This window comes from Myotis yumanensis, unplaced genomic scaffold (genome assembly GCF_028538775.1).
Source record: "Myotis yumanensis isolate MYYU_CA2020_CCGP unplaced genomic scaffold, mMyoYum1.0.hap1 SCAF_9, whole genome shotgun sequence".
Lineage (NCBI taxonomy): Eukaryota > Metazoa > Chordata > Mammalia > Chiroptera > Vespertilionidae > Myotis > Myotis yumanensis.
In genome coordinates, this window is record NW_027223760.1 from 52877983 (window position 1) to 52950071 (window position 72089).

The 72089-nt window shown below is 37.5% G+C and overlaps 1 pseudogene; it reads left to right on the forward strand.

Annotated features, from left to right (window-relative positions):
• Positions 1–49810: 49810 nt before the first annotated feature.
• LOC139017064 (5S ribosomal RNA) lies at positions 49811–49946 on the forward strand (annotated as a pseudogene).
• Positions 49947–72089: the final 22143 nt, after the last annotated feature.

Sequence of the window (72089 nt, forward strand, 5' to 3'; positions counted from 1 at the left end):
TATTTTTAATTTGCCTGATTTTACGGTATAAACCTCTTTTTTGTTTACTTATTAAATTATGTTTTTATCTTTCAAACAATCAATGTCTTTTGTTTTGGATATGCTCAAAACATTGTAAACACTGGTTGTGGGTTTTATTTAACTGATCAAGTTTGAAAGTTTTTTAATCGTTTAGTATGGTGTTTCAGGCCATTCACATTTATTACCAAAGGTGTTAAGCTTGACATTATACTGTCATCTTGTTCTTTTTAATGTTTACTATTTTCTTTGTTTTTTCCATTTTAAAAAATGGAATACATTTTGTTTCTTTTTCTTTAGTTCTTCAAAAATTGCATATATCTGAAGTACAACAGCTATGACTTTCCATTTTTAAAGACCTTATTTGAATCTATAGTTCCCTAATTACCAATGAAGAGAATAGAGTTATATCCATTTATCTGCACCTATGTTATAGAAGAAAGTTAGCTTTATTTTATTTCAAATTACTTCCTGATTTTATTGTAATTGAACATTTTAGATGTTAATTATTTGTTTTATCTTTTTAATAATTAAAATAGAAAATTATAATCGTTGTAATTATAGATGTTAAAGAAAATTATCATTAATATAAATCAACAGATCTAACCAAAATTACACTATAACAAAATGGAAGGATGGCAGGAGGAGAATTAGGCATGCTTGTTATAGGAATAATGGAATCATCGGAAAAGAGAGCTAAATCTACATCTTATCCACAAAAAGTCAATAAATAATTCCTGAAAAAATGAAAAAGGAGAAATAACAATGTAGGAATACTATTTAGAGATGTAGGTGCAAATACCAGAAAAATCAACTTAAACACTTAAAAAAGTAAGGCATGGAGAAAGAAAGAACTACATTTCATGACAAGAACTTGTAGGACCATTTCACTTCTTAAATTAGTATTCATGCATGACTTTATTTTAAATATAAAAATTAAATTAAAATATATACATTGCACAGGTTACTGGAGTATAAAGATACCAAACTGGTATTGCCTTCACTATATTCTCTTAGCCTACATGATTGCTCTACAATTAGCTATATAAAACAAATGCTTTCTAAAATTTCTTTCTGGTTTTTCATATTTAATTTTTAAGAATTCCCCTTGCCTCCATCTTAGTGCTGTGACAAATATTTCATAAGCATCATATTGCTGTTTATTTATTTGATGTTATGCTTACTCATTCTTGAGAAGTCACCCCAGACCTAGAATGAGACCTGAGGCAGTGGTTACTGGCTCTCCTTGATTTTCCTCATTCTTTACCTTATTGTTTTAGAATTCTCTCAAGAAATGTTAAGCCACAATTTTGGCTGATAAAATGTGTACCATTATTTCAATAATTTGGCAATGCTTGAGAAGAGGCAAAAACATAGGCTTTGGGAATTTCTCACATTAGAATCTGATTTCCACATTCTTTTAAAAAAAATTAAATTAAATGTATTGGGATCTGATTAATAAAATTGTATAGGTTTCAGTGTACACTTCTATAATACATCATTTGTATATTGCATTGTGTGTTTACCATCTCCTCCGTCACCATATATTTGACCCCCTTTACCCTCTACTGTTTCTTCCACCCTCACTTTCCCTCTGGGAACCACCACACTGTGTCTATGAGTTTTGTTTGCTTATTGTTTGTTCATTGGTTGCTTTCAGTTGTATGCACTACATATGAATAAAGTCATATGATTCTTGTGATGGATGGATCTTGAGAATACCATGCTAAGTGAAATAAGTCAGATGGAAAAAGGCCACACTCTTCTCTGGGGAAGCTACCTTATTGGAAGGCAGCTTTCTTCTAGTTTAGTTCAGTTTCCATGCTTTGTGCAATATCAGTTGTGCTTAACTGGCACCTTTCCTGATGCTGTTCCCCACCTTGTTGGAAACAAACCTCCATCTGCTGCTGCTGACTTTCTCCTTGAGTGTGTGGTGTGAAACTCAGGCTTACTGCTAGCACGTTCATGCTGTTTATCTGGAGAGAAAGGGATTCCCTCCTTAACTTTGCTTCCTGACTGCATTTTTTCTGAATCGCCTAACCTTCCTATATTTTTTCAAAAGCAGAGATGGAAAAGAGAAGCTGCTAATTAATCCTCATAGACTTCCTTTGATCAGAAGGATCTGAGTCCTCTCTAACAGAAATCATTCATTTGATTGTATATAGGGATCCAAACGTCAGTTATTGTGTTACAGAGCAAAAATGTATTAAGCTATCACAACTCAAAATAACCCCCCAACCCCCCCCCCCACCCCCCAGTTCTCACCAGGCTTCTCAGAGGCAAAGATTCTTACATTTGGAGTAAGCTATTTGGGTTTACGTTGTCATGCAAAACCTGTGTGAGGGGTGAAGAGAAAATAAAACAGGAAAAATAAATAGACAAAGTTCATTTATCTGTTTAAGAGAAAAAAGTTTGGGTAGAGTCAGAAAAGAATCACGTAACTTCTGTGTTAGAAGAGTTTCCAGATTAGATCTGAGAGTGGAAGAGAGGTTTGAGGAATGACTGGCATCACTTGGAAGGATATAAAGCGTGGCCATTATGAGGAGGAGGGATAATTGTACTGTGCTTTGCCCTAGCTGGTTTGGCTCAGTGGATAGAACATCGGCCTGTGGACGGAAGGGTCCCAGGTTTGATTCCAGTCAAGGGCACATGCCCGGGTTGTGGGCTCAATCTCCTGTAGGGGGCCTGCAGGAGGCAGCTGATCAATGATTCTCTCTCATCATTGATGTTTCTATCTCTCTCTCCCTCTCCACTCCTCTCTGAAATCAACAATAATATTTTAAAAATAATAATAATTATAATGTGCTGCATGGTGTCCTCAGAAAGACACAAACGTGTCCTAACCCCTGAAACCTGTGACTGTTACCTGATTTGTGATTAAGTGATTTTGAGATAAGGAGACTATCCTGAATTATCTGGGTGGGCTTTAAATGCCATCATAAGTGTCATTATAACAAAATGGGAGAGATTAGAAGGACAAAAGAAAGCAACATAAAGATAGAGGCAGAGACTGGAGTGATGCCATCATAAGCCATAGAACACCTGCACCCACAGAAGGGTTAAGAAATAGATTCTCTTCTAGAGCCTTCAGAGCACATGGGGCCCTGATGACATCTTGATTCCAGACCCCTAGCCTCCAGAACTGTGAGAAAATAAATTCCTGTTATTTTAAGCTACCCAGTGTGCGGTAATTTGTTAAGGCAGCCTTGAGAAATTAAGACAGTAATGCACTACTGCCTTTGACAATTCTCACAGGAATAGGTAAGAATCTTAAGTATTGTTAATTATACTTCAGCTATCACATCCTATTTCTTTAAATGCCATTTAAGGATGGGGCCATGCAAAGGGACTAAGTCAGGGTGCAGGATGACAACTACCATCAGCTCAGTGTTTCCTCTGTGTAGACACTCGCCTAGGCATTTTACATACATTAATTCTTTTCCTCATAAAAGAAGAATGTGAGGTTTAAAGAATTTGAACAATTTACACAAGATCACAAAACAAGTGATCAATAGTAGACTGGATTAAAACTAAAGCTTTTGGAATTTGAAACCCAAGCTCTTAGTGCTAAAAGGCATCACACTGACCCTGGCCGGTGTGGCTCAGTGTTTGCATTGATCTCTCTCTCTCTCTCACTCACTCTTTCTCTCTCTCTCTCTCTGGAAAACATATCCTTGGGTAAAGATTAAAAAATCATACATAAATAAATATGTAAATAAATAAATAAATAAATAAAAGGCATCACACTTTATTTCAATTTGCAGCTGAGGGAGTAGTTATATGCGTATATGTCTATCCCTTTTTTATTTAACAAAGAAATGAAATGATGTCTAAGTTTGTATAAAAATGTATCTAAAGCCACACTGATATTGTATTAACACAATTTTTGAGGGGAAAAATGTCTCTGCTCCCTGGCATCTCTCTACAGCTGGTGTTAGAGGTGCCAGCTGAAGCCAGCTGTGCCCAGGCACTTGCTCTCACTAAGCCTGTGAGCTTCCTTCACCCTCTCTAGACCAGTTAGCTCTTAGGTTTTACTCTGATCTTTCTTTGAACCTCACTCATAAGCCATGTTTTTTCCCTCCATAATACTTACATAATTATTTCTTAGGATGATTATTGTCTAAAAAAAAATTTTTTTGAAACTACAAGTGTGTCCTGTTAATAATTATATGAGGACAAAATGCCCAAAACAGATTGTCCTGGCAAAGTGTCATGTGTGGTCACTCAAGTTATTTATTTAATGTGTTAAATGTTTCAATCCTATCTTCACTTAGGGTAGCGGTTCTCAACCTGTGGGTCGCGACCCTTTTGGGGGTCAAACGACCCTTTCACAGGGGTTGCCTAAGACCATCGGAAAACACATATATAATTACATTACGATTCATAACAGTAGCAAAATTACAGTTATGAAGTAGCAACGAAAATAATTTTATGGTTGGTGGTCACCACAACATGAGGAACTGTATTAAAGGGTCGCGGCATTAGGAAGGTTGAGAACCACTGCCTTAGGGGCTGTAAGTCCTAGAGAACAGGGACCTGATTTATTTCTGCTCATTTTACCCCCAGTGCCTAGTACACAGTATCTGACCCTTGCTGAATGCCCAATAATGAGTAAATCAACCTTGACAATACAACTTAGAGTATTCTTTTATATTTGATGAGAGGCATATCTTGTATTCTTATACTATATGGAAAAATTCATTCAGATTCACCAGTAACTATCTTGAAAAATACTGAAACTATAAAATGATTTAAATTGTTTAAAATAACCTAAGCCAAGGCAAAATGAACACATCCAAATCAGATTAACACCAATTCATGTGGGCTATTTTAGCATAATGCGGCAGGCATTTCTTTGCTCGAGCACAGCACAGCCACAAGCATTTGTTATGGCAAGTCAGACTTTCATCTGATCCAATTTGATCTTCTTCCTAGAGCCACAGGCTGAGTCACCTCTAAATTGTAGTCCAATTTATTACAGTACTGTACCCTGAGAACCCTGTAGCCTAGAATTCTGCAAAACATTAAACCATGTCTTTCATTTTTAGAGAAAAATATATATATTATTGAAATATTTAGGAGGCCATGTGAATTATCTATAATCATGATCTTGCTTAAAGAGCTAACGCTATTGCACGATTCTTACTAAATCTGTGCATCATTCTAAGAACCTTGTCTGTAGAAGCCATTATTTTCATAGAACTCCTGCTGTGCTACTTTGTCATCTTCCAAAGTTATTCCAGTTGTTGTTTCTTAAAAATATAAGCAGATGATGTCCAAGTTTTATAATAGAAAAGAGTAACTCTGAAGGCCTTTACTACTCACCAATCTATGACTCAGAAGCAAAAATAGGTTGAATTTGTTTCTTATTAACTAACTTGCAAATTTTAGCCTTCTTAACTTGTCTGAGCTACATGAAAGCACACCAGGCACCACACAAATAGATGTTAAGATTCTCCTGGCTGGAGGCCTGTAATTAGGCTATTAATAAGAATGAAGTGCCAGTGTGCACTTTTCCTGAGAAAATATGATAAGGGTGGCATGGAAAGTCTGGCATCCTTACAGTCCCATTATCAGGTCCAGAAAAATCTTGGCTGAACTGAAGCAGAAAAACAATTTGCCACATCACCAGTTGAAACAGGATGTTTCAGCTCATCCAAAGTCTACTTACTGTACATTTGACTTTCTCCTCCAAGAAGCTTAGAAATCACTCAGGGTCAGATAACTAATTATCCAGAGATAGACTGACAAGCACAGTGTAGGCAAGGTAGATGCTTATACTGATTTAGCTCCAGTCTATCATGGCTGAGCTGCTCAACCTCAAAGCGAATAAAAAGATAAGGGATAAGTATATGGACTAGATCTTAGCTTAGATTTTAGAAGAGATAGTGTCCAATGCATGGAATAAACTATAATTAAATAAAGGATGCTCTCTCTATATATCGCCTCTCAAAATTTGTTTGACAATTTTGAAAGGAAAATGTCTGTTTCACTAATTTCAACATGTTAAAGTATCTGTAGCACCTCTTGGATATGGTTTATTAGAAATATCTGGCCCTAGCTGGTTTGGCTCAGTGGATAGAGTATCAGCCTGCGGGCTGAAGGGTCCCAGGTTCGATTCTGGTCAAGGGCACATGCCCAGGTTGCAGGGAACATACAGGAGGCAGCCTATCAATGCTTCTCTCTCATCATTGATATTTCTATCTCTCTCTCTCTCCCTCTCCTTTTCTCTCTGAAATCAATAAAAATATTTTTTTAAAAAAAGAAATATCTGTCCATAATTTTATAAATTTCAAAAATATTTTACATCTGTGTTGAATAATGTACTTGATCCTAACAGGACTAAAAGAATGTTATAGATTAAATGTTGAAACAAAAAGAAGTAGAAACACTTGGTCTTTATTTGAAAGGCTTTCTGAAGAGGTTGATCAATGGAAAGATATTCAAATATGGAAATCAATCCAGCTGTCAGGATAGTTTCGCCTTTGTCCTTTAGAAAAGGTTAATAAGGATTTATTATTAATGGACCTGTGCTTATGGTTCCAAATGAAATGTGGGTAATAATAGTAGGCCAGGTACATCATTTGAGAAGTAAAATAATGGCAGGAGGTTATTTCCAGGGCAGTGAATGACTATTACCTCATCATAGTGCAACACAGAACTGGGAAACACTTTCTTCACTATATGTAAGACAATCAAACCATACTTTCTCAAAGACAGCCCTGAACCCTGAAGCACTTAGCCTCTTTGCATCATCAGTGGGCATCTAGAGTCCTGGGGAGCAATAGACAAGCATCTAAGACCTCTCATGGTGTGGCCACTTTGATGTGCCATGGTCAGAGGATGGGTAAAATTTTATAATCTGGTCTTATTTTAAAAAAAACTCAGCTTATTTTTGCTCACAAATTATATTTTTCTGAGTACTTTTTATTAACATTAATATGGATTTCTAGAATAAGAAGGGTATATTCTGCTGATATCTAATCTTCTACTACTTCATTCCTATCCAAAGCATATATCCTTAATACGACACTATCCTAGCATCATCGTATATTATGTAAGATTCTGTACTGCTTAAGTTATATAGCTATTATATTGCTATTGATCACTTTTTTGGGGGGGAAAGTAATCAATAAGGTAGGTGATATAAGTGATTTCAGATGATGGATTTGCTGATGAATATGATTTTTATCTCTTTCTTCCCCTGACTACACTTTTGTAGAGTTATTCATCAGCATTGAAACAGAAGGCTATAATATTCCAGGAGGGAAACAAAGGGTCTCCGGAAATTACACATGAAATAATGAGCTCTTACAAACTTTTAGAATCCTCTACCTAGAGAATTAGCATCTACTAATATTAAGTTATATCCTTCCCCACTGTGCTTCTTTACTACCAAGGGGAAGTCATATTTAGAAAATAGCTTTTCCTAAATTAAAAAATAAAACTTTCTCCTTAGAACAGAAAGCCTGAATGATTAAACTATTTTAACTTGCTTCTTCAGAAAGTCAGTAAAGGATAAAAATATTGATGTTAAGAAAATTGGCTCTGAGTAGCGGTACAGATCCTTAGTATTTGAAATATATAGTAGCTTCTGAAAGTAGATAATGTAAACTTTAAAATCGTATTTTTTATCATGTATGAAATTATGAAATAAGGTTTTTATTTTTGACTAGTCAGAAAGGCAAGGGAGTATGAAGAAGTCCGGTTTTCACACCTATGTCCAATCAGTTGGTAGGGAGTTCCAGAAGTATTGGCTTCCCAAGGTCTCTACAGCCACAATGTAACTGCCTGCTGCCCCCTAAAAATAGGACCTCCAAAGTCACACATCCTTTATCAAGACAGGTCCTCTCCATGCTGAACCTCTGCCCTACTCAGGATCCGTCCTTTATTGCTGAAAAGATCTATTCTAAGAAAAAGAACATAATAAGAATGTACCCAACTTCTTCAAAAGGACTATCAATGATTGTGTCTAATTAAGCCTTATTTCCATGTTTTTTCAGTCATATCATGACAAGAAATCCAAGCCTTCCAGCTCACCTCTCATTTACAAACAGATGTAAATACTCTCCAAACTGACTCAGTTTCTGCCCTTCCCAATGGCTTACTCTACCAGTGGGCCATGGTGTTTTCTCATCCTCTTCCCTGAACTTCCCTTCACTCTCTTATCATTGAAATGGGGTTATCGATGAAAAATCTATTTTTCCTTCAGCAAATAGACTTCATGACTTTTTTTCTACCACACTCCCATATTATAGCACTTGGAAGTGTCCTCCTTATTTCTAAATCAGGATTTTAAGCTAAAGTATAACCACAACCCCACCTTTAGTTAAGTGCTCCCACTCCATTCTCTGTCAGTCTGTCACTCTGTAAACTCTTAGAGACGTCACTGTGTACAGAGCACTGGTTTGAGAACAGTGGCCCCTTACTTCCATGGCTATCCTGGAAAACCTAAGCAAGGATTGAAAGCCATACAACCTGGGAATTACAAGGGCATACATGTGCCCTATCCATCTGTGGACTTATTCCTGAAATAATAACCTAACCAATTCCTGATGCTCAAAGAAGTTATCACATGTTACTCCCACACATTTCTATAAATTGAACATTCCATAGTAAATTCCACATCTCTGGGGCATAGCTGTAAACTGGCTTTCTTCCTTTACGGGCCAATATATTAAGGATATAAACAATCAGGTTTTTTTTTTCCAGTAGCTTTTACAATAATATGTAATTCTGTATGTGCATTTCTATATGCTAATCTCATTCTGCCTTTTATTATTTTACCACTAGAGGCCTGGTGCATGAATTCATGCATAGGTGGGGTCTGAGCCAATTGGGCCAGGCCAGCCTGGGGGAGAGGAAGTGGAAGGTTGGCTGGCCCCAGACCCGATCGGGGTGGGGGGGTCAGTAGGGGATGGGGCCAGGTGGGGGGGAGGGGCCATGGGCTGTTGGCTGGCCAGCCCCGCCCCCTGGTTGAATTCCCAGTTGAACTCCCAGTGGAACTCCTGGTCAAGGGGACAAATTGCATATTAGCCTTTTATTATATAGGATGGCCTTTTTATATTGCTCATTCCCATCATTATTTATTATATCCTTCTGTAATAACTATATATTTGTGGACCACTTAAAATTGTTTTGGAATAAGGCTAAAATAATTATGCAAATAAAATAATAGTCTTGTTTCTGGAATGGATAATATGGCTTCCAAAGTACTCAGCAGGAAGTGGGGAGTGAGGATTCAGTGCTGACAATCCATTTTTAGATGACTTGGCTCTTCTTTAACACACGTAAGATTCTAATTTCAGAAATGTTCCCTTTGCTTAAATTTAATTGACTATGCATTGTCCTCCTTTTATACTAATCTCTGCTTTTTAAATGTGTTTTGAGATAGCTAACTGATTGCACCATTGAGATACAGACCTGCTCTCTTGAATAGGCACTTCATAAATCAATCACTTCTAGACTTTTCAGGCCATCGACTGTCATTTTCTCATATAGAAAAGTAAACAAGCCTTGCCGAAGCCTTTCATAAGCAAAAGGTTGAAATTATTCAGAACAGATGAGGTTCAATTGGAACAAGCCTGGTGTAAACAGAGAAACCTGCTGGGTTGATGTGGGAAATCAGCTGAGAAGATATGAAGGGATATTGTCATGTTATCTAATGCATAAATAATAAAAAATTATTCAAAAGTAACCGCAATACATGTTAGCATTATTTTTACCTTAGATGTAGAGTTATTGATGACAGTGGACATTTTGAACCTTTAAGGGTGACTTTTAAACATTATTTAAAGTAAAAAGAAACATGAGCAAATGAAAGGACTACCTGTGTCTTCTTTGTACTCAAACCGCATGTTATCAATGAGAAAGGGGTGAAAAAAAGAACTTTCATCTTTCCCTTTTATTTTTTTATGATATTTCCTAGTCATAATTTCCACATGCTTCAAAGATTATGTATTAGTGTTTTTATACCTTTCAGATATTAAAAGTCAAGCATGGGGTCTACATTGTGTGCACACAATGTTAACTGATGTAGGAGAGCAGCCCAATCATGCCCTCATTCATATGATAATTTTCTACACGATACAAACATGTTCCAGGACAGCTCAAAATCCAGCAACTCAAATAATTATGCAATGAGAATAAGGTTCAGGTACATCATTTATTTCAAAAACAGAAAGCAGGATCACTGGATGAACTTAATGCCTAAGGTACGTGATTAATAAAGATTAACTCCTTAAGTGAAATTTACCAGCCTGTCATAAACAGCAATTCAATTCATGTAATAACTAGGTATTGTACCAAGCTGGCTAACCTGAACTACATTACCAGGAAATCCCTGCCCTGTGTGTTTCCCCTTAGGGTGCCACAGAGATTCCTGTGAGAGGTTTGGATGGTCCAGGTGAAGAGCAGCCATTTTGTAGCTCATCCTCATTATTGCTGGGGAGACTCAGCTTGTTGGTATGAGGTAGTAGATAAGCCTGCAAGTGCTCCACCTCCCCTAGGTAATCCCTTAGCTTCCCTAACTTCGGGGTCAGGGGTATGTGTTTTGCTCCTTGACCAAGAGCCCCAGCTTCTGCAGAACCTCCATACTACCAAAGTTAGAGACAACGCCTAACAGATGTTTCAGTCCACACTCACAGAATCCAGGCCATACTTGCAGTTTTTAGCTCACTCTTAATCTCTATCACTTTATACCCGTCTTCCCTCACAATCCCTGCCTTGTGAACTTCAAGCTCCAGGCTGAAATAGAAAGGCAAGAACCTTAAAGTGATTGCTTAACCAGCTCTAAAAACTGGGTAGGGTCAAAAACCCTATAACAAACACAAATCCCCTAGTATGTATATTATACATCTCCTAGTATTTCTGCTTCTCTAATTGAGAAGTTACAATCATATATACATACTAGTAACCGTGTAACACACATACACACACACATCATTTGACAAAGGGTTTTCTCTACTTCCATAGCCCACTATATAGGGTCACCTAGCCTGCAAAGAGGGAAACAACATTATTCATTTTCAGATACAAAGCATTGGCCCCATAGAGATCTCACCAGGACACTTCTACCATTCCTCCACAGAAAGAATGGAAATTTGTGTAGATTGTTTTATGCAATAAGACATTTCATGTTTTGGGATGAATATATCTATAAATATTAATAAAACTATACATATAAGATTTGTTGACTTTATTATATCTAAATTATTTCTCAATTTAAAAAAAAGGAAACTCATGTTTTATGTTCCAGTAATTGCCACAGCATGTATTTTAAAACAATCCCCTGGAAAAAACAGGGTCAGGACCAAGGAACCAAGATCACAGTTTCACATGAATTAGGTCTGCCAGGATGCTTGCTAACCATATCATTTTTTCCAAAAATTATGGCTGTATTTACTTCTAATAAAATCAATATGTGTTCATTATAAAAGAGAATAAATTCAAGCAATTCAGGAATTTTAAAGTCTATGGCCTGATGTTACACCTCTTTTCCTTAATTTTTGGCCACTCTTCACCTAGAGATAATTTTCCCCACCGATTTTTATTTTTTTAAGTATAAGGTTGAGAGAGCTTTTACTTTATTTTATCCATAAATTGGCAATCTATATATCATGTTACACAAGATTATACACAGTAACATCATATTTCTCCATTGTTCTTAAAAGAGTAAAACCCAGACATACAAAACTCTTCATAAGCCTGAAAAGGTGAATCTGTCACTTCAATGGTGTAGTTACCCTGCCCTAAAGACTGTTACCGCTTACAAGATTGTTGAAAAGGCTTGTGCTTCCTAACTAGGTGACTGATAACATTTAAAGCAAGTGCTCACCTTTGGAGAGGTCTAACATTCACACAAAATTAGGATGAACTGTTCTAGAAAGCCGGCTTGAGGCATAAGGGATTCTTAAAATTACCCAGGTCTTTTTCTCTGTTCTCCTAGCCAGAACCCTGAGTGATGAACAACATGTTCTCTGAGACCGAGTGCTTTCTGTGCTTCTTTTGTCCTCCAGTTTAAAAAGCCTTTATATTGGAAAATCCCTCATATCCTGCCTATTTTCCAAAAGCAGAATCATTCACTTTCAGATGCAGGGGTTTTGAATTTGCAGCTCATTTTGTGTTTGCGGAAACAATAAATTAGTGACCTTTATTCCTCTATCTGCTATGCAGAGTTTGTTTGTTTTCTTTTCATATAAACTGGTATAAACTAGAGGAAGGCAGAAAAGGGCTAGAGTCCTGTTGGACACCCACCTTAGAATCTCCAAATGCTTGTGGAACTTTTACAAATCAAGAAGAGAAAGACTTCAAATGGAACCCTGAGGAGAAGCCTTAAAAGCCCCTCCTTTTTTGTCTCTCCTTCAGTGATTTTTTGCTATTATATTTTACTAGAAGCCCAATGCATGAAATTCGTGCAAGAGTAGGCCTTCACAGCCCCGGTGGCTGCATCGGCCCTTGCAGCCGCGGCTTCATCCAGAAGGTCGTCTGGACAGTCATTCCACTGTTTTTATTATTATAGATAGATTTCTATGGTAGAGAGATAAGATTGGAAAGGATTTGGGGAAAATATTATAATATAGACATAAAATAATATATAAATTCTCTATGATGCTTTCCTCTTTAAATAAAGCCTGAGTTGTCACAATGCCTGTTTCTGTATTGTCTCTGTTGGACAGCATAGAAAGTATTCCTAGGACCCTAGGGAAGCTTTCATAAAAGAGAGGATAGGGTGACATTATGATTCAGGGGCTTATACCCCCATCAGTGTATTATTTCTTAAAAAAAATGTTACTGTTTGCCATAACAATAGTAACCATCCTAAATAAAGGAATAAGCACTAGTATATTCCCATCATAATCACTGAAAAGAGATAAAAAAAATATCAAACTATTACAAGTAAAAGAATTTTTCAATTATTTTTCTTGTTCATTATATTATTACTTAATTGCAAAGGCAGTTGTAGGATATTTTAGTTGCTTTTATGTACTCAGCCTCCATCCCTTCCCATTTTCACTAATGGGACCCATTCTTGCACCTTTATATGCAGGGTGGTCTCTACTGCTGGTCAGGATATCGCTCCCTTTCCTGTCTAAGGGTTGGTGAGTATAAAACCAAAATTTGGACAATCAGATTCTTCATATTCTTTTCCCTCCCAAACTGAGAAATTAAATCATAAAGACTGAAATTGGCTGGCTTTCATCATCCCAAAGACAAAATCATGAAGCATGTTTCACCTGGAAAGTTTTAAAAATTATTGATGGCTGTGTCCATGCAAGAGACTCTAATTTAATTGGCCTGAGCATCAGGAGTTTTAAACATTGCCCAGGTTATTGTGAAGTTCAGCCAGAACTAGGAATCACTGTTCTAGGTCATAAGAGACCCAGTTAGTTCCTGCTACCTTGATCTATTAAAAGCCCCAATTCATATTTTTTTTTCAAAATCTGATTATTCAGCTCTTTCTTTAATACTTTGAGCTACCTTATATTATTCTAATAAATATTGCCTACATTAGCCAAAGTCCATTTCTGTTACTTGCAACCAAAGAACCTTAATTGTTATAGTGCTGAAGATTGAACGTATGACGTTAACTTTTGAAAAATATCCTCCTAATAAATCTACCATGGAAACTCTCCTCTACCACCCACAGGACCTCCATCAATGGTTGCATGGAGAATTTACCTGCCAGCGCCCTTGGCCAAGAAGGTAGCAGGACTATAATTTATCTTACAATTTGCTTGCCGAGCTATGTATTGTGGCAAGGGATCTCATCTCCCCAAAGGAAAAAAAAAAAAAAACATTTAAAAAATTTATACAAAGGCAACATCCACTTTTCAAGCTATAAGCCCATGGAGCTAATCTGGTAAAGGGGGGGTTGCCTTTTTCTATTTTGCAGAAAAAGACATATGGGTAGCGACACTGACTATCCATCTGCTTTCTAACAAGATCAATCATTTCCTCTTTTAAACTTCAACACTTAGAATACTTATCCACTTAAAGACCTCTCACTTTGAAGGACTGCCTTGCTACCACTTTTCTTCAAATAACTCTAAATAGGTAATAAGAGGACAATTTTTTATATTCTTCACATATTTATTTCAGGACTTGGTTATGGACCATCTGTTTCACCAGTGTGTAGAGAGGATTTTGATTCACATGAGAAAGAAAATTGTCTGAACTAAGACATTGTTTCAGAAGCTATAGAATCAGGGGGTAAACAGGTTAAGAAACATAACAGGTATCTACCACTTAAAGCAGTGTTGATTTGTTGGGTGTTTCTTTTTCCCAACCTAGGTGAAAGGTTGATAAGGACAAAACGGTATTGATTTACTTGACTAACAAAATATTAAAACTTTTCACAGTTTTTAAAAGAAAAAGTATTTATTAAAACTAAAATTTTGGATGATTGGACAGTTTCAACATATTTAGCCAATTGTCAGATGAGAGTTTGAATATATTCTCCTCATAAGATTCTCATACCAAAAATCCTAAACTGCTTCATCATGAAACTAACAGAATATTCTCAACCATAATATGTATTGCACAACCAGCCATAATCTAAGAGTTACACCTTTAAGTATTTCAGAGATTGATTATCAGTTTTTGCTTGTATTAGATATATCACTGACATATAGGATTATAATTTCTACATGAGGTCAATTTTCCTTTCATACTTTAAAATGGCCAACCAAGTTTTCCTTTAGCTTGCTTTATTTGATTTAAGTTTATATTTTATTAATGACTCAGGATAAAACTTTAACAGATTAAACGGGTTTTAAAAGATGCCTGTAGATTACTAAATAATCAAAAAAAGCACAAAAGCATCCAATGGTGTTTGTTCTTTGAGCAGATCAGCATGAAATGAAAAGTGTGATCCTTTCAGTTTAATGTTAATTAAGTCTTTCATGGAGTTCATAGACATCTGAGACAAGGAAACACATCAATCAAAAGCATAGTGTTTCCATAAACTATATGGGAGATATAAGTGAAAATAACTGAATTCCTGGATTTAAGCCTTAGAATGACCCTGTGGGGTTTTTTTTTTTGTTTTTTTTTTTTGTTGTTGTTGTTGTTGTTTTACAGAGAGGAAGGGAGAGAGATAGAGAGTTAGAGACATCGATGAGAGAGAAACATCGATCAGCTGCCTCCTGCACATCTCCCACTGGGGATGTGCCTGCAACCCAGGTACATGCCCTTGACCGGAATCGAACCCGGGACCTTTCAGTCTGCAGGCCGATGCTCTATCCACTGAGCCAAACCGGTTTCGGCAGACCCTGTGGTTTTATAGACCCCATGGGAGAGTCTAAAATGCAGGGGTGGGCAAAAGTAGGTTTATAGTTTTAAGTATGAGAAGTAGAGTTTATTCTTGTATTATTTATTTATTTATTTATTTATTTATTATTGTACTATTTATTATTACTATTAACCTATTCTTTCCCACCCCTGCCTTATGCAGTATTAGAAAAATTGTGATTATTAATAAACTGACATTCAAAAGGTATTGCATATACTGCTACCATAGAGTCATTGTCTCTGGAGCTGTAGGATAGTTAGCTCTGAATCAAGTTCATAAATTCCCATTGAGCTCTCATGGGGTTCAATTCCTATCAGAGACCAATGAGAGAGACTTTTTTAGGTTTGATAGAGTACCATTTATGATCAGTGAGAAGAAAATTGGAAATGTCCCACAATATAATGAATCCCTCACTTATGGTCTAAGATTATCTATTTTCACAAAACGTGCATTAGTCATCTCTTATGGTTCTTGGTGAACAATACTCCTTTGGGATTTTAATAAATCTATAATCCTTGCAGTTTTTAAAATTTCATATCACTAATATGCTTTAATAGAGCTAGCAACCTAACTTACATGAATAATGTCAGTTTGTTATGGAGGTAATATTTTCAACCATGTTAGTTTGCTAATATTTGGGCTTCTGTGTTTTGAGTAAAAAAAATGTTTTTGTTGTTGTTATTGTTTTAACCTAATTTCAGAAGTCCCACCCTACCACTTCTGTTTATTCAATTCATTAGGAAGAATTCACTAAACTCAGCCCATACTCAAGGGAGATTATTCATGGGTGTGAGTTGCAGGAGGTGGGAATTACTAGGTGCCATCTGAAAGCTGCCTACCACAACTACTATTCTCAAACCTCAAATATTTAAATCTGAACCTGTGATAGGCCCACATAAATGATCCTCCTTGTTCCCCTGTATGAACACCCTTCTCCTTTCCATCCCGGGTCAAAGCTTCATGTTATCTTTCACTCCTACTGAAACACTGATGTAATTTTGAGACTCAATTTTCCATTACATTTCACTTGGATGTGCCTTTTTTATTTCATAGTCACCATTTTAATTCAGATTCTATTATCGTTGTCTTGGTCTATCTCACACTACCGTTGAAATAACTTTTCTACCACACAACTGTACAGGAACTCTCAGTTTAAACCTTTCTGTTGTTTCCTCATTGCCTGCAGGACAGAATCCAAGCAATTTAACCTTACCTCAACCTGACTTTTACTTATCCCTCCCTATTTTTCTGTATCAGTCCTGTATTCTAGAGAAATTAGCCCATTCACTACATCCCATATATTTTGCATTCCTCCAAATCTATATATACTAGTATGTTCACACAGTTGACTTATAACTTCCAACCCCAGCATCCTTTAAAATCCATTCAAACCCAACACCATCTTCATTCATCCTTTACTTATTCACTCAAAAAATAAAAATACTCTCTGTTAGATACCAAGTACTAAATGCATGAGTGATAATAAATGTTGATTGTTTTAAGTTACTCAGATCTAGGTTGTCTGTTATACAGAATTTTTGAGCCAATGGTTAACCAACTGATGTCATATCTAGCAGCCAGTTAATCAAGTAATCAAGAATTTAGAAGAGAGGTTCAGATGGCAATTTATCACTTCAATTGTGTTTCCCTTTCCCATAATTCCTGTACACTATGTGCTTACACAGCTAATGTGACATTAATTCAATCTCATATTGTAAATTATCCTTTTAAATTCATAGATTCTAGTCCCACCTAGACAATAAAATTTTAACTATGATTTTTTATGCTTTGTATATGTAGGCACTGAAAAAAATTACTAGATTGATGGTTGGATATTACAAAAGGCATAAATTATTTTAGTCTACATTACATCATTAATTAGCCCATGAAGCTTTATCATTCTGTGTTTCTCTTCAATGTATTTCTCATTGATCATATCTAAGCAATTCTATCAAAAAATGCTTGAGTATCTCTTTTTCATAAAATAGATTATCTGGTCTAGTTGCCCCACTAGAAATAATTAAATATCTGAATGACTTTATTTTTATAGTGTATTTATTATAAAACATCATTTACTGCCTTTTTTCGGAAATAGGAATTTAATTGCCTTACCCATTAATATTGATCAAAGGATATCATAAAGCTTACATACTTGTAGCCAAATAAACAATGTCAAAGGATCAATGCTTATTTGTTTGAAAGACTGTGGCAAATACTGTGGCAGCTTAAACAACCACCTTCTTCCCCTGACTCTGTCCTATCTTCCCTTCCAGCAGAACTCTGAATTTGTTCAATCTTGTTGCAAAAGATTACAGACTCAGAATTTAGAAACAAGACTTCAATTTATAACCAAAGCATTGCAGAAAGGAAGGGTGAATGAGTTCACTAGTCAAGGACTGAGAACCCCTACATCCCAGTTCCTTAAGCCATCACAATTATAGCCTGTCTTTTATATTGGCACTAGAGACCCAGTGCACGAATTCGTGCACAGGTGGGGTCCAGCCAGCCCAGCCCCTGTAAGGGAGGATCAGGGCTGGGCCTGTTGGGAGGAGGAGTGGCGGGAGGTTGGTCGGCCGGCCCACCCAGGTTGGGGCCCAATCAGGGCCCCCCATCAGGGCTGGGCCAGCTGGGGGAAAGGGCCGCAGATGATTGGCTGGTGGGCCAATTGGGGTTGGGGGGCTGACTGGGGGCAGGGCCAGTCATGGGGAGGGGCTGTGGGTGGTGGGCCGGGCCAGCAGCCTGGGGGAGGGGCCATGGGTGGCTGGCTGGCTGGCCCTGCCCCTGATCTGGGTGGGGGGGGATAATCTGGGGTGGGGCTGGGCGGAGGGAGGGGCTGTGGGCCAATTAGGATGGTAGGGGCCCATCAGGGGCATGGCTGGCTGGTGGGAGGGGCTGCAGGAGGTTGACTGGCCAGCCCTTCCCCCTATTGGGGTGGGGGGGGGTGCGATCAGGGTCCAGCTGGGGGGAGGGGCTGCGGGCCTATGGTGGTGGGGGTGCTGATCAGGGGCACAGCTGGCAGGGGGGAAAGAAGGGGGCATTTGGTCGGCAGGCCCCGCTGTTGATCGGGGTGGGAGTCCGATCAGGGGCAGGCCAGTGGCGGGGGGTGGGAGGGCCATGAGGTTGTCCACCGGCCCCACCCCCTGATCAGCGTTCATTGGCCACAGTGGGCATCATAGCAGTTGTTAGGTTGTTATGGCCCTTATGGTAGCTGCCTTTTTATATATATATATAGATATTTCCAAGGCCCCTTCCCATAATTCCTTGTGATCACCAGAGAATGATGATCCTTGTGACATTCAAGGAAGATGAAACCTAAGATGCACACTTAACTGGGGAAAGGAAACCTTTAAGATATAGTAAGTAAACTTTGAAATAGCCATTTTTGAATGATACAAATGGATTCAAAGTTATAGTATTTGGAAGTCATAATATTTATTCACTAAAGCACCTAGGAATTATCAAGGAGTTACATGTGTCAAAAATAGTAAATTATTGAAGATTTACAAAGAGATAGCAGTATTCATTCCAGGAAATAAACATTTAGAATCTCTTGGCTGAGTGAGATCTTTATCTTTTAGTGTATATGGCATGAAGTTCTGTTTATGATTAATAGTCTGATTTTGTTAACATGAGCTAGGATACCAGGAGATTAGGAGAGAAACCTCCTCAGGCCCTTATGGTGAAAGGATAGGTCTGAATTAATCATTGTGGACATATTACCCTTGCCAGCAATTGGCTTAGGAATAAAAATGTAAATAAGACCTGGCTGTTAAATATGAATTTCTTGGTGAACTTGAGGGCAATTTTTGTGGTGAGATTTTTAAAAGTTAAAATTCATTGTATTGAAGTCGCATATTTAAAAAAATAGTTAAGCTTTCAGCTTACAGATCTATTATAATCTAGGAAGTTTTAATGATGGGCTTTAAAGGCCCTTTGATTAATGTTTGGTACCATTTATAAACTTAGTTAAGCAACTTTAAAGATTTTAATCTGTATTGTAAATTACATGTATTCAAATTTTAAAGTATTATGTTATTTTACTAAATATAAACTTCTTAGTTCAACAGTAACTTTTATTTTTAATAAATAAACTTATCAGTATGATGAATCATATATGCTCAAAAAATTTTCATCATTGTATATAAACCTAGATAGATTTCAATAGAGATCAATCAGATCAGATTGATAATTTTATATTTTAAATGGGAATAAAGCTTGACATAATTATACTCTATCTCTCAAAATTATAATTATATAACATCAATTATGTAATACCATGGTTTGATTTTCTTCTATTTGTTTTACATTGAATTCTCAATCTCCCCAGGGTATAATGGTGCTTAAGTACTTAGGTAATAGTTGTGCCACAACTGGCAATTTTGATGGAAACCATATAGTTTCACTGCGATTGCATTCTACTCTTCATGGGAGTAACACAGGCTTCCCTGAGTTCAAGATGATGGAAATACCAGTACACTCTACCTCCTGAGAAGGGAGGGACAAGAAGTATTGATGCATGCATTTTGGATACAATCTACCACACTGTCACATCAGTTAAATCAAAGGTGATTTCTTGAAAGAGACACATTTTTGGTCAAATCTTGAAGAACTTGAGGAACCTGGGCTGTCACACTAAGTCCATTTTTTGAGACAACATTTTTTAAAGCAGTCATTTCTTAAGTATATAGTTTTTATTAAGAAGCAAAGAAATAGTTCTACTTAAAAGTTCTATAATGGCTTCACCATCTTAATTTATAAATACCCCAAATCTAGTCCTTGTCCCCCTTATCTACAAGTGCAATATAATCTTAAAAGTAAACATTGTGGAAGCTTTTTATGATACAAAATTTGACTAAATAAATGCAAATATCTTCAACCTTTTCAACCTTTCCGCAGGCTTGGATGAAAATAAGCTATGAAGTAAACTCCAGTGGATTCTAACACAGAGTAAAAAGTTAACCTTAAAATTGTTGCTTTGAACTAAAATGCAACCTCTTTTATGTCAGAGACATTTGTCGCTTGTGCTTAATACTGTATTATAGTCCCCACCCTGCCTAGAGCACTGCTTTGCAAATAATAAAATTGAATGCCTGAAGAAATAAAACTAGTATGTATAGGATGCTTTATAGTTTATAAAGCACTTTCATATATATTTACCTCATATTAACTTGTGGCATAAATATTATTATTGGTCCTGATACTGTAGTAATTAGCTAGTTATTAATAATAGAAAAGTAACAAGGTGGAAGCCAGAAATTACAAACATGGCCATTTAGGCAGCTTCACTAGGAAGCTGCAATTTCTCACTCCCCAGGGAACCACTGACCCATTCCCTGCAGATCACTGGGGTAAGAAGCCGTACAAAGGGGAGATGATGCATGCACAGTGAACTTGGGGTGACATAAGGAATGCACTTGCCTGTCAATATAGGCTGGGGAACCATAGATTGGCCACAATGGGGGGGGAGGAAGGGGGGTGCCACTGCAAGTCCACAAAAATTTGGGAATACATAATCTCCTAAACAAAGGAATTTGCTCTCTTAGCTCTTGGCTCATGGGGCTATCTCATCCCTGCTTCCTTGCATTCACCCATGTTTCCTCCATAGCCATGTGGCCCTGCAGACCCCACATGCAATCGCCTGATGGTCTGCAGTGGGGAACACACGCTAAGCCAGCCTGATGCGGAATTAGACTTCCACAACAGGGAGTGGAAACTCTGGACACTGACTCTAATTCTAGCCCTATTAAAGCCACAACTACACTTCTTTTATGGCGGGACTGAGGGAGAGAGGACCTTGGAAACTCAGGGATTTAATTCAACAGAAAAACAAAACAAAGGATGCTTGTTTCCTGTGCAAGTCTCAGAAAATTCTTTTCCTCTGGATATCGCAAGAATTCCACTCCCACCAGCAACCCAGTAACAGTCCCATTTAATAAAATAGAAAGACAAGAAATCAGTAAGGCAAGTGAATTTCCACAAGTCACAGAAATTGTGAAGTATAAGAAATAAGTGTTGGAACTCAAATACCTCCCTATTTAAAAACTCATACCCTTCCCACTGACTATTGACATGTTTTACATATTTTCATAACTTTCACTAGAGTATTATTTCTGGCATGGATTAGTGCTTTGCTTGATCCTCACAAAATACTCTGAAAGTAACCACCCTGCATAAAACCATCATCCTCAATGTTGCAGCACTACTGTCCTGATTACAGGGTGGGCAAAAGTAGGCTGACATTTGTTCATAGGGACAATAATGCAATCATTAATAAATAATAATACAAGAATAAACTCTGTTTCACAGATGCCCAACAATAAACCTAGTTTTGCCCCACCCCGTAGAATTAACTTTTCAAGCTCCTACATGTATAATCTTTTAAGTATTCATCTCCCATTTTATTCATTCAAAAGCAGTTCTAACATGGCCTTAGTGAATGTTTCAACACTAATACCTAGCACACAATCAAAACTTCTTTTCAACCAAATATAGTTACAGTGATCAGATTATGCAGACTTCACAATGTGAAGGTTAGAAAAAAAAAAATTTTAAGAAAGAGTCAATAATCCCTTGTAGCATGTTTAACTTATCAAAGGGATGATAAATATTTAACACATGGAAATATCTAATAGCAACCAATTCTGTTACCAGGAAGGGCATATTCATATGTAATACACGACCATAATTAGAGCACATTTGCATATTTACCTTGGGGAAATTTCTCAGGGAATTTAATTTGCGTTTTGACCCAGAACTCTCTGAAGAAAGATATATAAAGAAAAAATGGAAGAATTATTCCAAATCCATGTATATTAAGATTTTAGACTCTCTAACCCTCATTTCCCCCATAATTAAGGGCTTCCCTCTGGCCACTGGCAGGCACCCAGGACCCAGGCTTCCCTCACAGCCCCAGCTTCATCTGGAAGGTCGCCTGGAAGGATGCCCAGAAGGACACCAAGTCTAATTAGCATATTACACTTTTATTATTTTATAGATGTTAACATGATATAGGATGCAGGATGCAAAAGTATATTTAATGGGCATTATTAAATAATATCATACATGTGCAGAATCTTGGGAAGATGGTTAAAATTATAGATGAACTTTTTATATGGGAAATGTGGAGGCCAGGATTTGCCTTTGGGATAGCAGGCTCTCTTTTTCTGGGAAAAACACACTGGAAGCCTGATGGTTAAACTAACATAAAGGAAACCTGGTGGCCGAAACCGGTTTGGCTCAGTGGATAGAGCGTCGGCCTGCGGACTGAAGGGTCCCAGGTTCGATTCCGGTCAAGGGCATGTACCTGGGTTGCGGGCACCTCCCCAGTGGGAGATGTACAGGAGGCAGCTGATCGATGTTTCTCTCTCATCGATGTTTCTAGCTCTCTATCTCTCTCCCTTCCTCTCTGTAAAAAATCAATAAAATATATTAAAAAAAAAAAAAAAAAGAAGTGGAATTAAACATTTAAAAAAAAAAAAAAAAAAAAAGGAAACCTGGTGGGTTATACTGGAATTAGGGTTCCTGAAAACAGTTTAGGAAAAACTGTGGTAGGAGTCTTGGTTAGACTCATGTGATGTGCTGCCTTTAGAAATAACTGCTCAGAACCAGTACCTAAGGCCTAAAGGTAAGGCCTGCACCCAGACACTTAGCTGCTCTCTCCCTGTGCTCTGAGGATCCGAGAAAGAAGTCCTCACCCTGCAAGGAAGGACCAGAACATTTGACTGGGTGGAGACCAACACAGACACTTGAGGACAAGGAACAGGTCAGGGTACCAGGAATTAGAATAAGACATCTGTGTGTGTGTGTGTGTGTGTGTGTGTGTGTGTGTGCGCGCGCGCGCGTACAAGGGCAGGGAAGAGGGAGGTGTGTGATGAAGTTGCAAAGCAGATACCAATTTGGAGAAACTGGCACAAACACCAGCTTTGCCCTAGAATCTTCACTTTGCCTTCATTGGAACGGCTATGTTTTCAAAGCCTGACGTAGCACACAGATGGAGTTTATGTGGCCTTAGCCAGTGGGTCCAGAGGAATACAAAGATAAATGCAAGAGGAATCACTCTAATTATCCTAAATTGTCCCATAGATGAAAGACCAGGAAGCCTAGATCAAAGCTGCTGCTCAAAGCTGCTCCAGCCCACTGATCGCACGACCCACCAGAAGCTGAATCACCATGAGAGCCACAGCTCAGGGTCCCCAGTGAAGAAACAGATAAGGGGAGCTGGTACTGGTGAGAGCGGCTGGGGGTGACCTAACAGGAACTGTCGCCAGGGGACATTTCTTGGAGCAGCAAGTAGTTTCACACTGAGCCACACTTGCTACTTTAGCGGCCTCTGGCTCATTCTGTTTTGCCCTATGATTACCTTTGGGAGAAAGAAGTTATTCCTGTATCTAAGGGAAAGGTGGAAATTATTGTTTTTCATTTTCTTTCTTATTACAGAGAACGAATAAATGTCCATGTCAATGTAAAAGACCTGAACATCGCCTGACTCACATCTCCAGCCAGCAGGAAGGGGGACAGGAAAAGGGGAGTTACATACGTGGTATTCTGTAAAGGACGAATTAAGAATGAACTGTCGTCACTATGTATAGTATATCAAATCATCTTGTACACCTTAGTAAATACACTTTTTCTTTTAAAATATATAAGTAAATGAAAGAAAAGAATGAGTAGTCTTTAGAAAGCTTTTTTTTTTTAAGAAAAAAAAAAGGCATTATTCTTTTTTCTAAGCCTCTTTTCTGAGGTCAGTTCTAGAGAACACGGAATTTAATTCTCAACCTTTTCCCAAAGGTGGTGGTGTTCTTGTTGTTGTTGTTAAAAGCGAATTAATCCTGTACAATTGCTATAAATAACTGACTTTCTCTTCAGGTTTTTAGGATATAGGCCTTTGTTCTCTGGTTTCACTCAGCCCCAATTTTATTGAATTAACACACTTTAGATAAACCCCCTAAAACTTTTTTAGATTTTAAATGTGTTCCTAATCTGCAGAGACTCTGTCCTCTTTGGGGAATTTCCACTGAATTTTCAGTTCAGAGAGAGAGCTTTATTTGTGTCACAGACAACAAACAAGAAAATCTGTCACCAACACTCAAGTTCATCCAAAAATGACCAAACATTTTTAAAGCAAGAAATGTAAACAGAAAACTGACTTTAAAGTGTAATTTTATATTGGAAATTGAGTCTCAGAATTTACCTTACATGAAAGATTGCAGTATCATTCTAAGAAATTAGTTTGATCCGTATTTTCAAATATAAAAAGTAGTAACATTTCTTTGAAGCAAATATTATAGAGACACTTTTAAAGTGAAATGAGAGCTATTTCATTGAAATATGTTCTTTCTCTGCACAGTTCAAAGCCTGATTCAAGTCAAGAGGTCATATGGTGCTCTAGATACACCATTGGGTTTTCTTTGGAATCATTATTCTGCTCATTTTACCTTTAGGAGTTAATAAAATTTTAGGAGACAATGAAGATCTATCCTCCCTTGCATGGGGAGGATATTACCTATTCCATAAGTATTTGTTGGTTATCTGGGTTATTATGTCACTAATTTGGGTTATTAGGCTTAAATCTTGCTGTAGATCAACCTGGGTGGTCATTCCACTATGCTGATATACTCAGTAACATTAGGACTGTCTGTCTAGGCATAGTTGTTGCATTTAAAAGCCTCCTTTCATTATCTTTTGATCTTATTTGAGATGAGAATGTATAAAGTTAGATCTGGTGTGGCTCTCTGTGCAATACAGTTACACATGGGTTATAGAATAGTCTTTGATAGGCCCAAGTGGCTATTCCAGCCATAAAATAGCTTAGGTGCTCAAGCACACACTAAGTATTTGAAGTGGTGAGAGTCAGTACAGCCAAGTTGATCAAATACATTTTTATAATGTTGAATCAGCGATTTTTTAAAGTTCTTTCTTTTTGAAATTTTAAACAATGAACATGTGTGATTTTTTTTTGCATATTAGGCTTTTATTATATAGGATAATGGTTTGAAGATGCATAAAATCATTGACATCCCCATGTTTTGGACCTGCCATCCCCACATCACCTCTCTCTTCCAGGTCTTTGCATGTCTAGTCCCATTGCTTGCAACACTCTCTGCTCTTGCTCACCCTTTTTCCCTTCTATGTGTGATTTTTTATAATTAAAAAAAACACATCTCTTTAAAATATAAGTGTAAGTTATATGGGGTGGCAAAGTAGGTTTACAGTTGTGATTATGTGAAATACAGAGTTTATATTTTTATTATTATTTATTAATTATTGTTTTATTTATATGCATTACAACTATAAACCTACTTTGGCCCACCCCTGTATTATCAATTGAATAAACTAAAGAACCACTTAAGTAAAGTTTCACACTGAAACCTGAAAGAAGTCAATTCCTTTCCAAAGGAACAAAGAGAGAGAAAATTATCATCACTGTTTCTTGCTGCTTCATCATGTGGCAGGGAAGCTCTGCTCTACCCTATCCCATAGATGCCCAGCCGCTTTGCTATGAAGGCAGGTGCCTGCACGCCTGCAGTAGTTAGGCGCCCCCACTTGGACTCCCTAAGGCCTGCTCAGGTCATAATCACAGCTTTACCCACTGTTCTCTGTAGGGGGTTTAGCCTCAGGCCCTGACTGTAGCAGAAGCCATTCTCACCCATAACTTAGCTCCTGTGGTATCTCTGGGTTACTGACTTCAACCCATTCCCATTCCTGCCTCTTGAATACTGCATCTTGCCAAGTTTTCCTGAGATCATAGGTTGAAATAGGGGTTCTCGACTCCCACTTAAAATCAACCCACACCCTAGGTTCTCAGGGGATAACTGCTTCAATTGGGTCAATAAAAAATGAATAATATCTTATGCTCAGGACGATTACTGCTTCTTGATTCCACCTTTGATTACCTCTAATGTGCATTCAAGCACTCTTACTTCAATAGAAAGGTCTAATCCAGGTAACTGAAAGCCTGTCTCCTGGATTGGCATTCTTGGTGCCCTCAAAGTGAGCAGCCTATGAGCCTCAGCTTTAGAGATAATTCTATTATATATGCTTTCCAATCACTTAGCAAATGGCTTAGACTAGAACCAACACCAAAACTCAAATGTCTTAAATAGTTTTAAAATTTTCTGTTGGGAAACATTTTGTCTGATCCTCTCCCTCAGTTCTAATAAGTCACCAAAAGATAAAACTCTTAATCCACATACCCTAAAAAGGACATGGATGTAGTCCCCTTTCCTGGGAAAGTCTCAAGGCTCTCATTGACTGGGAAGTATTTTGAAGTTAAGTGGAATAGACTGTTGACATGTAGACCCAACGGGTGACTTTGTAAATTGTTGACTGTCTTTCATGTGTCCAACTAAGTTGAAAAAGTAAATATTCTATTTCATGTAAAGACAATCTCAGCACAACAATTTTGCCAGGGGAAATAAATCATCAAGAAAGGAAAATATTTTCTAAACTGTATTAGATGACTTCTGCAATCAAGTAACATCCTTCTTGAGACACCACTAAGCTCATCCCATACAGACAAGAATTTGGGGTTTTCTGTTTCTCATAAGTAGTTACCTGAGAGAGATAATGAAGCATTTCTATAAAATGGAATCTAAGGGGAAAATGATGAAGAGAGAATAAAGGAAAAGTCCTAGAGTACCCCCACAGGGACACCTGGAAAAGAGAGTGAAAAAAATGGTGCCCTTGATTTGTAGCAGGAAGAGGCAGAAAGATTGGAAAGAAAAAGTCACTAGAAAAAGCAGGAAGTGATTTCTCTGCTTTTTTCGGAGCACGAAGAAATTGCAGGAAGAGGGGAAAAGGAAATCCTGATATGGCTTACCTGAAAATAAGAACTCTTTTGAGAAAAAGCAAGTGCTATGTGAATGAATAAGAAAGGGCTCAGCCAGAATCTGACATTAGAACAGCATCCTACTGAGAACAGAACAATAACAGCTCACATTTACTGAACATTTCCTATGTGCCAGGCACAGTTCTAAACACTTTGTATGTGTTAATTCATTTAATCCTCAAAATAACTCTGGGACTGGAGTATGGGATGGAAGACAGAAAAATCCCCCCTGGTTCTTTGAGAACTATGACTGATTTGGAATCATGTTTAGCTTGGGACTTCATGAGCCTTGGGACATTGTGGGACTCTGGATCAGCTTCTGCAGGCTACAAATCCAAAGTTTTATATATATATTACACACACCTTAATGAAGTATGTTAAGCGATGAGCACTGGAATATCTAGTGTATTTTCCAGCAGCTGTTCAAAGTTAAATATGATGCCAGGAACAGTTCTGACAAAGACTTCTATTGACATTCAATAAATATTGACTTATTGACTGCTTCAGCTTTGTGTTCAGAATAAAAGAAACTGTTTATCCAAAGTAATACTTACATAAATGAATGAAAAGATAGAGCCATGTCTCTGAGAAAGATGTCTGAACTGATGATAGTTTTCTTTGAACTATTTTTTTTTTTTTTTGCTTACGTTTTAATGGAAATATGACCTCAAAAACTTGAGGCTGGGTATGGGGAATATATAAGCTATACAAAGAGATGACAATAGAAAATACCAACTAAAGAGATATTGGTCATATTTGTTTTCAGCACATCTTGGTGATTTTTGAGTATCCATTTAGATAATCAAGAATTTTCTTTTAAATGTGTTAAAACCCAATTTTTTTAGTTAAAAAAAATCCAGTCTAGCTACTTCATAAAGGTTGCCTTTTCTCTTTATTTCAATTCTATGCAAAAATTTCTCTCTGCTCTCTCAGCAGTATTCTTTTCCCCTTTAAAGTTCCAAACCCTATTCTGAAGCTGTTTCATGACTGTTTTCAGACTCCTGGTAAAGTACTGGAGGGTGTGTTTGTGCATGTGTGTGTGTGTGTGTGTGTGTTCGTGTTCACACACACAAGTGCATTCATGTGTGTTTTTAACAGTAAAAATAAGAAACCACCTTTCCATTTGGGTTAGAACTGAGATGAAATGAGGAATGGCCGCCACCAAGCAGAAAATGTGCTCACTTTATGTGTGCCAGTTAATTACAACACTTCAGAGGCGCTTCGGAAAGGATAAGGCAAGCTGCATAAATTTAGCTGTAATCCAGGCAGGCAAAACTAATTTGCAGGGGATGGCCTTATCTAGCCACTGCAGCTTTCTCAGAAAATTAACCTTGGATATTTGGGCCCAATTCAGAAAGTGTTTGATTTTTTTCCTTTCCCTGCTCAGCATAAGAGAATTTTTGAATTCAATACAATACCTGACTTTTAAGAGGCACGATGAATGCTGTAGGCAGTTCAGAGTTATTACTGACAAGCAAAAATATATATTTTATATATACACATGGATGATTGTCCTTCATGCCCATTATCCTGCCTTCTTACATGCGCACCAGAGGGTTTATCACTGTAGGTATAGGGGGTTTCTCGGATTAAGAGAAGGATGCAACTCATTTTTAATGTACTTAGAAAAATTCATCAAAGTTCATTGCAGAATAAGTCATGCACAGTGACTTGCTCATTCCAGTGTAAATGAAGAAATCCCCATAAAAATATAAGTTTAATGAAGTGTTGGAGCCAAGTGTTGCCTGTCATTGCTATTATCAATGGTTTTGACCCTTCCTTGATCCCCCAAGATTAATTAATCTCATACAGCCTAGTTAAAAGTTTACCTTTTTTAAAATCATACACTCACTCATTCAACCAGCAATGACTGAAGTCAGAACACTTTCATATGATTTTTTCATTTAATCCTCATAATACCCATTTGTATTTTAATCATTTCACCAGTACAGGAGTCGAAGATTTCATATGTCAGTGTTGCCAATGCACTTTTTAAATATCTCAAAGCAATGGCAAAATATAAGCATAGAAAGAGCTCTAGTATTTGCATGAGAGGATTTAAGGGTTCCCCCCCCAAAATTTTAGATTTTGTTTTAACAATATCTTTAGAATAACAATATAACTGGTACCTATCTTTCTAAATTTTAAATTGTGACTGATTTTTTATTGATCAGCTTTACTCATAAATTCATAATAAGCCACACATGACCGCCATCAATAGTGGCTGAGCTGAACTTTAAAGAAAATTTCTTTTTATATATCTCATCTGTAATGTCATTGTTTCATTCATTTCAAACTATAGGAGTTACTTACTCTAAAGTACCATGAACTCAATTGGCAGTAATTGTTCTTGAGGATGTCACAATTAGGCAGAAAAGAGAGTATTCATAATAATAAAAGAGCCATTTTAAAACATAGATTGCACATTGAATCATGAAATGTGAAGAAATGACTCCCATTTGGATCTAAATTTTCCTCATGCTTGTTCAATAGCCAAGGCTAAATGTTATGGCTATTTATAGTTATACTCTAGGGTGAAAAGGGGAGAATTAGATGTCATAAAGAATCATACATAATGCATAGAGACTTAAACTATATTTTATGAGAACTGAAAAATTTAAGAAACTCTGGCTGAAATATAGAAATCTCACACCAAGCAGAACTTCCTCATACACGATAATGTTAGTAAAGATTTAGAAGGCAAGAACACAGTAAACCCTCAAACCATCTTGGTCTGATCTGAATTTCTCCTACATGTAACATATTTTAATGAGGAATTGGAATAAATATGTTGACGCTCAGTTTGAAGGACACTGGGAAGAGGACCACTACAGATGCCAGTGCATTAAATATCTGCTGACTATGGAATAAAATTACAAAACAACTAAACAGATGTTTGCTTACTCTTCCCTACCAATAAATTGTTTGTAATTGACTTTTTAAAAGTCCTTTTTCTTATAGCAGCTTTAGGTTTATAATAAAATTTAAAAAAAGATAACAAACAACATTTCCATATACCTCCTACCATACACAAGCAGACTCTCCTCCATTATCAATCTCACTCACCAGGATGGTACAATTTTTTCCATATGTATCAATGTTTTGTTTTTTATTTGATTTTTCAAAAATATTATTTTATTGATATCTTTTAGAGACAGAGGAAGGGAGAAGGGGACATAAAAACATAGATATGAGAGAGAAACATCTCTCAACCATGTCCCACAGACACCCCAACCCCAGATAGAACTCAGTAGAACCAGTGACCTTTCTGTGCAAGGGACAATGCTCACCCAAAGGAGCCGCACCGGCTGGGCGGATGGTACAATTTTTACCAAGGACATCATCACCACCCAAAGTCCATAGTTTACCTTGGGGTTGTAGTTGACTTTTAAAAGATATTTTCTCTTTCAGTCAATTTCTAAAATATTGTTGATGTTTGATTATAAAGGGACCCAATTCACTAACAACACAGAACAAACAAGGTTGTGTTACTGATCCCACATTGCAGCAATCACCCACGACATTGTAGAACCTTCTGGGGTTGGGAAGTTGTACATAACCACTCTGATTCCCCTAGGGCCTACTACAGTGTTTGTAACACAGAAGACATACAATAAATGCTGGCCAAATGAATGTGTGACTAATAACTGTATGAGCTCTTGAAGAATGAATGAAAGTTAAATTTTTATTTTTTAATAGTCCTCCAGGGATATATTCATTGATTTGAGAAAGAGAGAGAGAAAGAGAGAGAGAGAGAGAGAGAGAGAGAGAAACATCAATTGATTGCCTCCCACATGCCCAACGGGAGGTCGAACCTACAACCTAGATATGTACTCTGACTGGGAATCAAACTTATGACCTTTTGGTGCACAGGACGAGGCTCCAAACAACTGAGTCATACAGGCCAAGGCTGAAAGTTAATTTTTTTTTTATTTTCCTAAGAGTACTCTACGCTTTATCATCTCAATGTTCTGAAAAACTATAGGGTGTCCTAGCTGGTGGCTCAAGGGTAAAGGAACTAAACCACAGCCACTACCTCCCCTTTTTATCCCCATCCCATCCCCAGCCCACCCCATTCCTCTCATCCCACAAACACACCTCACATCCAACTTCAGCAAGAGCAACTCTAACTTTTAAAGTCTATAAAATATGGTGATACTTTGGAAATAAAACAGTTCAAGTAACAGTTTGATTTACCTGAAAAATCCCAGGAATACTTCTAGTACATAAAATAAAGTACATTTATTTTCTATTTGTACAGCCTTTCTAAAAAGATGCATTAATCTTCTATCGCATCTGTTACACAAAATGTGGCTTTGGTTTTCATTTCTTTGTTTTTTAATAATCATATTACTGTTCCATAGTTTTAAAAAAATTTATGTCCCTTAACCTTCATTTTCAAAATTATTTTAAAAGGATTTCTCATAAATTACCAACATTTCCTAAATTAAAATTAATAATATCACTCTTCCTTAGACTGTCATGAGGTTTAAAATTTAACTAAACAAAATGATTTTCATTAATACAACATACTCCTTTTATTCAACCAAATTTTATAGGTTGCTACTATGGACTGGACTTGCATAACACTGGAGCGAAACAGTATCGGCTCTCACAAAGCAAGTGATAGTCATTTACTTTCTGGAAAACTTTTATAAATATTATTTTTGAATCATAGGTCTATGCTGTTTATAGCAACCAAGTCACCTACAGTTTTACAAACATATTTTTAAAACTACAGTACTCCCCAAATTTTCATCTTTGCCTCACTTATTGGGCACACAACAGAAGCCACAATTTTGTGCTGGTTGTAGCAGTAATGAGTACTTTAAGGGAACCACACTTAAGAAAGGCAATGATGTATCTGTTTAAAAATGGGATCCCAAACCCATAAATGTAAATATAAATTTATACATTTTGTTGAGAGTCATACACTTAAAAAACAACTACACCTTATCCCTATACCTTCTTTTGGAACAAATGCATTGTTTTATTTTTTTTCTAGAATTTCAAGCATTGTCATACCTATATTGAGGAGCATAGTTCCAATTTGTCTGATTCACTATAACAGAGTTGTAGCCCCAGATTTAGGAATATGTTCCTCAGGATGTACCCAAAAATGTTACTTCACTGGGGTGCAAGAAACCCAATATTAGTGTTTTAATGTATGTTTATGTTTATAAAAACAATGAAGTTCACTAGACATATGTATACTGATTGACACTAGTATCTTCCATGGTCCATATATCAAAAGGAAAGGTGCTGCCCTATAGTGAGTGAGGTATCTCAAGGCAAACATAGATGTTCTACCATGTGGAGTGGGGAGCAGCACTATTTTCCTGACATATTGAAATTTACACATGCCCCATTACAGTAATTTATTGATTGCCTATCATAAAGCAATGAACCATCACAAAATAGACATATGGATTTACAAGATTCATACAATCAACCTCAGATTGGGGATACTCCAATCTCAAGTAAATGGTAATAGCTGGGCCAGCTTCCCAGTGCGAGCTCTCCATCGGTCATGTTATAAGACCAAAACAACGACAACTCCATCTATCAAAACATTAGCCTCAACCAGGGTTGGGCAACCCCTGGCACGCGTGCCAAACATGGCACTCCAGTAACTTTTGCTGGCACGCGAAACCCTCACTTATAATCTTCCATTTACAATTTTTGTGAACATTTGAATGAGTTAAATGTTAAATTACAAGGAACTTGCAAGACACTTGATGTTATGTTTGGTTACATAAAGGCTTTTGAAAAGAAACTGGAAGTCTTTAAGAGGGATGTGGATGGTGAGAGATTTAGATATTTCCCAAACCTCAAGAGGCACATCAAAGACCCCCCAAAAGATGACAGAAAAGACTGTCAAAGCCTTCAAAAGCTGTTTTTAAACATTATCAAGTCAACTATTGAGCAGTTCTTCTCAAGATTTGCGAAATTCAGAGAACTGGAAGAGACAGCAAAATTCATGAGGTTTCCAGACAGCATGAAACTGGAGGAACTAAACTTACAAATGTTTTCATGGATAGACATGGCTGACTTTGAAATGCAGTTGATTGAATTTCAGAGTAGCTCAATTTGGAAGCAGAAATTTATTGACCTTAGAGTTGACTTGGAAAACATTGAAAAAAAGTGATTAGAGACAGGAGTACCAGAAAGAATTGTCAAAAACGAACTATTGAGGACTTGGAATGCCATTCCAGAAAATTTTTTCTGTTTAAAAAACTTTGCAACAGCGTTACTCTCCATGTTTTCATCCACATACGCTTGTGAATCTTTGTTCTCAGTGATGAATTTTGTTATAGGAGTAGCCTGATGGATGAAAGTAGTAGCTCATGCATATCTCTGAAGATCACGAAATATAAACCTGATGTAAAATCTCTGTCATCAGTGATGCAGCAGCAAAAGTCCCACTGATAATATCAAATGGAGTCATAAAGTTTTCTGTCAGACTATCAGTGTACATGTATTCATTAAAAAATAAATGTATTTTTCATCATCATATACTGTGTTTTTGTCGCTCAAATGAATTTTATTATTTCTTCAAGGTTCTTCACATACGTACACCTTAAGAGATATCAAGTAGGCATAACATGTTCTCAAAAAATTAGGGTTGGCACGCAGAAGAATTTTGAGTCAGAGATTTTGCTGGTTTTGGCACGCACTCACAAAAAGGTTGTCCACCCCTGGCCTAAACCATCCAAGTTATGAGACTGTTTGAGTGATGGACTTATACCACTTTGTTCCACTGTTCAGTTAAAACAAAACAAAACAGTAATTTCTAAAAGGTTGTTTGTCCACTTTTATCACCTTTTTACATTCTACTCTTCTGTATGCTGTATATGCATAAAGCAGATCATCCATATAATTTTCCATAAATAAATGACTAGCAGGAGCCATGCACAATTTTTTGTAAGTGGGGTTGCCTAATATAAACATTTTGGAGCCCACTGACCCAGAGGATTGTATCCTACTACTAGCAGGGATCCAGGCAGAAAACACAAATGCCCCTTCCCATTTTTGTAGGCATAACCAAACTCTCCTATTACCCCTGACAAAGAATAGTGATTGAAAAAGGACACAACCATTACAGATGGAGACACTCCCAATTCTATTATACCTGGTAGCATGCCTTTCATTTGAGGCTTTGATGACAATAAGTTCATGAAAAATGTCCTTTTACCATCCTCCTTTAAAGAACGAGAAAACAGATTCTGAAATAGGCAACTATTCATCCCTTTTATTTAGTCTTAGATCTGATAAAGAAGAAATCTGGAAAGGAAGTGGAGATTTATTTAACTGTTGTGAAGCTTCATACAAATAAGCCTATGGTGCCTAAGCTTAGTGGTAAATCTATCATCACTCCAGATTTTATTATTTAAAATGTTGATGTGATTCTTCTTGGGTTTGGGGGTTGGGGATCTTTGCTGTTATGAGTGGGCATATCAGAAAGATGGTCAGGGTGAGCCTTTATAGTCCAGCTGCACATCCTGGGGTATGGGGAAGGCTTGTGTCTGCTGATATCTGCAGACCTTAGGAAGACTGAGAACTAGAATCGGTCTCTAACTGGAATTGAAAATAACTCCTTAGCTCTGAAATTTCCCATTGGAAATTTTAAATTCAGACAATGCCCATTAGCTAAGCTTGCCTTTTTCTGTGATTTGGGGCTATGTCCTAATTTTCAGAAAACAAGCCCAGAAATTTTACTATCTTGATTCACATATTCAGCACTCTTAGAGTTTTGGCAGAGGCAGAATTGTAAATTAATAGTAAAGAAACATTGTGGAGAGTGACACAATAGAAGTGTGAACAAACCAGTATAAAGCACCAGTGGCTAACTGACCAACTTGGCCCACCTGACTCAGGAAAGTTTAGGATCATGTTATATTTTAAATAGTTCTCCAAGACTTACTCACATGGGCAAGGATGGAGAATTGTCTAGGCACAATGTAAAGAATGGGGGCATAGGTGTTCACAGGAGTACTAAAGACTTACCAGGTGCTTCAGTGTGGCTGGAAATTGCATGGGCAAAGTTGGACAAGAGAAGGTTGGGATCAGATGGCAGAGGTAAGGCCAGCAAAATAGATCAAGATTAAATTTTAAGAGGCTTTTAATGTTTTTGGAGAATTTAGATTTTGACTTGGGATCCTAGAGAACCATCACAGATTTTACATTATGTGAGTGGTTAGATTTTTTTTTTTTTAGAAAGAACTCTTCCAGGAACTACTTTTTAGCCATAATGTGGCTTCTGGCCTTATATTTGCTGTGAATTTTAACCGTGTGTTTCTAAATCCTTGACATTTTCCTAAGTGGCTGACCCCATTGTCTCTTACACAAGAACTTCAGAATCTGCTCTGGTTATCAGTTCTAGTTCCCATGTTATCTACACCATCTATCATCACTCCAATCTTGACTTTGACTTACACTAAAACATGTAAATATATTTAGATAAGTCTCAACTATCTAATCACAAAAATCTTTCAGTATTACATTTTTCAGATCCAAAATTTATATTTTAATATTTTAGGGAATTTAAACATTGTGGAAATGTCTCCAAATGGAACCGAAAAAAATACAAGTCTTTTCTGAACCTAGCAATTTAGAAAAGCAAGTTAAGAAGAATATCTTTACTCTTTTTTGTTTTATTGCTTCTATAAAATTATAAAATAATGATTTCCCCTTTCTACTCCTTGGAGAAAAAGCCACATACTTTTATAGACAAGGGAGGGAGTTAGTCAGCTGCCACTAAACAACCCTGGTGGCAACATTGTTGTTAAGAATTTTTTATGTAGATGGCCAATATATAGGACTTCGGGCTGTAGGAAGTCATAGGGAATAGGATCATTACGGCAAAAACAGTTAATCAATTCTGAAACTGTTCATGGTCTTGGCCCCTTCCTCCCAATCCCCCCCTATGTCCTCACAAATAGACCAATAGTCAGTTCTAATCAGGCTTGATTAAAAGAAAAATCAACTTATAGGTAACACTTCCTACCTCTTTAATTTTCTTTCCTTCATTTTAATGTTTACAGTTGAGTCATAGAAATTATTTTTTTAAATCCTCTACATTGACTTTTTAAAAAGCCAAAACAACAACTAAGTAGGCTCTTAAAGTTGAGTAATTATTGTTAACAAATTCCACACTCATTATCTAAAATATTAATTCTAGAATATTATTTTTACAAAATAACTTCCATACTTTTTGCTTTTCTAAGCAAGACTTTGCGGAGATTGCTTTTCCAGATTAGTAAAAATTCCTAGTAAAGGAATTTTTACTAATAAGACTTCGAAATACCAAGTAGTTACCTTTGAACTTAGCCCAAGGTAGAATTCTGCAGTTTAAAGTCAGTGATCCATTGTAAAATTTAACATTCCAGTTGCTTAAGTAATTTATGTATACAATTTAATAATATTTAACAGGATTTGCATATTCAAAATACAATAAGCTTCCAAATAAAAATCTAGGACAGGATTCCAAAAATACCCAAGATCTAACCATTTTTTTCTGAAGACAATCAGCAGGCATTTTAAAAATTAACTCGCTTTACCCATTATGAAGTATGTACCATTAGAAGACCAAAAATAGTCAGCCATTTACTTGTGAAATATGGAAACAATAAACTATGCCACTTCTTCTCCTCACCAAATTCCCTATGAAACTGCCTCACCATTGATACTCTCTGAGTAGCCTCTGTAAACATCTTAATTAATAATTAGCTTAATTTTATTTTTGCCATGTATTACTTATTTGACAAACTTCTTTAAAAATAATAATAATAGGAATGCTAGTGACAAAAGGAAAACTTTATTACCTTAGAAATGAACAAACTAAAGTCACACATAAACTACCAACCAAAATGACTTAACAGTGTGGAAAACTATTTACAATATGAAAAAATTATAGGGTAATATCTGTCTCTGATATTTTTGTCTCAAAATACTGATATGAAATTTATACTGTTAAAAATTCATTTTGCAAATAGCATTGAATAGAACATAATTGCAAATTATAAATTTTGAATGGAAAGAGCATAGATATTAGGGTGAATCTGACCTGACCTCACATCCTCACTCACTCACTTAGCCATCTGAGCTTAAATTTCTTCATCTGGAAAATACCTTCTCATTCATTCAATAAATATTCACCTAGCAACTTCTTGGGCAAAGTACTGTGTAAAACATCTGCTGCTGCCCTCCTGGGGGTTACTTTGTTGCTAGGGAAACAAATATTAGACAGCTAATTTCACAAATGTAAGTTTAATTGTCATTATGGCAACTCCGAATGAAAAGCATTTACGGGGAGTCTTGGCCTGTCTAATCTAGAGAGTCAGGGAAAGTTCCTGGAGGAAGTGATACCCATAGTGAGTTTGAAAGAAAAGGAGTAATTAACTAAGAATGGGGGGTGGGGGACCTGAAGAATTTCTGCTTCTTTGACTAACTGGAAGACAGCCAGAGGACAGACCAACGGGAGTGCAAAGAGAAGGGAGTGGTAGGAGAGGGGGCTGGTGAAGTAGGCAAAAGCCAAAGCACATCTGTTAAGTATTTTAGTTTCTATCCTAAGGACAAGGAGGAGCTAGAGTGATTTAAGGAATAAAATGTCTTAAGAGCTTTGACATTTTTTGAGAAATCACTGAAGCTGGTGATAATGAATTTAAAGGGATTAGAGTGGGTAGAAATGCAGTGAAACCATCTAGAAAACCATTGAGCTTTCTAGCTGAGAATAATGGCCATTTGTAGTACAGTGGTGGCAATACAAATAAGAGAAGTCAAGAGATTTGAGAAACATTTAAGTTATATTTGGCATGATTCACAGATAGACTATATGACGCATGAGGGGGCTGGGGTGGGGGTGTCAGTTTTGGGTATCCCTAGTACAGGGTGCCTGTGACATATCCAAGTAGATATCCTCATTAAGCAGATGGATAAATAGATACATAGTTCAAGGCAGAAGTCAGAGCTACAGATATTAATGTAGATAAAAATATTACCTTACATATATTAGGGAAATTCAATATAAAAAGTGCCTAACAATGCTGAAAACTCAGTGGTACTCACCCCTCTCCTAAGTAGCCTCCTCTTCTACTTGGTAAATTTCTTCCCTGAGCGAAGACAAGTAGTCCTGGGTCCAATTTCCCAAACTCCTAAGATAGATAAATGAACAGAGTACTTGCTTTATTTCCAGGTAATATTCAAGTCCTCTTAAATGACCTCTCTGGTGACTCTAAGGACCTCCCACAGAATATTGAAATAGAGGAAGTTGTATATGAGAGCCTTATCCAACCATTTGGCAGGAGAACTCAGGCAAATAAGAGTCCCAGGTTTCTGTAGGGAAAGCTTCATGTGGTAAAGTATATGTTAAATCAACAATGTTCAGATACCTAACCACCGACCTGAATTTCTCAAAAGGACCTAGTACTCAAAGAAATAGGCATATTTCTCAGTCTATGTACTCCCTCATCAATTTTTTTGTGAGTGTGTGTGCCCAGTCTCCCTGGGGTTCTTATGTGCTAATTGTAGCTAGAGTTTAAACACAACCCTTTCAAAAAATATACCATTTGGGGGGAAACTACTCCCCATAACAAGATACTACTTGCCATAACTCTAGGTAAAAGGCTATTCCCAAGCAAAATATTTATAGACTTTGGCTGAGAGAAAGATTGGTTATAAAAATAAACATCTCTCCTCTATCCAAGCAATAGATGATGCAAAGATCTTTCCCTTCCTCCCCCCCACCCCCAGAGCAGGTTATAATTAATCTAAAGAAATTGAGTCAGTGAATGTATATTACCCATGTTCAGATCTGTGGCATATGTGCAAACTTTGCAGATTTCAGTTTTAAAAAGAATCTTCAGAAATATCATTCTTGTCAATCAGCCAGTAACTGCCTACACGCTGTTCTAAGCACAATTAGTTAAAGCTTTTTCTTACCTTAAATTGGGCTCTTTTGCACCAAAATGTTTTGACTCAGCTCAGAATTTACAAAATTATGCTTTAGAAAGAGCCTTAAAGTCTAAAGCTAGAATTAATTTTGCATAGATAGATACATGGTAGGTAAACAGATAATGATGATGGATGGATGGATAGATGATAGATAGATAGATAGATAGATAGATAGATAGATAGATAGATAGAAAGATAGATAGATATTAAAACATTTAAATTGTGTTTGAATCAGCCAAATCAAGATCATGCCCCTTTTCTAGTCTAAGAAATGCAGATTTCCACTGAGTTCATACACATTTTCATCAATTAAACTTTTATGAAACACAAAATTCTGAGAAACACAAGGACACAGTGTCATGTAAGGAAATTTTTCATGATCTCTAATGAAAAATTTAAACTGAAATAAAGTATGATCCATTAACCTTACATCAGAGCTTACACATTCTCTAAGATCAAGACCATTGGTAAATTGCCCTTTGTAGAAAGCAGCACAGAATATTAGAAAGACAACCTACAGTGGGACTTGTGGCAAGTCACTTAACTTGTTTGAGCCTATTTTGCCACCTCTAAATGAGGTGACAATTCCTACAAGCAAAAAGAGCTGAGAATTAAGCTATTTTTGTGAAGCTACTGTCACATCATAAATACCAATAAGAGAGGGCCATTATTGTTTACTATTGTTATGATTATTATTGATCTGAATTTCATAATTTATTTAAGCGTTGTACTATTTCTTACCCAATATCAGTTCATCACAGAAAACAAAAAATAACAAAAAAAGTTCATTGTCAGGGGTCCTTGTTTCACATTTCCCAATAACTAATAAGTAGTTTAGTCTGTTTTCTATCAAAATATCATAATAAGCATAACAAGATTGGTCAGATCATTCATGAGCTATCAAATTACTTTATGTTCCATAAAGTTGCTATACTTGCTTAAGTGTTTTATTTTTTTAATCTGAAGATAGCTGCAGTTTTTCTTGTTGATCCTTTATAATGAGAATCAAGGATTGCCTTTTTTATTTGATAGGTGGAATTGGATTAATTATCCTGACTTACATTAAAGTATAAAGCCATAATTTGTACTAAACCATTATACAATGTGTTGAAAAATGTCTTCCTAAAATAGTGGAGTAGAAATTCTGTAACAAGAAGGGAATATATCTTATCCAACCTAAAGACATGGACATGCCAAGGCAACTAGTGTAAACAAGGGGCTGGAGGTTAATTACCTAAACAATTAAACTGTTTCTTTAAGTTGACTACATTTTTCCTCTTATTTTAGTATACAAACCTGTATTCTTAAAATGATATTACCGTATTATGCATGTGAATGTTTTATAGTTTGCTATAATTTAAAATAATTATTCTTTCACTATTAAAACTATGACACTATCCCATATACCATATCTGCATAAAATTATAAATTTTGGATAAATACCCAGAGATGTTTGCTCTCCTCTATGGAAAAAATATTAATGTTGGAAATATCAAAGAAATTAAACAGATATTTCTTTTTTCATACAGATGTTTTACATCTTTTAAGTGAGAAGTTCTGTATTATTTGACTAAACATATAAACTCAAAAGGAAAGATAAAATTTCTTATTTAATGTCACAAAAGTAAAAGTAAATTGGAAAAAAAAAAACAGCCTCAATATCAACTTAACTAAAAGTTTCAACTTCTGCACACACACGTGTATACAGTATATACATATATTCCTTTCTGTTCCCACTTCAATTGCACTTAAATTACCCAAGTGTAGCTTTATATTTCCTCTTGTTTAGTTACTAAGACTTCCTGCCTCCGTCTTTTTCCTCTGTTTCCCCTGCCGGTCCAGACCTGACATGAGTCACAACGTCATTAGTCTTACAGCCTAGTTATTCTCATGAACAATCTTGCCAAAACCATCAAATGCTTATACTGCCTACTAAATACATTCCAGATATTATAGCTTTACAATTTTGACCCATAATGTCTTTCATTCCTTATCTCTTACTATTTCCTAAAGCAGTTCTTTCCAAAGTCCGTTCCTCCAACACTGGTTAGATATACTTCAAAAAAAGAAGGACACGAGTTGGGAAGAATTGCACGCTACCTCTCCTGGCATTCCCTAATATAATAAACACAGAAAGAAATTAATAAATTCTATTAATAATTTATAAACAAGTAAACTTGTTTATTTTCTTTTAATCCAGGATATTAGCATTTTCTTTCTTACCTGACTTCAAAACTAACACACTTAATGAAAACTAACACAGTTTCTCTCCCTCTCTCTCTTCAAAAATAGTTATTAACATGTGTTCTGCAGACACACTTTGGGAAATTCTGTTCTTAAATTTGCCCTGTGCACCAGGCAAATGGAACACCTGTCTATTCTTTGATTACATTGTGCTTTGATACTGAGTCATTTCCGTGTTTTTTCCTCCATCTACAACACCTTTGCTTCTACTTTCTGCCTAGTGATTTGTGCATTTATCTAATTTTGCTACATTGGAAGCTTTTTGAGGACCAGGTTACATCTACTTAACTTTATATAATCTTCAGAATGTCATATATACTGCAGAAATGTTCCTATTTATAATCGTATAAAAGCACACCCAGAGTTTCCATGGCAAAGGCCACTGGGAGAAAAGACAAGAATTATGAGACTCTGGGGCATGTATGTCTCGGGGAAGACAGAGCTTACTTAGCATTTTCTAGACAAAAGAATATTGCTTATATCCGTGATGGTGAATATAAGAACACTCAAGTGGTGCTTCTTTGCTTGCAACATAGAGAAAGAAGATGCAAATCTAACAAAAGAACTACAACACACAGCAGAACTCTTCAAGAGGAGACACTACTTTGAAAAGGTGGAAATCTTAAAGAAATAATTTCCAGATTCTCAACTTCTGAACTTATTCTGTCAAAAACTTAATCTGCCTGTGGAGCGACTGAAGTTAAAGTTTTCTTTTCCCCCTTCCCTTTCACACTCACCAGTTTGCCTTGCCACAGAAAAAAGTCACAGCCCTCTTATGGCTTATTGCTTCCCATGAAATAAATCTTCAACAGCAGTCAAGGACAACTTTACTATCACCTTAAGCTAGGCATTGTAATCAACCCTCCTATCCATCCATAGAATTTGACATTTTACTTTAAATAATTATATATGAAAAATTGTAATATGTTTATATTGTTTTGATCAATTGTATGTTAATATTTATAATGCTAACTCAAGGCAGGAAAGGAGTTTAATACTTAAAGCCTTTGGTTATTTAAAAAAAATCAATTTGTAAATTATTTTTGTTGCAGAGAAGTATGATACGGTGATTAATAAAAACCTTTCAAGCATACAAGTATATTACATTAGTATAAAACTTGTTGCAGAAAGTGGAATGAAAGCACAAGTTCAGGGAGAAAAAAAAGAACAGTATAAAATTTTCAACTATTACATTAGGTCTTATATATACATATATAATATATACATATACACACATATATGCCTATGTATTTTATTAGATAATGGTTATCAAAGAGTGATGGAAAATTTTATTTCTTAATGTCAATATTTATAGTACACTGATCATGACATATTTTCTAATTATTTTAAAAGGTTTTTGTAAAGTTACAAATGTCTATTTAAAAATGTGTAATGAGTAGTTTTTAAAGTGTTTTTTTAGAGGTACATTGGCAAAAAAGAGACCATAGGCTTAATGCTAACAGGAAGAGGTTTGAGGCTACTGGCTACTACTGCCTTCTTCCACTTCTGACACCTAACCCTCCTCCTTTGCCTGTCTCCTCCACCACCTGGTGGTTAGGCCAAGCCAAGGGTTTCATTCTCTGGTAAGAATCAAAGACCAGGAACCTTAAATTACTCAAGAGCAATCACATGTGTATGTCACCCTGTCCCCACCCTGGAAAGAGCCACAGTCATGGTGCTAGAGGAAACAGCAGGAAATATAGGCCCCAAGGAAGTAGCAGCAAAGACACTGACGAATGGGGGAAGTCCATCAAAGCCCATGTACACTTGGGAAAGAGTAGAAGGTATTTTGACTGAAGTCCACAGCAACCACTTCAGAAGATGAGCATTGAACTGTCTAAAGACATTGCTGTGACTAGATTGAGCAGCTCCAACCAAGGCCTGAAAGATGAAGAAGGTGGCTGTGTAGATGGGACTTTGTGAGGAGAGAGATACTTGGTTGGTTCAGTAATCAAGCGTGGGGCTCTGACCCAGAGAACAGGATGACATGGCCCTGAGGCCAGTGACTGTGTTCCTTGACTCTCGTCATCTCAGGATAAAGACCTCCATGTTTGCGTGGGCCACACAATTTTTGTTCTGAGAATCCCCTTAGAATCCCTTTCCCTCTATCCTCTTTAAACCTTGGTTGCAGGAGTCAAAATTACACAGACAGCTAAGAAAATATTTACTCAATTAAGATTTAATTGAGGAAAAAAAATAGTTTGAGGTGCTGAAATTTTTTATGTTGATTTTCCACATGAATCAAATTCTGAAAAGAATTACTTGATCTTCCACTTAACTTACCTGTATAGGTCAGACTGCCTCTATCTGAGGGAAAAACACCAGGCCAAAACATGTTCAAGGCCATGTGCAGACCACAGGGTTGCAGATTCAGGCCTGTCAAGGGCTGTGATCCAAGTTTAGTATCATCAACATGTGTTGACAACAATGCTTTTCTCCCTAACTCACACACAAATACACATATTATCAGTTACTTGCCAAGGTGCAAATTCATTTAAGATAGTTAAAGTTTATTTCGGTGTACAAAATAGTCAAGGAACTAAGCTTTTGAAATTTATTTCTAAACAAAGGAAAGTTATCTGGAGCTCTCTTGGATAAATCTTTGTCCATACCTAGGAACTGTGTGCTGTGACTTGAAGAAAGGAGCATTACCCTGGACTCAGGTGACCTCAATTTCAACCCAACTCTACCAGGTACTATTTATGTTACCTTAGCCCCCCAGGTACCTCCTCCTTAACATGAGGTCCTGTCTGCCTCTACAGCTTAAATAAGAATACAGGGGCAAAACTGGAGTCAATGGTAATTTTCTTTCTTTCTTTTTTTTGACACTTGAAAGGTATTATCACAGCATTAAGTGCTTGGATTTGCATTGGTCTCCACTTGAGAGCAAAAGAACAATGAAAAGAAATGGAAAAATAAAAGAATAAGGACATTTTTGTGGATTCAGCAACAAGACCAACATTAGAAAAAGCCAAAGCCTGCAAATTATATGAATTTAGGCTAATTGTTCAGGAGCTTTTTCTGGTTGCTGTGAATGCTTAGAAACTTAAATCACTTTCATTCATGAATATGAAATCAAATACATCTAATTTAGCCTAAGTTGATCATTCAACATAAATAAACAAGTCATATAATGAGTCACATAAGAATACTAAATTTTTAAATGAATACCAAGAGGATTTTATTTTAAGGGGCTAGTTTCATTTTTTAGAAAGCAACGAAAGAGCCCTAGCTGGTTTGGCTCAATGGATAGAGCATTGGCCCGTGGACTGTAGGGTCACCAGTTCAATTCCAATCAAAGGCATGTACCTTGGTTACAGGTTCGATTCCCCAGCCCAGATCGGTGCAAGTTCAATAGATGTGTCTTTCTCACATCAATGTTGCTCTCTCTCTGTCTCTCCCCCTTCCTTAAAAAAAAAAAAAAGGAAGAAAGAAAGAAAGAAAAAGAAAAAAGAAATTAAAGATGTGGAAATGCCAGTGGAAAATATTTAGGATAATAATAATAATAATAGTGATAGTGATATTTAGCTAAGACTTAAAAATACTTATGTTGCCCCGCCAATGTGACTCAGTGGTTGAGTGGCCATGATTGGATTCCAGTCAGGGTACATGCCAGGTTGTGGGCTCAGTCTCCAGTGTGGGGCATGCAGTAGGCAGCCGATCAATGGTTCTCTTTGATCATTGATATTTCTCTTTTTCTCACCCTCTCCCTTCCTCTCTGAAATCAATAAAAATACATTTTTTTAAAAATACTATTTCTAGGTACTGAATGTTAAATATGTTAAGGGCATTCGTGGGGAGACTTTACATATACTACTTTCTCACAACAACTCTACAATATAGGTATTATTATTATAGCTCAGTTGTGTTGTTGTTATTATTGTTTCCACTATGAGAATAAAGAGCACGGGGCCCAAAAATTCCCCCCAACTAGAATGGGGAAAGAAGCTAGAAAACAAATCCAAAATTCATCTTGCTTAACCACTAGCCAGTAATGTTACTGGAACTACTCTGTGAGACCTGAGGAAAGTGGAAATAAAAAGGTAACCTGCCAAAGGAATTTTTCCTTCTGATTCTGTTCTCACTCCATGTCCCCATGGTGCTCTATAAGCACAGATCCTTTGTGAGAGCCAAGAAAAGAAGCATATTCTGCTTAAATCAAGGTTTTTTTAGTATAAATTTAGAGATGTGATGAGTTAAGTCCTGGCTTTATTATTATTGTTGCTGTTATTATGGTTATTTCCACCTCTAAATGTATGGTACTTCTCTTAGGAATAGTAACCTGTTTAAGAAAGTGAATTCTTTTTACCGTAAGCAAAAAAATCACTCCTAATTCTTGCCTAGGATGTCAATATGGTCATCAGATGTTCAGTGACACTGAAAATTTAGTTTGCATGACTACCAAATTTGACACTAGTGTCTGGAAGCCTTCTCTAACTTGTAACACCATTCATGGTCTCAAGCTCTTATACACTCACACTGTCATAGAAAGGCAGCCAAAAAGGCAGATTGTTTGCCTAAAGGAATAAAAAGAAAGCTGAAAACAATATAACCTCTGTTTCAATGAATCAATTTAAATATAATAGAAAAATTGCATAGCAATGGTCATAACAAAAGCAACAACCAAATTAGCATTATTTAATGTCATAAACACTATTCGGACTTGGCTTAAAATTTCTAGGCAGTCTTTATGTTGGAGCCACCCCAGACTCAAAATTCATTTTTGCTACTGAGAAAATGTTGGTGCCTGTTATGTATCAGTGATGAACTAAGCACCAGATTCACGTGGATAATTAGCCACCAGACACAGTCTCCAACCTCCTGGAGCTTATGGCCTACATCTGTTCACACTGATGGAGACTGAATTCTGTCAGCAAGACCAAGAGGTGACGGACAGTAGTAAGACGATGGAGTGAGATGGTAGAAACAGGAATAGAAAAAGCCAGTGAGAGTTAGAAAAAAAACAGTGAGAGTGACATGATGAAAATGAGAAAGAGAATGGTGCCCCCAAAGACTCAGGATTGCCCAGCACTGCCCTATTCATTGATCTGAGAGCACCTTCCTTGTAACCTTTTTATAATACCCAATCTTTCATTATTACAGCAATCTTTATGAGGAGCCTAACTTTATATTCTTGGATTAATATTTATAGTTTCTAAGGCAAATAGTAAGTTCCCATATTTTATTATATTACATTTCTTTTTCATTAAAACTAACATGCTACAGAGTTCAGGATCTAACAGTGAGGTGATAAAAAGTGAAAAACTAAATGTCAGCTCCTTATGAGGTCATAATAGCTTAATGACTGATACTGCACCAACAATGTGTGTAGATACAATATGCACAACATACATATATTTTAATTAACTTTATATTATCTGAACTGTATTTCAGAAAATTACTATAAATAGGAATAAAAAAATTAATTTTTGTGTTTCTATAAAAATAATTTATTTCTAAAATAAACAGGTTTTTACTATTAACTATATGTATATATTATGTGGAGTGCACAATTCTATATATTATAAACCTCATATATTTAAGAGCAAAATGCTATGCTAAATTAGAAAAGAACATTTTTAGCTATTACATGACTATGTCACTTAATTCACTGAAATTTTCAAACATATTTGTTGTTAAAAAAATCTTTTAACAGCCCTAGCCGGCTTAGCTCAGTGGATGGAGCATCAGCCTGCGGACTGAAGGGTCCCAGGTTCGATTCCGGCAAAGGGCACATGCCTGGGTTGCAGGCTCGATCCCCAGTAAGGGGTGTGCAGGAGGCAGCCAATCAATGATTCTCTCTCATCATTGATGTTTCTATCTCTCTTTCTCCCTTCCTCTCTGAAATCAATAAAGAAATATATTTTTAAAAAATCTTTTAACATACAATATAGCATATTTCCTGTAATTATTAATTAGAAAAATAATAATTTTGATGTTATATTTAAAGCAATTTTTGGTATCCCCCCCCAAAAAAATGTATATACACTTTAATAGCTGATAGTTATTAAATGAAAATGAAATGTACTTTAATAAACACTGCTTTTATCATTATATTTAAAGTGTGTATACATTTTTGTGGTGACACCCTATATTTTGTGAAAATAATGTTAAATTTCCATTCCAAAACTCAATCAGGAAGAATCTAAAAATCTCAATAGGCCAATAACTATGGAAGAAATTGAAGCAGTCATCAAAAAGCTCCCAGCAAACAAAAGCCCAGGACCAGATGGCTTCTCAGGGGAGTTTTACCAAAATTTCAAGGAAGAACTAAAACCTATCCTCCTCAGACTATTACAAAAAATTCAAGAGGAAGGAACACTTCCAAGCTCATTCTATGAAGCCAGCATCACCCTAATACCAAAACCAGGTAAAGACAACACAATGAAAGAGAATTACAGGCCAATATCCCTCATGAACATAGATGCCAAAATCCTTAACAAAATCTTAGCAAATCGGATCCAACAGTACATCAGAAGGATCACACACCATGACCAAGTAGGATTTATCCCAGGAATGCAAGGATGGTACAACATCTGTAAATCAATAAACGTGATACATCACATAAACAAATTGAAAGAAAAAAAACAACATGGTCATATCAATTGATGCAGAAAAAGCATTCGACAAAATCCAACACCCATTTTTGATAAAAACTCTCAGCAAGGTGGGAATAGAAGGATCATACCTCAACATAATAAAAGCCATATATGACAGGCCCACAGCCAACATCATACTCAATGGTCAAAAACTAACACCATTTCCCCTAAGAACAGGAACAAGACAGGGATGCCCACTCTCACCACTCCTGTTCAACATAGTCCTGGAAGTATTAGCCATTGCAATTAGACAAGAAGAAGAAATAAAAGGCATCCAAATTGGAAAAGAGGAAGTAAAACTGTCCTTATTTGCAGACGACATGATATTATACATACAAAACCCTAGAGACTCCATCAAAAAACTACTAGACTTAATACATGAATTTGGCAATGTAGCAGGATACAAAATTAACCCCAAGAAATCTGAGGCATTGCTATACACCAATAGTGAACTTTCAGAAAGAGAGATTATAAAAGCAATCCCATTTACCATCGCACCAAAAAAATTAATATACCTAGGAATAAACTTAACTAAAGAGGTAAAAGACCTCTACTCAGAAAACTACAGGACGTTGAAAAAAGAGAGGAAGACATAAAGAGATGGAAGAACATACCATGTTTTGGATTGGTAGAATCAACATCATCAAAATGTCCATACTACCCAAAGCAATCTATAAATTCAATGCACTTCCCATTAAAATACCAATGGCCTACTTCAAAGATCTAGAATGAACTCTCCAAAAATTCATCTGGAATAAAAAAAGACCCCGAATAGCTGCGGCGATCCTGAGAAAGAACAAAGTAGGTGGAATCTCAATGCCAGATATCAAGCTGTATTACAAAGCCACTGTTCTCAAAACTGCCTGGTACTGGCACAAGAACAGACATATAGATCAGTGGAATAGAATAGAGAGTCCAGAAATTAGCCCAACCCAATATGCTCAATTAATATTTGACAAAGGAGGCATGAACATACAATGGAGCCAAGATAGTCTCGTCAATAAATGGTGTTGGGAAAATTGGACAGATATATGCAAGAAAATGAAACTAGACCACCAACTTACACCATACACAAGAATAAACTCAAAATGGATAAAGGACTTAAATGTACGACAGGAAACCATAAAAATTCTAGAAGAATACAAAGGCAACAAAATCTCAGACATATGCCAAAGCAATTTCTTCACTGATACAGCTCCTAGGGCAGTTGAAACTAAAGAGAAAATGAACAAATGGGACTACATCAAAATAAAAAGCTTCTGCACAGCAAAAGAAACCATCAACAAAACAACAAGAAAACCCACCTTGTGGGAAAACATATTTGCCAACGTCATATCTGATAAGGGCCTAATCTCCAAAATTTATAGGGAACTCATACAACTTAACAAAAAGAAGATAAACAATCCAATCAAAAAATGGGCAAAGGATCTAAGTAGACACCTTTCAAAAGAGGACATTCAGAAAGCCAAGAGACATATGAAAACATGCTCAAAGTCACTAATCATCCGAGAGATGCAAATCAAAACAACAATGAGGTACCATCTCACACCTGTCAGAATGGCTATCATCGACAAATCAACAAACGACAAGTGCTGGAGAGGATGTGGAGAAAAACGAACACTTGTGCACTGCTGGTGGGAATGCAGACTGGTGCAGCCACTATGGAAGACAGTATGGAGTTTCCTCAAAAAGCTGGAAATGGAACTCCCATTTGACCCTGTGATCCCACTTCTAGGAATATATCCCAAGAAACCAGAAACACCAATCAGAAAGGATATGTGCACCCTTATGTTCATAGCAGCACAATTCACCATCGCTAAGATCTGGAAACAGCCTAAGTGCCCATCAGTAGATGAATGGATTAGAAAACTATGGTACGTCTACGGCCATACCACCCTGAACGCGCCCGATCTCGTCTGATCTCGGAAGCTAAGCAGGGTCGGGCCTGGTTAGTACTTGGATGGGAGAAAACTATGGTACATCTACACGATGGAATACTATGCTGCTGTAAAAAAGAAGGAACTCTTACCATTTGCAACAGCATGGATGGAACTGGAGAGTGAAATAAGCCAGTCAATGAAGGAAAAATACCACATGATCTCACTCGTTCATGGATAATAAAGACCATTACAAACTTTTGAACAATAATAGATACAGAGGCAGAGCTGCCTCAAACTGATTGTCAAACTGCAGTGGGAAGGCCAGAGAGGGTTGGGGGGGCAGAAGGGAGGGGAGTAAGAGATCAACCGAAGGACTTGTATGCATGCATATAAGCATAACTAATGGACATAAGACACCGGGGGGTAAGGGAGGGCAGGGGATTGTCAAGGGCAGGGGGTGGGGGAAGGACACATATGTAATACCCTTTGTAATACTTATTATAATATTTTTTTTAAAAGAATTAAAAAAAAAAAACAATGTTTCAATTATAGAAGCTAAACAAACCCCAGATACCTGCTTTCAGCCAGCCGGGGGCCTCAGAAAATAAAAAAATAAAAAAATAATGTTAAATTTCTGTATCAACCAAAAATTTTACATGGTTTGCTTTAACATTAATTATGAAAATCATAACCAAAACAATCTATATATATAAAAGCCTAAGCGACCATTCGACTGTTCGACTGGTAGCTATGATGTGCACTGACCACCAGGGGGCAGACACTAAATGCACAGGCCTGGAAACATGGAACAGACTGATGAATCTCAGAGGGGAGGGCGCAGAGGGGAAGGGGAAGGACAGGAAGAGATTAACTAATGATCTTATATGCATACTAGAGGCCTGGTGCACAGATCAGGCCAAAACCCACAGCCCGACATCCCCCGAGGGGTCCCAGATTGTGAGAGCGCACAGGCCAGGCCAAGGGACCCCACCGGTGCACGAATCCGTGCACTGGGCCTCTAGTATTTTTTGTACAAAGAAAGTTAACTACAGCATAGACTCAGTATCTCTGGTGTTATAACAAAGATGATTCAAATGGGATCACTTAGCAATGGAGAACTTAGTAAAATCAGCACTGGAAATTCAATGGTGAATAAAATAGACATGATCCTTGGCATATTCAAGAGTGTAGCCTACTGAGAAGAATCATAATATCTAGAATAGATCTATTTGGGCATTATAAAAAGAACAGAAATTATTATTTGAGAATGACTCGACTTCCAAACTCTAGACTATACACAGTTTATGAAACATTTCACAGAAGATGGAACTTGGTACTATATCCTAAGTTAGTGTGAAATTGGTATTACTCCAAGCCTAGTTCAGTACTTATATTTTTCTAAGATGCCACTGGTTATAAGACATATTATTTTTATGTTCTGCTAGAATAAAAAAATACTGCCAATTAAAGATGGCATATCCTTGTTTGCAAGACACATCCCCTTTTCAGAAGTAGTAAAGTATGAAAAAATGTGCATCTTAAAATCAGTAAAACCCAATAAAGAAAATCTCACTTAAATCTCCCTTTGGTCAAACGCCAGTGGTCGGCAAACTCATTAGTCAACAGAGCCAAATATCAATAGTACAACGACTGAAATTTCTTTTGAGAGCCAAATTTTTAAAACTTAAACTATATAGGTAGGTACATTGTTATTAACTTAATTAGGGTACTCCTAAGGCTTAGGAAGAGCCACACTCAAGGGGCCAAAGAGCCACATGTGGCTCGTGAGCCACAGTTTGCCGACCACGGGTAGCCTGTTCATCATTAATGCTTCCCCAATTTTCTAAGCTGGTTCATGTCTCATATCCAGTGTCAGAATAGTAACTTCCTTGAAACAAGTCTTCTTTACTAAGTTCTGAATAGTCTATCCCCTTTCTTGCAATAGATAAACATAGTCACTTCAGAGTGGACTGTTTTTATAGGATAATGCTGGGGTGACTAATAGAAAGAAAAGAAAATGAGTAAACTGCCTGGAAATTAAGAATGCAAGAACTTGTTGCATGAAGTAAAGGGAGGAAGAGCAGGAAATATAAGCTTCCTGGGAGCTCAAATCTCTACAAGGCTCTGCGCTGACCATGATATTGTGCTGACCATGAGTAAGGATCCTGTCTTTGAATTTTCAAGACCTTCCTACCCTCTAATCTACCACCAACTAAAGACCCCAGGTATGTGGGACCTACTTGTCCAAAGGTACAATAACCACTACAAATCCAGCACATTCCTGAGTAACTGCTGGAAGAATAAGTAAAACAAAGGTCAATTCCCCAGATTTACTGTCCCCCAAGGAACTATATTTTGAGCTTGAAATGGCTTTTTTATCCCTGTATACATTTTATTTCCAATTCTGTTTTGTTTTTGTACTGAAAGAACCCCTTTTATGTTGAATGTTACCAGAAGTCTCTCTCACTGAACAGGCATTGGGGACTTTATTACATGCACTCTGACACAAGTGGGCGCTGTCCTGTCCACGACACCACAGGGCATTAATATTTCTGTCTCACGCCTCTCCAAGTCTACTAACAAGTGGAATAATCCTCACAGTTCAACATGTGGAGCACACCGGCCGTGGGAGTTTTGATTCTTTAGGTAGAACTTGCTGATATTCTAAAGACACTTCGTTAAAGAAAGAGAAAAGGTGGGTGGCCCTTTGAATTACAGAAAGTTCACTTCCAGCACCTACCCAGATACACGTGTAAAATGCTAGTGAGAGGGAAATACGGCTCACCAGGAACGGATGTTGCCTCTGAATTCTTTCGGTTCTGTTCTCACATCAAGAAAACTAATCATTAGGGATTAAAACCTACACTGTTTTATTTTTAGCTCAGTTGAGGAGAAACTTGTTATTTCTTCCACTCCATGAATGACACAGAAAATATCCTCTTTTTTTTTTTTTAATATATTTTATTGATTCTTTACAGAGAGGAAGGAAGAGAGACAGAGAGCCAGAAACATCGATGAGAGAGAACATCGACCAGCTGCCTCCTGCACATCTCCCACCGGGGATGTGCCCGCAACCCAGGTACATGCCCTTGACCGGAATCGAACCCAGGACCCTTCAGTCCGCAGGCCGACGCTCTATCCACTGAGCCAAACCGGTTTCGGCGAAAATATCCTCTTAAAGTCTAACAATATGAATAATTCTGCTGATTTTTCCAATTTGGGGAAAAACACCTACATTTTGTTGTAAATGAAGATTAATTATGAGTCACAGATATAAAGACATTTTTTCTATTTCTAAAATTCTACTTTGGTTACAGATAAGACCACCCGTGGTGGGAAATGGTCCTGAGAAGATTCTGGCAGAGGTGGGGTTTGGGCCCACTTCTATATGTTACTGTAGTGCAGTGATGGTGAACCTTTTGAGCTCGGCGTGTCAGCATTTTGAAAAACCCTAACTTAACTCTGGTGCCGTGTCACATATAGAAATTTTTTGATATTTGCAACCATAGTAAAACAAAGACTTATATTTTTGATATTTATTTTATATATTTAAATGCCATTTAACCAAGAAAAATCAACCAAAAAAATGAGTTCGCGTGTCACCTCTGACATGCGTGTCATAGGTTCGCCATCACTGCTTTAGTGGGTGGTGGTAGGGGATGCTCTGGGTCTGGAGAGAGAGTCAGCACCAGCCAAACTCCATGAAATGGGTTTCTCAACAAGAAAGGGGAGCTGATACTAGAAGGGAGCTGGGCAGACACTTTTTTAAAAAATTAAATTTATTGGGATGACATTGGTTAATAAGATTGTATAGGTTTAAAATGTAGATTTCTATAAACAATCTGTATATTGCATTGTGTGCCCACACCCAAAGTTAAATAATCTTCTGTCACCATTTATTTGCCCTCTTACCCTTTACTAGCTCCCCCACCGCTACGGTCACTTTTAAACCATAAACTCTAGGTCCAGATATAGGAACAAAGCATCCATGATATAACACAGACAAGGAACATGCTGGATTCAAATGCCTCAAGTATCAAGAACATCATTTAGAAGGAAAGTGTACTAGACTGTGAACCAGAAGATATGCTGCAGGGCAATGCTTGGGAAGTCTCAGAGCAGCCTCTTAATCTCTGTAAATGTAAGCCATTCCTATAACACACTGTCCAAGTTTAAAATAAGAAAAATAATCACTGCCCCTCCCTGCTGCCAGGAGATATGGGGAATTGTTTCATAATACTCTGTAGTTTTTTAAATAATAGTTATTTTTCCACTTACAAAAGCAATATATACTCATTGTAGAAGTTTTTTTAAAAATCAGGACAAAGATATAAAAACAAATAAAAACTACCCTACTGCCTGGCTGGTGTGGCTCAGTAGTTGAGCATCGATGTATGAACCAAGAGGTCACAGTTCGATTCCCGGTCAGGGCACATGCCTGTGTTGCGGGCTCAATCCCCAGTGTGGGGTGTGTAGGAGGCAGCTGATCAATGATTCTCTCTCATCATTGATTTTTCCATCTCACTATTTCTCTCTGAAATCAATAATAAAAATATATTTTTAAAAATAAACTACCCTGTAAACCTACTATTCTGACATAACTTTTTATATATTCTTTAATGCTGTTTCCACAATTTGTATTTCAATGGTATAAAATTAGACATGGCTCTGTACACTCCCTCTGACACTTCAAATTGTGAGTGTTGATTTCAAGCACTAGCACAGCAATTTAAAATTGAGTGACATATTATGATAGACTGCACATTATGGCAGGATAACAAAGAATGATCTTCAATATACTTTCATCAAATATTTCTCTATAAAGTAGGCAAAGCAAATTCCTCTGATGTGGTGACCAGGCAGCAGTCACAGAAGCAGTGGTTTCCTGATGTTGGTGCTCTTCCCCAAGAAATACTAAAACTGCAGGGCGCACAGTGGGTCACCAGGCATGGATGCCAGACCCGCTAAATCTGCACAGCCCTATATGTGCACAATATAGACAGGACAATCATCTGTGTATTCTAAGTGAAAATTCTAGAGCCAGAACCCCACACAACATCTACCTGCTCACCCAACAAACATTACCCTGGGGTGGGGGTGTACACCACCACCAGGTATCTAGTCCAATAGACTCTATCCCAGTTGCCTGGCTAGAGACACCTATTCCTACTATACCTCTCTGGCAAAATATTTTGTGTAGCGTTAAGCTTAGAAAGACAGGGCAAAGGACCAGAAATCTACTGGTTTGAAAATAAAACTTTTTAGTCACTTTGGGGACATCTTTACATTTTCAGTAGATGGTAGGTCCTAAAAAAGCAGTCTAGAAATAAGGTAGAATATCATATTTTTATTTGTTTTTACAAAATAATGTAGGCTTCTCCCTAAAAATCAGGAGAATAGTCTATGGTCTGTTTGCACCTGGCTGTGACAACTGCCCTTGCAAAAAAGAACACCTAGCTTCCTCTCCACGTGTGACAGCAAAGAGGATGCTTCTGTGTGAGAATGTAACAGTGGTAGAAAACTTAGTATCTCCAATGCTTATGTCTCCCTTGACCTATTGTTATAATTCTATGCTTCTCTGTTATCGGTTTCAGTTGGGCAGGATTGTGTAACCTGCCCTCTTGGACTGGAACTTCATTTAATTTTTCCTGTGACCACTCATGAAAGCTGCATGGCAGGATTTGGAATTAGAACTTAAGACTCAGTCTTCACCAAATAGTTGGGTGACTTTAAGCAAGTGACTGAGTGTCTCTGAGCCTCAGTTTCCTCATGTGAAAATGGAGTGAACAATGACAAACCTTCCTACGTTACAGTTATTTGAGGCTCCAGTGAGACAATGTTTATCTAAATGTTTACTCACTAAAATGCTAATGTGATCATAACTTCCATTCTTAAACCCTTGAATGGCTCCTCTCTCATTCTAGAACCAGGTCCAAAATACTTACGGAGTCCTTCATTATCCTGATTCACTCCTATCCAGCCTCATCTCCTGTACCTCTCTGCTGGCACTCAACATCCCAGGCACACTAGCCCATCTCACTGGGTCGTTTCCCTTTCAAATATATAATGGGGCAGGGGGAGTCAAATTGACTATCTTTTCAAAACATCTGCTACCTCAAGGCAAGGTCTCCCAAAGCTTGCTTCCAAAAATATCCTTTTAGGGTCTGAATCACAACTGCCAAGTCTGCATGCTTTCTGCAGATACTGAGAAATATCCTTTGAGTACCAAAAGCGTAATATTAATACCAGTGATCTAGTGTTATGACTTTCTGTCTGGCCTTCAAAGATCATTTACTCATTTCAAACTGTTTATAAATCAACAGGTGTTGTGCCCTGTTTAGCTAATTCACAGTGGAGTCAACAGCAGACGGATGAACAGCTTGGCATCTGGCTTTGGCCCCACTGCAGAATTGCCAAGAGAAGCCCAAGCATCCTGCATCACCTGCCTTTTCTAAGGCTTCTGTTGTCATACAAATGGCTCATTTTTTTTGGCTCCAGCAACGCTTGAAATTGGCTGTCTGGTGTTGCAGAATGCCTGACCCTGACCAGGGGGCAAATGTCAAGCCATGCCAGAATGCACAGCTTGGTTTCCAAATGACTAGGAAAATTCACTTCTTAGGAAAAGGGCATCGTGCTGGCTTGTTGCCAAGAACTATGGAAAATTATTTCATACTTAATTAAAAAATTCACTTTTCTGCCTGCTAGTCAGCCATTGTGGCACTGAAATTATAGAATTGCACCCCCTTCTTTTATCTTTTCTCCTATCTTTAGTCACTGAATTGATCAAAAACTTGAGTGGAAATACAATGTACTCAATGTAGTCTGATTTTGCAATGAGTTTGTCTTATGTTGGATTCCCTAGAAGCAGAGCTTGGAATGGGTGTTCCGGAGCAAGTATAACCTATTGAGGTAGTGCTTTGGAGAAACTAAAGGAAGCAGGCAGGGCAGGGCAAGAAGCTGGGCAATAATGGTGCTTCAGGAGAATTCTGGTCTGAGACCATCGGGAGTCTGGGAGCATGAACTGAACCTCACAGCTTGTGTCAACAAGAGGCTGTCACCCTTCCATGTCAGGCAGTCATTGACCTATGGGCCTCCCAGGCCATTTCAGGCCAATCTCCAGAAAAGCACAGCACTGAGCTCTGAGCAGCCAACACCTACAGCATCTGGGGATGGGTACACAAGCCTCATAAAGGAATCTGGGCAAAAAACTGTACCTACTTCACTGGTCTATTATACTCATCCCATAAATATTTGCCATCATAATACTATATAATAAAAGCATAATATGCAAATTGACTGAACGGTGGAACAACCGGTCACTATGATGTACACTGACCATCAGGGAGCAGATGCTCATTGCAGAATCTGCCCCCTGGTGGTCAGTGTGCTCCCACAGCGGGAGCACCACTCAGCCAGAAGCCAGGCTCATGACTGGTGAGCGCACCGGTGAGAGCCTCTCCCACCTCCACTGCAGGCGGGCAGTAAGGAGTGAGAGATCCCAGACTGTGAGAAATATTCTGACTGTTGGCTTAGGCCCGATCCCCTTGGGGGGATGTAAGCCGGCAGGCAAATATCCCCCGAAGGTTCCCAGACTGCAAGAGGGCGCAGGCTGGGCTGAGGGGCTGCCCCGCCCCCGCTCTTCCCCCCCTCCCCCAGTGCATGAATCTCGTGCACCGGGCCTCTAGTTATTATAATATTATTATAATCACTGTGTTTGCTAAGGAAGCCTATATACAAGTAAGAAGTATCTTTGAGTCCCAAACTCAGCCATACCTATTACAATCTCATAAAGATAGCAAGAAACTGAGAATTTGGAAAAGATTTAATTTGCTTTGGGCCCATCGAATTATAGATAGCTGATCATGGTCTATAGGAATTTCATATAAAACAAGGGATGTGTGTCTGACCCATGTGGCTCTGTGGTTGAGTATTGGCCTATAACCCAGGAGTTTGGGGTTCAATTCCCAGTCAGGGCATATGCCCAGGTTGCAGGCTCAAGCCCCAGTAAGGGGCATTCAGGAGGCAACTAATCAATGATTCTGTCTCATCATTGATGTTTCTATCTCTCCCTCTCCCTTCCTCTCTGGAATCAATAAAGTACATTTTGAAAAATAAAAAAAATAAGAGAAGGGATATGTAATGGGTTTTTTTGTAAAGAACTCTACTTCTATTCCACTATTGTTTTTGCAAAGGAGCACAAATAATTTAAAAGCTAAACTGTTTTTCAAGACTCATAACTTATACAAAATAATGATTTATCTCACCAGTTAGAATTCAATAAAACTCATCTTGATTTCACTGGAGCTAGTCCAGAATTGCAGTCCTGAATGCAAACTACAGTGTACTAGATGGCATTTTACTGAAGAAGAGTTGTATTATTAAAGTCCAATTATTTAGATAGTTATTCAATTCCTGTTACCCTTGTCTGTTTTTGTTTTGTTTAAGTTCTCAAACACCCACTGATGACTGTTTCCAATGTTCTCATATCCAAATACTCGGGAGCATTTTTCCTCTATTTTGCCAGAACTTTTTCAAGCTTAAATAGACATTTTGGGTTTTGCTTCTCACCTAACATTCCATTTTATCCTGAAGAGAACATGAGGGCACTAACTGGCCAGACCTAAAAAACTCAAGCTGCAGGTGAGCCAATCCTGACACCATATCAGTGCCTCGGGCAATCCTGCAGACATAGGATAGTACTGCAGACCACCCATAAGTGAATCAATCAACAGCTTAACCTGGGACCCTAAACTATCAAGGAGTAGAGCAATTGTCCGCATACCCTGACACTCCATAATGTGCTAGAAGCAGAGAGAGCTTTACCTCAAGATAATGAAGCTTGAATTTCAGTGCCCTTCCCTTGCTTGTTCCTATCTTGTCCAATGCCTGGGAGGAGCCCTACAGTGTTTTCACATGTTCATCTCTTTTTTTTTTTTTAATTTTGCGGAAGCCATCTACTTAACATTTCTTTTTCTTATAGAGGAACTCAAAAATTATAAATTTCATGTCCTACAAAGCCTAGATTTGCTTACCCCCTGCCATGCCAAGACCCCATTTTTCTACCTATGTAGAAAAATGGGAGGTGATGAGTGGAACTGATTCCTTTGTCACCTGAGACCCACATATCTTCGGAGGCAGAAGATTCAGAGCCTGCTTTCATCAATTCATCATCTCTATGACTAAAATCTTTCTTTATCAATGCTTACCATGAATATTCCCACCACACCTGATGGAGATACCCTGCAAGGCATTAGGATGTGCAAACTTCATGGTCTCTTTTGGTTTCCTGCCCTACTTGCCACACATTCTTAAATGATAGTCAGGTAAGGAAATCCAAAGCATGTATCTGAGGATACAAGGCTGTCTCTTTATTAATGTGTCTGCGGCACCTGAGCCTGCATATGCCATTTAAAATTAAAAGGCCACAGCATTTCAGAGCCAATCATAAGGCTGCCAATTAAGGTATCATTTGTCTTTGCATAAAAATCATTTGGGGCTGTTTCTCTTCTATCCCCAGGCTCTTATTTACTGTAAATTTCCAGCAGGCAGTATGGACAACAGCTGCTCAACCTATTTGAAAATCATCCAGCTCCAACACAGATTCATTTGCAAATGGACGCTAAGTAAATACTCATTGATGCTATGTGATGATTTGGGAAAGATGTTCATTAAAGGTGTTTGATGGGGATCAAATCTTTATGAAAACACTTCTGAGCCAGGGTGCCTTTCCCAGCATCATGACTAGACCCTTTCACTTGATGTGGAAATCCCAAGTATTTAAACCAGCTCCATGGATTATACAATGACTGAAACCTTAGTCCATTCACAGTATTAGAAAATATGCTGTCAAGTCTGGGAAGAGCTAAGTAATACCTTCTCCTCTATCTGGGAAACAAGGACTAATTCTTTTCAAAGGAGATCACTCACTAGTGCACACTCCTCAGCTCTTGACTGGGTCTCCTCATTTAATATTCTTAACAAACATATTTCCAGTATTTTAGAACAGGGAGATATACACTGAGACTTAGAACAATAAAATGACTTTAAAACAGTTGTCCTTTACAGTTGGGTAATGCTTGTTTTTATTAAAAAAATAATGGCAAGTTTTTTGTTTCCTTCCTCCTATCTTGAGTTGATAGGCCCGAAGATCCCAAACAAATTTGTTCTGCCCTATCTCTGCTTACTGGGGAAAGCTTGGATTTCATCTTCAGTAGAGGCAATATCCTACATAATAAAAGGCTAGTAGTATAGGCAATATCCTATATCAGTGGTTGGCAAACTCATTAGTCAACAGAGCCAAATATCAACAGTACAACGACTGAAATTTCTTTTGAGAGCCAAATTTTTAAAACTTAAACTACATAGGTAGGTACATTGTTATTAACTTAATTAGGGTACTCCTAAGGCTTAGGAAAAGCCACACTCAAGGGGCCAAAGAGCCGCATGTGGCTCGCGAGCCGCAGTTTGCTGACCATGGTCCTACATAATAAAAGGCTGATATGCAAATCAACCAAACTGTGGAACGACCAGTCACTATAACACACACTGACCACCAGGGGGCAAACGCTCAATGCAGGAGCTGCCCCCTGGTGGTCAGTGCGCTCCCACAAGGGGAGCACCACTCAGCCAGAAGCTGGGCTCATGACTGGCAAGCGCAGCAGCGGCGGTGGTGGGAGCCTCTCCCACCTCTGTGGCAACACTCAGGACATCCCCTGAGGGCTCCTGGACTGTAAGAGGGAGCAGGCTGGGCTGAGGGACACCGCCCCCCCCCCCCCCACCAAGTGCACAATTTTCATGCACCAATCCTCTAGTAATTTTATAAAATCAAAGGAGGAAAAATCTGAATTCCTGCCCTCTTTGTTCTGCCTATTGTTTCTTCCCAGATAAGGAAGAGGTCTGGGTCTCTCTGCTTGCAGACTCAAAGGAGTCCTCCTGGCCTCTTCATTCCTGATCTTTTCTTTAAGGATTCCAGGGCCCTGGAGGTAGCTTGTCTCCAGATCATAGGTCTTATCCTCAGAATTTTGATGTCCAAATGAAAGTTACACATTAGCGGGGGGAAATAGCAAATCTGGCTGTTCATTGTTATTAGGTATGATAATCAAAAATAGTAGATTTATTGTCTATGATAACATATATAAAAATAGAAAATCAAGGGATTATTTTTGGTCATATCTCCAGCTGACTTTAACATAGTAAATTAATTTTTAGTAGTCAGAGTGTTTATTTATAGCAATCACCCTTCCTCAGGAAGGGAGCCCGCACATGTCAGTACTTTCACAGCTCAGCACAGGTCAATTTCCAAGGCAAGCTCCAGCTTAGTGCTATAATCCATACCATTTACTGTTGCAGAATGGCAGTTTGGTTCACGCTCTATCTGCAAGTCCAGAGACTCAAAAGAAATAACAGCCTCTTCCCCAGAATTCAGAGCTCTGGACAGTGATACATACAGCAAATAGCACAGAGGATGAGCAGTCAGAGTCACCAATAGGGTGATGACAATACAGAACAAGGCAATAGGTACTTCATCCATAGTACTGAGAGAAGCAAGTTGTACACCTCCCCAACACCTTCAGACCCACATTAACTCATGACCCACGGCAGATCCAGCAAAGAAAGCCAGAGAGGAGTCAAATGTCTGAGGATTTTGAGGTGGCACTGGCACAGAGATAAAGAATATCCTCTATTCAAGTAGCTAATTTTGAGCCAACAGAGCCACTGAAATATCACAATGGTAAAGACATATCAACATTTCTTTGCCAAGAATCCCCAGATACTATTACTGGTCATATTACCTATACAGGACATTATTTATACTACAAGTTACCAGTTAAGTATGTACATATGTCAATAGTGTTTTTCATCTGCAAAGAATCAGTGTCAAGTAACAATAGGAGTGATAACAGCTAGCATATACTGAGCCCTTAGCATGTGATGGGGCATGGCCTAAGGGCTGCGTATATTAATATGATCCTCATGACATTCCTATAAGGTAATAGATATGCTATTGATCTTGTAGCTAAAATACTGAGCTTATACCTCTACTCTCCCACTTGTATATGGTGTGACGTTATGTAAGTCTGTGTGACCTTGTGCAAGTCTCTGCATCTCTTAGTCTGTTTCCCCATATGAAAATTAAGTACCTCATTACCTGCCTTCCCTACCACATATGATTATTGTGAGGATCAGAGACAATGGATGGGAAAGCTTTCTATAAACTAATAAACTCACAAATAAAATTATTTTATGATCTATAGAATAAGGTGTATTTTTATGTGTCTACTTGTAGTCACTGGCTATGTTTTGAAAAAAAATGTGTTAAATGCATCAGTGTTGTTAGTATATATGTCATAAACCTGTTTTTATATGGCCCATAAAAATGGAGAGAGCACATAATCTAGATAATACCTGTTAAGATTGCCATTAAGTGTGTAAAAGCTTCAACAAAAGCCAAGAAAGTTCTGTGAAAGCTGCAGGTGGTAAAATTATCAATTCCATCTAGGGTTTCTTTTAATAAGTTCCTTTAAAGATGGCTTTTTATTATATCTTAGAGCTGTTTAAAATGTGTTTTAATAAAGACTTCTCTTTTATAGCTGCCAATCTATTTCATCAACTCCCTGTGTCCCACAAAAGTTATCAACATCAACTTGCCATATCTTAAAAGTCTTCATTAACCAGGGCTAATTATTTGAGAGTTGGGCCCCTCTTTTCCACTTCATGTTCTTAATCAATATTTCTGCAGAGAGTTGACTCACGGTATGGGGGTGTGTGGGCTGGGTATTTTTTCTTCTATTTTGGGTCACACTAGGGCTACTTCTGTGAAATTCAATTAGAACCTTATAATAGTTCTCTGTAAATTTCATTACCTCAAAAACAAACAGTAAGATCTTGAAAGGAACCTACAACTGCTGGAGAGAGTTTATTAACACTTTGTCAGAAAATGTGTTTTTTGTCTTAGGCAGATCAATCACACCCGCTTCAACTGGTAAGTCCCTCCACACGCAATGTAGAGAGCACAGGCGTCTCTCATGTCCTGAAAAAATGTGAAAAACACCCCAGTTCTTCACAGCCATAACATTATTGGAGAAAATTTCCACTTTCAACTTGGAAAAAGAAGTCACTTTTCATTTGGCCTAACAATTATCGAGAGACCGTAAATGAGTTAGGGGGGAAAAGGATTATTTTGGAGTAAAGAGCCGAGAGAGAAAGAAAATTCTGTAATTTTAACAAGATTTAAACCTCATTTGCCATACTGTTTAACAGAAAGCGAAGGGGAGTCCAGCTCAGCAAATCAACGTAATTATGAGCATATTTTTTAAAAAAGCACACGTGGGAAGCAAACTGATCAAAATTAGGTAATTTCAGCAATTAAAATTTAACTCTGCATTCAACAGCCTGCTATTTAATATTTTTGACTATGTACAAAAAGAAACATAAAGAGACATTGATTTTTATTTAAGAAATGACTAAATTTTAAGATATAAGTTTAAATAAACCAAGTAGCAATAACAGCAAATAAAATACAATTCAAAACAAAACACACACACACACACACACACACACACACACACACTTCTATTTAACCAATATTCCACATGGTCTTTTATTGCCCCCAAAATCTAATGAGCTAATTCTATCTGAAATCACTGCAACATCCAACCATAAGTACTCAGAAGGAGTAAAACCTTAAGACTGAATGACAGCACCCCCAGGGTGGACATAATAATCTGTGTGGACAAGAAAAGAGGTTGATAAGGAAATCTGACATAATGGAGGGATTGTGAACTGAATACAGTCACATTCAGAGAGTACTGGGATGGGGGAGCTACAAGTCATGATAAGAGATTTTGAATATCTGTTTTCACAGAAGTAAATGCATCATTTTCAATACCCAGAGCGGGCTATGTAATTGTTAGTATGTATACTTCCAATAACTCATTTGTGGTCTTTACTTCTGCTTTTTCTTCTTAAATTGCAAGCTATTAAAGATAGAAACACAGTGTCTGTTTCCATTATAACTAAATCCTTTACAGCACCTGGTTCAGCACTCTTGTCATGTTCTATAAAGTGCATTAAATTTCTTTGATGAACTGACTGGCTTACCAGTATGGCAAATTTTTGTTAGTGTTTAAGCTGCAATAAAATCGGTAACAATCATGTCAATTTCTAGTCACTGAATGTATGACTCAACATTAAAAAAGTAGCACTTTTACTAGCTAAAGAGTATTGCTTCTGACTGCCTCAGAGTCATGCAAGTAATAAATGATTACACATAATTTTCTCTTAATACTTTCTTACAATAAATATTAGGTAATGCTTTGTAGTTTAAAAAGTGCTGCTCTGGGATATTATCTCATTTAATCTCACCCTAGAATATTTTATTGAGCTTCTGTTAATTTTTCCAGTAACTTCTCTGTCTGTATCTCCACACTATGTTAACCTTCATGTGGCAAGGAATTTGCTTTAGGGAAAAAACACTCAGAAATGTCTGCAATCACTGAATATAATTTACACTTCAGTGTCATCAGTTAATTTATATGTTGTCATCCACCTTTTACTCTCTGACCATGTGTGCCAATTTGGTAAATAAAATTTAGTAAAAATTATCATAACAACTAAAAATATACATCTGAACTATCAGAAAAAAGTAAGACTGTAATTGTAATGTCTTTCACCCCGGTGAGGTTGAAACGGCCCCCGTGAGGTAGGGACGACCCCGGTCAGGTCGAAACGGCCCCGATGTGGTAGGGACGACCCCGGTGAGGTTGAAACGGCCCCCGTGAAGTAGGGACGACCCTGGTGAGGTTGAGACTACTCCAGTGAGGTTGGGACAAATAAAGGGGACCAGTATGGACTGATGTACAGGGGTAGATACAGAAGCAGAGCAACATTGAACAGAATGTTAAACTACAGTGGGAAGCCTGGGGAGGGTTGGGGGGGGATTAAGAGACCAACTGAAGGTCTTATATGCATGCATATAAGATTAACCAATGGACACAAGACACGGGGCGGGGAGGGCGGGGGGTAGGGGCGGGGGGAATGTCAAGGGGGGGAAAAAAGGAGACATATGTAATACTCTTTGTAATACTTTAAGAAATAAAAATTATTAAAATAAAAAAATAAAAAAATAAAATAAAATAAAATAAAATAAAATAAAAAAATTGTAATGTCTTTGATGAATCTTTCCTTTTTCACAGGTTTTCATTCACAATGAGCTTCTTGACAAAGTAATTGAATTATGAAATAATGACAGGTTTATTCTTTGTTATATTACTACTAGAAGCCCAAGAAATTTGTGCATGGTAGGGTCCCTAGCAGCTGCCGGCTGCTGGTCAGGGCCTCCCTTCCCATGGTTGGTTGGCCGGCCCCACCCCTGGTCCAACTCCCGATTGAACTCCCAGTCAAGGGGACAATTTGCATACTAGGCTTTTATTATATAGGATGTGTGTGTGTGTGTGTGTGTGTGTGTGTGTGTGCGCGCGCGCACACGCGCGCGCGTTTAGCCCAATGCACAAAATTCATGCAAGAGTAGGTCTTCATTCCCCTGGCTGCTGGCACTGGCTTCCCTCTGGCACCCGGGACTCAGGCTTCCCTCGCAGCCCCAGCTTCATCTTGAAGGTCGTCTGGAAGGACATCCGGTCTAATTGGCATATTACACTTTTATTATTATAGATTTTTGCCATAAAATTCCTGAACTCATCATAAGAAAACTAATCTGCACTGAAGAAAATTAACACTAAGACCACCTTTTTGGACATATATGACATAAATATTAGGTCCAAATAATAGAATTATAGGTTATCTCATCCAATGAAAAAGCATCAAAATTATGATATGATTATGACTTCCTAAATATATTTCTCTCACCTGATCCTCCCCTGGACTCCAGACGCTATCCCCAACTGCTAGCTTAACATATCCACTTAACATATCCAAGCATCTCAAATTTAATAGAACCTAAATAAGCTTCTTGATTATTAACTTCTCCCAACTTTGTCTTCCCACTTTCTCAGTAAATGACACTATTCAGTTGCTCAAGCTAAAAACTTAGAATTCATCTTTGATTCCTCTTTCACTTATCCCCTCGTCAAATCCATCAGCAAGTTTTATCAGCTTTATCCAAACCCAATTCAGATCCAATTATTTCCATCTTTTTCTCTTTGCTACTACCTTAGTCTAATGCACTAACCAAGGAGATAGGATCAGAGAAGAAATTAGGAAACAGAGATTTTAAGAGTTTAAGGAGTCTGGGGCAATATAATATCACAAAAATCAAAGGAGAAGAGGGTCGCAGGTAGGAAGCAATAATCTATATAAATACCTAAGGATGTCAAGAAAGAGAAGACTGAGAGAATAAGTCTGTGATGCCTAAGAAGTCAAGGTAAAATTTAAAAGACAATATACACTAACGGAATGCATAAAGAAACATTTTTAAGAAAGGGAAGGGAAATAATAAGAGCTGAATGTGATCTCAAAAAAATCAGTAATTTTGAGGACATCTTCCAAAGTAGGAGAAATTACTGAGGAGCTGAGGAAGGAAGGGAAGGTTTGAACACTCACTTCAAAGTCAACTACTACAACAACATAGGACACAGAAATAAGTAATTTAGTTAGCCTTAATGTGAATTTGTGTTTTGGAGTTTCTGACTACCTCATTTATAAATGGGTCAAACAGAATATTCGGGATAATTCTCTTCATGGTAGATCCTCCGATTATTTAAACATTGGTATAGATCATCACATGAATCATTTTATTCATAACACTTGGCATCAAGCATGAAAGGGAGAGAAGTATTGGGCTTATTATCACCTCACAAAGTTTATACCAGAAAATCATATGACCAGTAACATAGACCTAGCATTTCTAATTACATGGGACCTCTTCCCTTCCTTGGTAACTATTTTGCATTGTTGTTTGGAAAAGGCAGCTACTCCAGCATCAAGGAGTGTCAGGAAAGATAATTTCTAACTGACATAAAAACGATGAGAAAATTCCATGAATAAAAAAGATGAACCTGAATACAACGCAAAAGACATAAGCTGACCCAATGTAAAGCTAAATCCACATTATAAACAAAATAATAACAAAGTTTTGCCTCATACTTAAAGGTTATTTGACTCATGAAATCTACAGGGGAAAAGATAATTGATTATTTTTTCCTTAAAGTTAGATGTGTTTTCCTCTTAACTTCAGCTGAGTGACTGCTATACGCCTGACCTCATCTAGGGCTATGGAGCTGGCATCAGCACACCACGGGCTGAAAGGCACCAGCCAGGCCAGAGCATAGCAGCACCACTTCCGGAATCAATGGCAGGCAGCTTGGCCAGGCAGAGGGGCCAGTGAGAGAAGGCAAAACGCTGGTTCTTGAAGGCTAAGTATGAGTTTTCAAGACAAAAGGAGGGGATATCCTGACCTTTCCTCATAAACCCTGATTTCCCTGTATAAGTGCTACTCAAATAAGGTCTGCAGACTGGGGCCAATCCACAATCAATTTCTGGTCCAAGATAAAGTAAATAGAAAAAATTAAAGCAAGCATTTGAAAATTTTTATATCAACTTGACAGAGTAATTATAAGTTGGTTAAATCTAGTAATAAAGTCAGAATTAGTATTTTGTTTATATTTGTTTTTATCTCATTGTGCTAGTAACTCACTTTCATTTGGTGTTTTTTTTTTAAGTACTGGTCTGTAATATATAGGAAATTTTGTTTAAAAAAAATGAGTGAAAAAGATGTCCACACAAAAACCTGCACATGAATGTTTATTGCAGCTTTATTCATAATTGCCAAAATTTGGAAGTAACCGAGATGTCCTTTAGTATGTGAATACATATATAAATTTGGTATATCCAGATAGTGAAATATTATCCAGTGCTAAAAATTATTGAGCCATGAAAAGACATGGAGGAAACTTAAATGCACATTAATAAGTGAAAGAAGATAATTTGAAAAGACTACCTACTGTATGATTCCAACTACATAATATTCTGGTAAAGAAAAACTTAGATAAACAATCCAATCAAAAAATGGGCAAAAAACCTTAATGGACACCTTTCAAAGAGAAGACAGAAGGCCAAGAGACATATGAAAACATGCTCAAAGTCACTAATCATCCAAGAGATGCAAATCAAAACGACAATGAGGTACTTTCTCACACCTGTCAGAATGGCCATCATCAGCAAATCAACAAACAAGTGCTGGAGAGGATGTGGAGAAAAAGGAACCCTCGTGCACTGCTGGTGGGAATGCAGACTGGTGCAGCTACTATGGAGAACAGTATGGAGTTTCCTCAAAAAACTAAAAATGGAACTGCCATTTTACCCAGTAATCCCACTTCTAGGACTATATCCCAAGAAATCAAAAAGAATATAAGCACCCCTATGTTCATAGCAGCACAATTTACCATAGCTAAGATTTGGAAACAGCCTAAGTGCCCATCAGCAGATGAGTATATTAAAAATCTGTGGTACATCTACACAATGGAATACTATGCTGCTGTAAAAAAAAAAAAAAAAGGAACTCTTACCATTTGCAACAGCATGGATAGACCTGGAGAGCATTATGTTAGGCGAAATAAGCCAGTTGGAAAAAGATAAATATCACATGATCTCACTCATTTGTAAAATATAATGAACAACATAAACTGATGAACAAAAATAGAGCCAGAGTCATAGAAGCATCGAACAGACCATCCAACCTAAGAGGGAAGGCAGGGGCAGGTATAGGGGAGGGAAGAGATCAACCAAAGGACTTGCATGCATGCATATGAGCATAACCCATCGGCACAGATAGTAGGGGGGTGAGGGCATGTGCTGGGGGTGGGAGAGGCTGGCGAGAGGTCAAGGGGGGAGGAGAGACTTATGTAAGACTTTAAACAATAAAGAATTTAAATTTAAAAAATTCTTTTAATAAAATAAAAACTTAGATACAACCCTAACCGGTTTGGCTCAGTGGATAGAGTGTCAGCCTGAGGACTGAAGGGTCCCAGGTTCGATTCTGGTCAAGGGCATGTATCTTGGTTATGGGCACATCCCCAGTAGGAGGTGTGCAGGAGGCAGCTAATCGATGTTTGTCTCTCATCGATGTTTCTAACTCTCTATCCCTTCCCTTCCACTCTGTAAAAAAATCAATAACATATATTTAAAAAAAAAAAAACTTAGATACAGTAAAGGAATCAATGATGCCAGGGGTTAGGGGTAGGGAGGGATGAATAGGAAGAGCACAAAGGATTTGTAGATCAATTACATTATTTTGTATGATAGCATAATGTTGCAAACATGTTATTAAACAGTTGTGAAAAACCATAGAATATACAACACCAAGAGTAAACCCTAATATGAACTATAGACCTTAAGTGATAATGCGTGATGTATCATGGTAGGTTCATTGGTTGTAACAAATGTACCACTGTGGTGCAGGATGTTGATGGTGGGAATTTTGTGCATATCTGGAGGCAGGAAGTGTGTGGGAAATCTCTATACCTTCCATTCAATTTTGCTATGAACCTAAAACTGATATAAAAAATTATCTACTAAAAAAAATCAGGTCCTTCACCATAGATGGTTTGAGAGAGACTGCTGTACTTTCATTACTCTTTGACTCAAAACTCTACCAGAAACTCAGACTATATGAAACACCATGGTAACTCCTTCTAGAAGCCAAGAAAAATGAGGGAGTAGAGGTGATTATTCACTGCATCTCACAAAGCTTCTTGCAAAAATTGGCAGTAATAAAATTCAAACATTTTAGAAAAATATAAGGTAAAATGTGAAAGCCCACCATAACCCCACAGACAATGAGAATTATCAATATAATAAATATTACGCCGTAACCAGTTTGGCTCAGTGGATAGAGCATCGGCCTGCAGACTCAAAGGTCCCAGGTTCGATTCCGGTCAAGGGCATGTACCTTGGTTGCGGGCACATCCCCAGTGGGAGGTGTGCAGGAGGCAGCTGATCGATGTTTCTCTCTCATCGATGTTTCTGGCTCTCTATCTCTCTCCCTTCCTCTCTGTAAAAAATCAATAAAAAATATATTTTAAATAAATAAATAAATAAATAAATAAATAAATATTACTTTACTGTTTTTATTTGTGGAATAGTATAATCTAAACTCATTTGTAACTTCCTTTGTTTTTTTATCTTGCATAGTTTTTCATGTCAATACAAAAATAATAATAATCACTGTGAAGAGGTAACATTTATGATCTACCAGTATGTATCAGATGATGTTCTAAACATTTTACAATGTATTACCCATTTGCTTTTCATGAACCATTTTGAAATAGATACTATTATTATGTCTGTTACACAGATGAGAAAACTGAGGCACAGAGATATAAGATAATCTGCTCAAGTTCACATGGCTTTTAAGTGGCATATCCCAGCAACTGAAATGTATATAGTTCTACTTTTTACTTTTTAATGACTACTTAACATTTTTAGTATTTAGTTTAATAATATCTATCTTAGTAGACAGTTGGGTTATTCTGTTTTACTATTATAAGTAATGCTGCAACATATCACTTTATTCATTATATTAGTGTTTCCATCCAATAAATCCTTAGATGTGGAATGCTAGGTGAAAGGGTTTAATACGTTTTTATTATAATGGATGTCGGTGACGTGTCCTTCAAAATGTAGTAGTATCAATTCAAACTCACAATACAAATTCAATCACATATTAGAGTTCTCAGTTATTTATCCTTTATGAACACCACATAGTATCACTTAATAATCTTTATCAATCTGAGAACAAAAAAAAATATCTTATTATAGATACTTATAGAAATATGAAAGCCACATTATGAAGATGTGACATTTCTGGAGATGGTTGTACATGGCATCTGGGCTTATGAGTCAAATTCCACTTTCTTCTGCCCCCTCCTGCTCTGCCTGGGGAAAGAAGGAACAGACACAGACTTCCCTGAGAATCCCTGGCACTAACTCCAACTCACAGGGTTTGGCCAAAACTGGATGAGCTTTTGGAAAGTCCCAATTTAACGGTCCTCCAACTTGCTGCAGTCAACCACCTGTCAGTCACTCATCACCGGACATAAGGCTCTGGTTTGATAACTTTGCTAAGGGCCGCAGAGGGAGGGGGAAAAAATCGCAGAAGACCATATCATCTAATAGCGTTCATCGCTTTTCCTTTTCACTGTCCTTCACCTCGAGACCACCAGATCTTTCATTTGCATGACATTTCTTCACCTGAGCTGCTATTTGCCCTTTAAGTGGCCTCTTTGCATTCAAGGTCCTCTAGCTGTCTTCTTTCCCTTCTCCCATTAGCTGACACTTTTCCTGGAAGTTTGTGAAAGGTTTGACATTCACAAAGGCGAAGGTCTTCTGGTGATACCAAAGGTAACGGGAATGGAAGTATGATTAGCGCTGTGTGACATTATGTCTCTCGAGCACGGTTTGGCTCAGGCTATAGAACCTGAGCAGCTGTAACACAGACAGAGGCTGTGGCCATTTGCCTTCTATTTTATGATCATCTGTTTCATTACTTTGTGCTTTCACTACATCCTGGCCCCACAGTCTGTAGCAGCAGGCTGGAGAGATAAGGCCTTCTGGTAATAAATAAAAGTAGAACGTTAAAACCACAAGAAAGGGAATGTGGAAAATTGTGATGACAAGGCCATATGTTTAGCCTGGGATATGTACTCTAAGGGTAGTTGGGAGCCGTTTTACCCTCTTTTAAGAGGACTTCACATTTATACCCTGCCTGTCATCCAAACATTCTTACAAGCAGATCAGCCAGGGAAAGAGACTGTGGGAGAGCGCGCATTTCTCCTTCTAGGGTTAAGTGCAAACAACTGGCCTAGTGCAAGTGGCTTCCACTCAAGATACAATTCCATATAATTACTGATTTTACTGAGGAAAGATATTAGAAAAATATCAATATACTGGTGATTAGCCACAAATAGGACCACCCTTTCTATTCACTTTAGATCCCCAAATGGCCAGATAACAGAGTTCTGCAAAAGAATGGTACAAAGAGGTGGAGGTAAATGCAAACTTATTTAATTAAATCAGTGGTTCTCAACATTCTGGCCCTTTAAATACAGTTCCTCATGTTGTGGCCCAACCATAAAATTTTTTTTGTTGCTACTTCATAACTGTAATGTTGTCACTGTTATGAATCGTAATGTAAATATCTGATATGCAGGATGGTCTTAGGCGACCCCTGTGAAAGAGTCGTTCGACCGCCAAAGGGGTCGCGACCCACAGGTTGAGAACCGCTGAATTAAATGAACAATATGACCAATTGATAAGTAAAAATG